A 72089-nucleotide genomic window follows, 5' to 3' on the forward strand; every position below is an offset into this window, starting at 1 on the left:
AGACAGTATGTTAGTATTTTTAATAAATGTTTTCCTTTGAAAAAATGTGTAAAGAGTAAAAAATATAATAACCGATGGTTTACTAAAGAGTTACGCAAAATGTGCAAAAAAAAGTGTGAATTATATAAGAAGTACTTGAAAGATCCAATTGAATATGAAAAAGATAAATACAACAAATATAGAAATATGGTGAATGGTAAAATTAAAAAAGCTAAGATAGAATATTTTAATGCCAAATTTAGAAATTCATCAGGAAACATACGGAAAACATGGAAATTAATCAATGAAAGTCTCGGTAAGAGTACGAGTAAGCGTAATATGCCCGACTCGGTTATGTGTAATGATCAAGCTATATGTGATGAGAAAGAAATATGCTCTGTTTTTAATAATTTTTTTATTAATATAGGACCTAACTTAACTGATAATTTAGACAACAACTTAGATAATGATTTTAGTAATGATGACATTTATAGTAATATTGATTTTAATTCATGTACAGCTTTTTTTAAATCCAATTACCCCCACAGAAATAATCAATATTGTAAGTAAATTAAAAAATAATAAGAGTTGTGGTCATGATGATGTAAGTGTTAAATTATTAAAAAAAGTTGTTCATATTATATCATGTCCTTTAAGTGCAATATTCTATATTTCTTTATCTGCAGGTATAGTACCAGAGCAATTAAAACTGGCAAAGGTTATTCCTGTTTTTAAAAATGGCACTAATGAAAATGTTTCTAATTATCGACCTATATCTATACTCCCTGTTTTCTCAAAGATTTTAGAAAGAGCTATTTATAATCGACTTTTTATGTTTTTAAATAAGTGTAATATTATCACTGAATGTCAATATGGTTTTAGACCTGGGCACTCTACATCTAATGCAATTATGCATTTTATTTATAATGTTTTGAAAACTTTTGAAAATAATCATATTTTAATGGGCCTTTTTTAGATTTAAGTAAAGCATTTGATACATTAGACCACACTATTTTATTGAAAAAATTATATTATTATGGTATTCGTGGAGTAACTTTAAAATGGTTTGAAAGTTATTTAGAAAATAGAACCCAATTTGTACAAATAAATAAAGATAAGTCTAATATTGAAAAACTTAGATGTGGAGTGCCTCAAGGATCCATCCTTGGACCTCTTTTATTTATTATTTATGTTAATGACATGTGCAATATTTCTGATAAACTAAAGTTTATTTTATTTGCTGATGACACAAGTGTTTTTATGTCTCATTCTGATGTCCAGGTTTTACAAAATGTTTTTAAGCAAGAAATTTTGAAACTTTCTAATTGGTTTTTATATAATAAATTGGTTTTAAATTATGATAAAACTAAGTTTATGGTTTTTACAAATAGAAATATTGATTTTAACAACATTCACCTACGAGTAAATGATCATAACTTTGAACGTGTAGATAATCTTAAGTTTGTAGGTATTGTAATTAATCATAAATTGAAGTGGCATGAGCATATAAATGTGGTGTGCAATAAAATAGCAACAAATATAGGTATTTTATATAAATTTTATTTTTATCCCTTAAATATTTTGAAAATGTTGTATCATACTTTAATAACACCATATTTTAATTACTGTATAGTTGCATGGGCAAATTTTAATAAAAATGATATGTTAAGGTTACTTAAGCTTCAAAAGAAAGCAAAACGCATTATAACTCATTCCCAATATTATGCTCACTGTAATCCTTTATTTTGTAAACTTGGAATTTTGAATGTAATCGATATGCATAATTTTTATATTGCAGTTTTCATGTTTTCATGTTTTAATGGCAACTTGCCTACCTTTTTATCTACATGTTTTAACTTGAATTGTGATGTGCATAATTTTAATACTAGAAATGCCCTAAATTATCACCTCCCCAAGATTAGAACGACTTGTATGAAAAATTAACTATTTTTTAAAGGACCCTTAATATGGAATAGTATACCTCAGGAAATTAAAAAATGCAAAACTCTCAATCTTTTTAAAATCAAATATAAACAATTTCTATTAAACAAGTATAATAATCAGTATCAATAGTATCGGCCAATTTTTGACATTTTTTGTTATATACTCTGATCGTGCATGATAGTAAGTTTTAATATGTTCTTTGTTTTTTGTTCTGTTCTTTTGTTCTGTTCTTCTGTTCTCGTTTTCATGTATGTGTGTTTTTAGGGGTAGGCTTTTATATAAGGAACTTCCCTCCTTTCTGCCTATCCCAAATGCTCTTATAAATTGCCATTGTATTTGTTATCACTTTCTTGTGTCTTTTTATATTTATAACTCCATTCTGTATTTGTATGTTTTAAATGTTTTTATGAAGAGTATTGAATAAAACTTTGAATTTGAACTTTGAATTTTGAATGCCATTTTATGTCGGTCGTTATCTATCATTTGAGTACCCACAACAATCCAATATGGAACTTTATAAACGGATAGCTTTCTTCGCGATAATCTGCACAGGACTTTGTTTGGCAGTTGATCCAGGTAAATAATCTCACTAATTAATTGCACTCTATTGATGCTCAGACGCTACTCATAATTGTTTTAGTTAACCTAAATCATAACTCAACCTTTTCATGCAATGAACCCGATAAACGTTTAAAAAAAACCTTTTCGGTGTTTTTTCAACTGTAGTAATGTATTCCCTAATGTATTCGAAAAAGAAAGAATTCGTAACTTGTGCCTTTTAATCCCATACTCTTTCATATACCAAAATAGTAAGTACAATTGCAGTTTGATTTAATCTAGATATCAATATTGCTACTGTTTAAATCTGTTAACCGAGAAACTCATAGTAGATCAGCAGCCTTGTGTAGTGGTGACTATTTTACCTAACTACTAAGAAAGCATGCATGCTTGTTGGTAAGCAACCGGAGAACCGACGGCTTTACATCCTCTCCGAGAGACCTGGTAATGAGGATTAATGCCTTACCAAAGGGCACTAGCGCATTGCCTTGGTTTCGAATCCGGGTCGCCGGATTACGAGACCACTGCTTTACCAACTGAGCTATCGCGCCTCCACGAGACCAACCATGTCTGTTTTCGGTCTCATAAAACGTTGAATAGATTGCCAGGCCCACAAGCCAGTCTTTCGAACTGCTGATCTTATGGGCCACCAGTCTCGTAATTCAAGATTAAATTTTTAGAAATGCCCTCGAGAGCGAAATTGTCAGTCTTAGAGGCAATCAGTCTTGCGTTCCGCCGTGAGCTAACCTATTAAAAGGACCGCGTGACCGAAATTGTCGGTTTCGAAATAAGCCGGTCTCTATACGACCGTGGCCGTATTAACGTAGACCGAAATACCTGACAAGAACGAGAGGCCTTACAAGTAAATGACATTGTAGCGTATAATGCTTCCTCGATATTTGTTTAAGCATGGAGACATATACGTACATGTGTGTTTTACCATGGATCCCTGGCTTTACCTATCATTACATTTCACCTATATCCTGACTCCATTTTATACTATTAGATTGGTCATGTGACTTTGAAGAGGACAAATGTGGAATCATTGAGACAGAAGGGAGTTGGTCTAAGACTTTGATCCAAGGTACGTGGTAGACATGAAACGTCTTTGCCTCTTCCTAAAACACATCTTATGTTCACTATCTAGCCCTTACACACGGAGAATACGGAACCAAATACGTAATTTGTTATATCTGTTTAATTTTCTTGTTTTATTCCATTTCTTTTACCATTGCAATCAACGCTCACAAAGAGGACCGTTGACTTGGATTGACGAGCAAAACATAGCTGTCTCTATAAAACTCTCATACGAGAGGTCATTGTTTCGGTCGGTGCTCAGTGCTTACATCCTTCGACAAGGTGTTTCGCATGAATTTGTCCCTCTCTATCTAGGTATAGACACAATGATGGGTCAATGATAATAAGCCAGTTCACGGTTGCAGTCTGAGCATGAGCAGATAAAGGTCATTGCAGAACGAATTGTGAAATTCACGGAGACGGAATACTGGATACGTGCTCATGAAAGTTATGTAATCACTATTCAGTTATGCACAAGTAGAGCACTCCATGATACACAGGTGCAAGTATTCTTTGAAAAGGGGAAACAAAGGCTGAGTATGTAGCATCTCCATCGATGTAGGAGTAACTATTTCAAAATGTACAAAGTGGGCCCTCTTCATGTTTTGAAGATCTGTGGATATTCGGGGTCATTGCAGTGATGTGCTAACCGTGAACTGGTCTATTACAGTGCCCGCAATACAATCAGTAAATAATACGTGATTACCCTGTATAAATTGGACCAAATTGATATTTTAAGTTTAACTACATTTAACAAAATCGCGAAATTAAAAAAAAACAATAACAAATGATGAATTTTCCTTTCGAATGTATTTTACAAACTATATACAGGGGCTCTAAGGGCAGATGATGTTCCAAGCAGTCCAGGTGACATGTTCATATTCTCCATCCCGCACATCTTCACATCACCGAAACGAATTTTATCTTTTAAATACAATATTTTGGGGCCTACAACATTAATGTCGGTCAAGGTCTGCAGGGAAGCAAGTGAACCTGCATTTACAGTTGCTGGTAGGGGAAGTGCAACGCAAGGTACTGAAGTCATTCCTTACTCGTGTGCAAGCAGAATGGATGTTGAGGTTTGTAATAAAAGGAATTATTTTCTAGTTTTCTTTGATATTGTACCTTTAAGCATGTTTCAAGCATGCTGACACAAGATGGGTCTCACGTTTGTATTTTTGTGATTTTAAGGCCTAAATAAAGTTGAAACTTAATCATAACCACATGAATTATTATTTATATTGCACAATATATCATAACATTGTTTAAACAAATAGATTTCTTGGATATAAACAAGCGGTAAACAGTTGTATAACTGTTATAAAATTCGATGAGTATTGTCAGGCCTTAGAATAGCTAACCTAGGTCTTAATTTATATCATACTATACATGCATGTGTTTTTTATTTTACTCTTAGATTTATTTTTAAAATCCGTTTGGGAATATATTGAAGATCAGCAATGTCTAACAGGATATTTCCAAAAAGAGAAGGCCTTTTTGTTCTCCCCTGTTCTTAAATCATTCTTCATTATTGCAGATAACATTCATTGTCATAAGAGGTGTTGTAGCTCCTCTGATCAGAGTAGACAACATTCTAATATATGAAACACCATATATAGGTAAGTATTTGAAGGATACATTACTCTAGAAGTATAGGTGCACCTAATGCCATAAAGTTCGATCTACAGAAGATCCATCTTGTTATGAATCTAAAGAGAACGAATGAATTAAAACCCCATTTAAATACATCATAATAGAGATGTGATTCTAACACGGTAGCCAATGCTTTCAAGAAAAAAACTAAAGTGCAATGTCAGTTCCATTTTGTATTGCCTTTTGAAAGCCTGTCCGGATTACGTATTATATCATGTTCGCACGACCATGTCAATATAATGATGCCCATCGCACACTTCACGATCCTCCTACGATCGATTTTCTAGGAAATTACAATTATATCAGATAGGGAAGTCTAAGCTAACATCATGTTGATGATCTAATTTGTGAATAATATTATTAATGCTAACAACAGGAATTTTAGTGCATTTAATTTTTCTACTAAGATTCACAGCCAATTCGGCTTCAAAATACATAATCGCTATACTGTTCTGACGTCACTGCGACTTTAAGCCGATTTAGCCACCTTTCCTCCGAGGAAGCATGAAATCCCTTGGAAGTTACATTTTATTTTCATATGACTATTCAGATACTCGTTCATTAAGATTTTTACATGTTTGAATGTCCATATGAAATGCTACTGCAATTAATCAAAAATCGGATCATTGTCAGATCATATAATATGCGGTGGGCTTTAGTAAAATCGTCTCAGGTTCATTTTTTTAAATAGTCATTGCGATCTTATTCAATGTACTCCAATTTCAAAATACACAGACCCGCTTGTAACAAGACAACCATCAACTGAACCAATCAGCACAAACCTCCAGTCCAAAGCACACACCCCTACTAGCTCCACAGGCAAATCAACCACTTCCATAGAAGGTAAATGTCATTTTCAATAATATATCTAACAAGTCACATTTCACAAGATTCCTCCAATTTTGTTTTTCTTACCGTGGATATGTATGACTGTTCTCCATCGCTTGCCTTTGCCTATACACGTGATTATAAGATGTAGGATTTTTCACTCAGTTCAAGTCAATTCGATTCAACTCAATTCAATTTCGTTTTTCTCGGAGCTTTCTCTACACAAAGTAGCTAACATATGTAATTAAAGAAAGGAATTTCGTGATCTTTATGATCGCAACTATAGACAGGGGCGGATCCAGCCGGCGTCGAGGGGGGGGGGGGCAATTTGTGACAAAATATTGAGCGGCGCGTCAGCGCCGCGTTCCGCGCTTGCGCGGACAGGGGGAGTCTGAGGGGGGATGTGTCCCCCTGAAAAGCTGAAGACAAATCGAATTTGTAAACTCAATTTGTGCGATTTGGTGTATACTTTTTGCCAGGATATCATTTAAAATCTGTGACTTTTTCCAGCATAAATTTATGAAAGGAGGAAAAGACTGTAAACACAAGAAGTGGGACTATGTGTGCAGTCCGCATAGTACCTCGTTGTGACAAAAAGTCTTTAGGACACTAGTATTCATGGCACCGGTACCTCTAGGCAGGCGCGTACGCAGGGGGGGGGGGGGTAGTTTTGTTTTAATGTGTGTATTTTAGAACAACCCCCCCTCCCCCCTTCGGCGATTTTTTTTAAAATGTCCTCTTACCACCCCCCCAGGGGCGTTGCTAGACCTTTTTCAGTGGGGGGGGGGGGGGTGTAGAGGCCAACGATTACCGACAAAGCTAGCCACCAAATACCGACAAAATTAAATGTCCCAATATCTGCAAATTTAACCCATCTATAGTACTTGCGTATGCGCAAATGGTCATTTTCCTCGACGACTTAAATATGCGAATTATTTCGTCAACTAACTTCAGCATCAAAGCTATATATTTTAATGCAGGCGCGGAGCTAGGATCTGTTTTTAGGGAGGGGCGGTAGTGAGCAGGCGAATCACTTAAAGAGCGCGCGTCGGTGATATGCCTCCCGCGCGAAGCGCGAAAGTTTTGACGTTTCATTAAATTATGAGAAAAAGCAGACGATTCGGTGTACATGTTACACTGAGCAATGAAATGAAGCAATATTTGATATATACAAATGAGGGTATTTGCGAACCTTTGAAGGCATGCCCTCTTGATTACTTTCAGGTTGCCTTCGCCTCAGATGCGTCCAGTTAAGACAATGCAAACAATGCGTAACGCGTAGAGAACTAGAATCGAGATGTGCACAGTCTAATTCACTTTTGCATGCGTTGTGACATGCAAAATAAGGTCGTTTATATTGCACAGTCGTGCAAATATAACAAAATGTTGAGTGTCACCATTTCAGCTGTAGGATACAAATACACTATAATCAAACAACATACAACATACAACTACCACACTCTTTTGTCTCCTTTGTACATCAAAATGTTGAAATATCTAAGGCACTGCAAAATTCATTTCCAAATAATTCATGATCATCCAATATACATAGAAAAAACCTGTTTAGTATGTCCTTTTGCATGACAACATTCAGAATAAACTCACATATCTGAGGCATTTGCAATGCATATTATGAAAATCAGAAGAGGATGGTGATCAAAAGGCAAGGTAACGGAATGCTCATGAGAGTAGTATCTACAATTGTATCTAATAAGCCAATCAGGAATGCAAACTGACTAAAATATAAAAGTTATTTACAAGGCAAGAATGTATGGCAAACATATATATAAGTTCAAAATATACATGTATTATACCAGTGCATAATCATAATGATGCAAAGAAAAGCCTGGAATATATATCATAACATTTATTGAAATTAAGTACTGAATATAATTAGAATAAGCATGTATCGTACAATTATAGTATCGTACAATTATAGTAGCGTATTTATACACTGGAATGATGTAAAGAAAATCCTGGAAAATATTTCCTCAACTGGATTTCTGGTGAATGTATTTAAACATATATACAAATAATAATCCATGTCAAATTAAATATTACCCTAATAACTCAGGCATGTTACATTGACAAAAGAGACATGTATCTTAAAATCATAGCAACATATTTACATTTACATATACACTGGAGTGATGTAAAGAAAATCCAGGAAAATATTTCCTCAACTGGATTTATTATATAGTACTGGTGAATGTACATGTAGTTATAACATATACAAATAAATCCATGTCAAATTAAATATTACACTGATAACTCAGGCATGTTATATTGACAAAAGAGGCGGGTATCTTAACATTATAGCAACATATTTACATTTACATGTACACTGGAGTGATGTAAAGAAAATCCTGGAAAATAATTCCTCAGATTGATTTCAAAATCTAGAACTGGATGTAGCTCTAGATATACAAACAAATATCCACATCAGACAAAATGTTACACTGATACCTAGGGCCTATATTCATACACCCTTATCAGACAAATCTTTAAGTTCTCAACTATCATACTGAGTTCTACCACGTTAATAGACAAGATAACTAGAGCAAATATGGCTCTGAACATCTGGGTCATTTCTGGTTACAAATTCACAAGTTAATATCGATTCTACTTAATTATATTTTTATTGAACATGGGCAATGACATTGGCAAATATTATAGTGACATTTTGATAAGATAATTTGAAATATTACATACTTAGAAAACTCAATTTGTGAAAGTGGAGTGGTATTTCATACATGCATGCAAATCACCTAAAACAAAATGATAAAAGTCTACAATATACTTGGTACATGCGCTACATGAACTGTCTAATGCACTAACATCATTGACAAGGCATTAGTCCTCATTTGCCACTCTCCACCCAGGTATAAATAGACACCTGATATGCCAAAGTGCTACATATTTGGACACCGCCTAGGACCAGGGTAATAATATTTGAGCCCCAGAACTGCCATGGCATGATAAGTCAACATTATCATTATAACTACTAGTCCCTGGTGTTGTCACCTTCTATACACATGCAGGCATAATGCATGATCATAGCTGAGTAAAAAATGCCCCCAATTTAGAGTATCTTCAAAAACATTTCCCAGAAAAACATGACTCCTTCCTTCATAAAACAAGTACGGTACACAATGGGCTCTTGATACTACTCTGTTTTGGGCTTATTGAGTACACATTCACAAAACAAGTAGTTTTGTATCAATTAAGCACATACGGTACTTCTATGTTTAAAGTTTTGGTATTTTATTGCCAACAACAATATGCTTTATAAAGCACGTCCAAACTTAGCAAAAACAGGATAATGCAAATACATCTGTCTGTCAGTCTGGCAAGTGAGGAAATATCCTGACATTACTGTCAACTATTTAAAATGATAATGTTTTGGGTTTCTTGTGAAGGACACAACATTTTTCAAAAACCAAAATTCTGTATTCCAGTAATACAGTTAAACATGAACCTGGGTCTAAACAAAAATAAACAAATAATAGACCATGCACTTTGTAAATAATACTACTAATAATATTCTAGGTTTATATAGCGCTTGAAACATCAACAATGTCTTTAGGTGCTTTACCAAAATGTCATTACTCTGGTCATCAATTTCAGGCTTGCCTGCAAACAATGTATTCACATTCTCCACTCTCTGGGAAGCATTTCAACCGGGTTTCATTGAACAAAAGCCTAGACACAGTGTCACGTTTAAAGGTATTACAAAGTTTTGGTATGGGGTCATGAATTTGGTTCAAATGAACATATTGGAAGCATCTGCGATTTTAAAATATTCAATGATCGTTGTCGCGGTTGATATAGAGTCTAAAGTGATGAAATTGTAAATAATAAACTCTTTATGCTGTATAGCTCCCTCTCAAGACTGATATGACTTTAGCTTTAAAACAATGTTTCTTGACTACATTTGACAGATTTGCTATTCCCGTTTAGACATTTTATATCAGAACTGCATATTCTGAGATTTTCATGGCCGCAGCTGCCATGGAATGGCCTTAGCCGCTATTTAATATATTTGAAATTTACCGAGAGCAATTTCTCAAAAGCAGAAATGTTTTAAAGGCTGAATTTTCTAGTGCTTATAATACGTCCACAGGGGCATCCATATATATCAAAATTAAAAAAAAGAATTACTATCCATCCAGTTTTCAGAATTTCCCAGAACTTTGCAATACCTTTAAGAGTTGACATTGAACAGTTGGAAGCTACACATGATTACTTGATATACTTCACTAAATCTACAACCTCTGCATCCTGTAGGAATTTCTCAAGCTCGTCCATATTACCACCAGTCCTTGTCTTCCACTGTGCCAAGCAATGCCTCGTAGCTCTCGAAAAGTCCATGTTAAACTTGGCTAGGAAGCTGTCGGCTTCAGTGTATCCGATGCCAAGATATGTGCATAGCGTTGTGTAAGTCCCATGAGGCAGGTATTTTGATAGTTTGTCAAGTTTTCTATCTGATTCCAGATTATTCCTGAAGAATGAAAGAACGATTGATGCAATCTGATGGTGTCACTTTATATGTATGTGGAGACACACAAGTGTCAAGTTTAACAGACATGAGTGCTACACTAAAATCTACTATTATCATATTATTATTATCATTATTATCATTATCATCATCATTACCATCATTATTGTTATTAATATCATTATCCCAAGTTGTTATTATCAATATAATCAGTTATAATTTACTATTATTATTATAATTATTATTATATACCTCACTTAAGAAATCCAGCCATCTGATTGGTCGAATTGCATTCATAAACTTCAACTGTTCCTGTAAAATTCTCGGTAACCATGCATAAAACATTTCAATATTTTTAATAACCATGGTTATTAAAAAAAGTTGGTCAGCCTCCATGGTTACCCCATAGGTTTACAGTCAGTCCGCAGCGTCCGCGAATTCGCACGCATTTACACAAGTCGTATGCAAGCTTTGTACGGTAATAACGTATAATAAGCAGAAAACATTGGTACATAAAAATTGCGATTGCATCAATATTTCTCTATGGATTTTTTTCATTTATGTACCGATATGAAGAAGATAGACTAAATTATCTATCTTTACAAAACATCAAGCTATTTTTTTAACGTTAACATGCTTTAAAAGGAGCATTTAAAACAGTCTAAAAAACATAGCAACTTTACGATATGCAGCATTAAAAAAATATATGAAAACGCTACTGCATCAAAAAGTTATTTGGTTTATTGTGATGATAAATATACAAACTTTCAAACCATTACTGTTTCCTTTCTTGTATTTCTTAATACCAGTCAGGAACACGGTAAATACAACACCATGTCCATTCTAACATTTTCAACAGCGGTGACACAAACGATATGCGTAGGTCATCCGAGTATGACGTCACGCGCTCGTCACGTGTCAAATTTTCACAGTCTGCTAGTGCGAGGAGACACTTCCGATACCCAACAAAACACGGTAATATTTCACTAATGTCATGAAATATACATACATTACAGCAGGAGAGCCCTTTCAAATATACTTGTTTGTGTACTGAGATTTCATAGTTATAGTATATTAAAGAAAAACTTGTCAGTCTTGACAAAATGTTCGACTGTACTCGGCTACACAAATCTGTTGTAGTCCCACGTACTCATAAATTTGGGAGATCGATGTTACTTTGCTCCGATGACCCCACAACAATTATACGTTTGCTTCATGTGCCAAACTTGATTTAGCAGTTATCATATCTTCGAAAACTAACAAAAATAAACATACATGATCATTTTTTTGTTTAGACTTGGAGACGACAGACGTGTGATCAGATCATTATTTTGGGCAACATTTTTTTAAAATTAGAATTAGATATATTATTTTTTAATAAGTAAAATATATATTGGCAAATTCTAAAATAACAAGCGAGGTCATAGTCTTCAATTTACCAGTGTGTAACAAAATTTTATTGTAGTAATATCTCTACCACTATCCTAATGTGCCTAACAAGCAGAAACTAATAAAACTACAGCCGGTGATACCATCGGCAGTTTCGCAAGCTTTCTGACAATTGGACTGTCGGCGTTGACCTTGGCGCAACAACCTCCCTTGGCTATAACCACACCAAGGGCAAGGCAAGATCTGGACTACTTTTATTTTAGTGTACCAGGATCCGGCTCTGAAATGCAGTTCTTTTTTATTTCAAATTGGATAAAACGTTTTAAATTATTGCTATTTTTTTTTACATTTGTAATTTTGTGAAATAATTGCGGGAAAAATAAATGTATGAACATTTAATTTCTAAAAAAATTCTACCCTTTCAGAATTAGGGTCATTTTCTGCTCTCACTGACATGGGGTGTATCAACATGTATTTCTATTATCTCTTTATAACCCATTTTAATTTAAAATTAAAAAACACTGCTTCACATCTAGTCTTCACACTACTCGCTCAAAACTTGTAAGCGATCAACCACACATATGATACTCGACTCACTGAAGAAGGCCACTCTAGTGTCTTCGAGTCCAGACAGTATATAAAATCATAAAACTTTCACACTCTGTATTCATATCACACTCACACAACCATTAAGCAAATCTGCTATAGATATATCGAAAAAAATAAATACATACAACAGGTAGCAACTATTTCAATAGAAAAAAACTCTTTTATTTACAAGTGTCCCAATAGTAACATGGCAAAATCACACACAAGATAAATATCAAGAAAATAAACTCTTGTGAAAGCATCTTGGTCAAGGTGATCACAGTTTGAACAAAATCAAGTTTCTCTTCTCTATAAAAATGCAGCAATGTGTATGTTGCTGATATCATTTTTGTAATGATAACTTTAAGCAACATGGCAAGATGTCGAATTCTACTTCTTATGAGGCATTGCAACAACTCTGTACATCAAGAAAATTGTCCTTTCTCAAAAGAAGCATCTTTACTAATACTTTCGGCAATACCAACAAAAGAGAGTGATGCACTCTTAATCTTCATGACAACATTTTACCTATTTGGTACATAGACCAGTCACATCAAATAATATGATGTGCAACAAAAATAGTTCAATGCATGTATGAGTACAAAATGAAGTCTCATACAAAATGGCAGACAAGTTAATAAAATATATAAAAAAGAACATAAGTACACATTCATCAAATAATCAAGTACTGTTAAAATATTACAGAGGTAGAAAGATAATTAATCTACACAAACCTGAAAAGAGAGATCAAAAGTAAAAACTGTTCTACGGTGTCTACAAAGGGATAAATATTACACAAATAATTTTCCCTTTGTACAGTTTTTTGCTTTAAAGAACTTAAATCATTCTCCATGTCATAAGCATGTCGAACACATGCAACGGTCATTATTTGTCGACCCGTAAGCATAAGTTTCTTCAAACATTATTTGGCAAAGTACATGTAAAACATTACTACATGTGCAATGTGTAGCCATACTTGTACGTTCAAGTATAACTACATGGCAAGTAATATTTACTATATGGCTAAAATATGCACTGCAGGCAAGATACATGTACATGTACAAAGAAACTAAATTTGCACAATATTATTACAATCTTCAGCCATTTGCTTCTATCACTCACAAACTATACAACATACAACCATGATCCACATATCTTGGCAAATATAATACCTTACAGTTACTCTCTTGTATAATGCACATAAGTCTTATACTGAGATGAAAGTGATGGCAAGATTAAATACATGTACAACTGAACTATAAATGGCACATACAGTAAAAATGGTTCATAGTCCTATTATGATCATCTACTGTTCTACAATTATTCAGATAATTCTGAGTCAGAATGCGATAATAGGGCATTACTATGGGCTTCATCAGAACTTTCAATACTGCTCGTGTCAATATCACTGTCATCAAAATCATCACTATCAGAGCTATCACTTTCACTACTTGTATGTGTGTCATTTTCTTCAATAATAGAGGGCAAGACACGTAATGTATTTTGGCAATTCTTACAACGACAACCTGGACCACATAAATTATTTGCCTTCTTACATTTACATTGGCGATTAATACACTTGTTCTTTGCACATGAACATCCTCTTGTTAGGTACAGGACATTGGCCTTTATTTTGTCAATATTTTCATCAGTATCCCACGTGATATTAACATGGATTTCTCCATTATCATTTGAAACATTGTATCCATACAATGAAATATCTGGATATGTGAAAACAGGTAAATGAACATTTCCCCACACAGTAGCCACCCAACATGTTCTTAACCAATGTAAACGAAGTGCACCATTTGATGGCAAGAGTTGGTCTTCATAAACTCCTACCCATGACGCCTTCCTAACAATATCTAGAGCTTTGTAATGATGTTCTAATATGGAAGGTTCATTAATGCTATCAAATAGCTCTACTGGATTACTAAATTTATTGAGACAAGCACGATGGGCATTAAAATATACGCAAAGTATTAAACGATAAAATGCAAGCAATCCTTCATCAGAATCTGTTGAAAGGGAAGTCTGTGACAACTGTCCAGGTGTGGAATCGTTCATATTACCTGACACAAAACGAGCATATTGAAAAAAAACCTTAAAGAAAACATTTTTGCCAAGATTGGCAAAATATGATACAAAATCACAACCACTACATATATACAGCACTTGAATACATTTCTTGACATCAATACCCTTGCTAATTAACTGACCTAAGTCGGCATCTTTTTCACATGCAGACTGCAAATTATTTAACATTAGATATTTGTCATTTCCTACTCTTGCACTGAATTGTACGGTCACATGTTTGTTTCTGAAATCTAAAGGAAGCCCAATAATGCCAATATCACGATCAATGGAATATACAAGAATATTATCACAAACAGTATCAAAAACATGCAGCCAGATTTGGGTGTCGGTTTCCTCATGATTATGAATAATGTGGTGCCTATCTACACCATTCACATCAACAACTGCTCCACTCCAATTACTTTTAGATTCACATCCAACATGAAAACCACCTGATGTTACAAAAGACTGATATGGGTATTTGAAGTGAGATGATACAAGGTCTAGAAATTTGTGTGAGAGATACCTAATAAGCATGTGTTTATTTTTCCTAACTTTCAAAAAGTTCATCCAATTCTTAGGAAGGAGTACTGTGTCATTTATTGCATCATATAATTCTTCCTCTTGCTCAGGTCCATCCCTCCTTGTCCTTTCAATGCCTTTTGGTGAAACCCCCTGTGACTTAGATTGATCAAAAAGAATTCTAACTTCTCGATAGCCTTTACGGAAGTATGGACTAACCCATCTCATAATTAAAAACTCTGCATACTCCTTAAAGGCTTTAAACTGTTTTAATGGAGACGTATATATAATGTTCATCCCCTCTAATATAACACATGTACATGTACCTAAACCTAGATTATCGAATGAATTTGAAACAATTTGATATTGAGAGGTGTATCTCTTATTGAAAAGATCATAAATTACTGCTTTGGAACCTTTCCTTGGCAAGCCATCAGGAGTGCAAATTGCCCTTGGTACTGAAATAAACTGACACAGAGCTGACACTGGCTGCTTACGTTCTTCCGACATAGCGATTGTACGTTTATAACACAATGTTATTAATTTCTTTTCTTTTTCAAGGTCATTAAGTTTTCTCTGCCTAACTTTTTGTTTTGCGAATGTTACAAGATTGAATTTTCGATTGACTGGCTTCTCTACTGACGTTTCATGAAGAATTTGAACAGTACAATATGCATTATAAGACTCTGTCCCTAGCTGGTGGAAATTCATTAAACACTTTTCCTGTCTTGGAGTGGCAGGAATATTTGTAAAAACCTGAAACAAACCAGTTTCTTGATCAGCTTGAAACATTAATGTGCTGCTTACTTTAGAATGATATAATTTTACATTAGAGAATTCTGATCTAATTACAGATAATTTAAGGTCCCTGAGTGTGGTACAATCTCGCTGCCCCCCTAGCTGAACTTCTAAATTGCCTATCAGCTGACCCTTGAACTGCAAAGTTCCTGCTACCCTATCCATATTCTCTGGTAAACCCCTACATAAGCTCATCTTGCTTCCTTTATTTATTGTCGTTTCATGTGTTTCGTCGAAAGCTTGCGATGCAAAATTAATACCTTTTATACTCGAGACAAAAGCACCTTGTTGGAATTGTTTGAGAATGTAATGAGGTAAACCAGAGACCATACGCAAATGCAAAGGAATAAGTTTCGAGTAATTCTGTCTGTCTAAAGCACTGAATAATGGAACCATTTCCTTTAAAGATGCTAATCTAAGGTTCCAGTTCCCTGTTCTTATCGCTATCCAAAGACCAATGTATGACATGCAATCCCTATCTAAAAACTGTGTCCAAAATTTGAATGTATTATACTTCTCAGACATAACCTTCTTAAATTCTCGAAACTCATCTTGAATTTCCAGGACATACAACTGTTTAAAGTTTTCCTGTGCTTCTCTGAACTGTGGGATTCCTTTTATCTCTCCTCCCTCCAATACTAGCAAAGAAACAACATTATCAATACTCTGTAAGAATAAATCATTACTTGTTGAAGGATCTTTTCCTTTCCTATACTCTAGAAAACACTGAAACTGAAATATGTAAATAGCTTCGTACACTTGTAAAAGAAACCTGTGGGTTCGTTTAAAATTTGAACAGGAAGCTAAGCTCTTCAAAGTTATATGCTTATGAGATAACTTTGCCATATCTTTCAATCCGGCATCCCAGTAAATCTTCATTAAGACCTCCTGGAAATTTTTCAAAACATGCCAATCACCCAGGAAGGGCAGTAACCAATCCATTGCCTCTCCATATTCTTTCTTAATGTTTAGTAGTAATTTTACAGTTGCCCCATCGCCTGCAAGAACAAGATGATTAGTCTTACTTTTGACTTCAAAAGTATCATATAATAAACCAAGTGCATGTTTCAATGTGGCTGGCGAGTCTGCCTTTTCGTTAAGCACATACAGATATGAAAATTGAGAAATCTCAACATGTTTAACTTCATTTTCCATTGCTAATTTACCCTTAAGGCTGGGTAATATGATAGGAATGTTATTGTTTAGATAATGAAATCTCTCAGTTACATAAATCAGGATATCTAAATGCAATTCATCCAAACTGTTTCTTTCTTCACAAGAGAGAGAAAAGCTATCAGCTGTAACCTGGGCAGGCAAGAATGTCTTAAACTGAGGAGGCTCAAAGTGACTTTGTAAGGGAACATCGGGGGTATCAATAACAGACAACTTTCTGCGAACACTGGGTCTTTTCTCTAAGACTGTGGACACTGTAGCAATATTTGGGGGTTGAATGGAGGGAATACAAGTAGCTGAATCTACACTACTATCTGATAGTGATTTTGGCTTAGGCTGTTGCGCCATTATTGAGGTGCCATGCCAGCTTCTAGGCTTGTCTGCTGTGACTGCTGCATATGATGACATAACATCTATATTATCAATTGAAACAAAAGTAAGAGAAGGAGAAAGCCCCCATAGTGGACCAGCTGCTTGTCTTTTATCTAGCAGTCCCTGAAAAAACCTTTCCAAAGTTGATTCTGAGGAAGAAAACCCTAGTTTATTCATTAATTTCAACAATTTAGAAGAATTAGAGAGTTGTTTAATACAACTAGCAGTAATTACATGAAAGGGATATGTATTATCATCATTAAGAATAAACTGTAACATAAATACAAGAGCAATCCTTTTATTACGTCTCATGAATCCCTTTTCAGAAGCATTTGAAGGAAAGCAGGTGAATTCTTCACCAAAAGAAGCAATAGATTCATAAATCTTACTTAATTCTTCTCTGCTTCCTGTCAAAGCACATATCATGTTCCACACATGTGGGTTAAAAAGTGACTTAACATCTCCAAGATCAAAAGACAAAACAGAAAAAGGGTCTTTTGAGAATTTGTCACTTATTTCTTTTCCTTGGTTACGAAGAAGCTGATTGACAGTTGATAATACTTCATACCACTTTGCATTAGTCAAATTTTCATTAGTAAGAGAATTTATAGATTCTTCTTCTTCAGGTATATCTTGACATTTAGATTTCAAAACACGAATTTCAGCTTGTGAAGAATGCCATGCCTGAAGGATTTCATCTTTAGTAAGATCTTTTACATACAAAAAGTCTCCCTTTTTGAACGAAGCCTTGCTGACAAGCAGTTTATCTCCAATCTGGTCCATAATCTTAACTTTTAACCAAGTTTTTGATCGTTTTGCAAACTCATACTGCACTGTGTCAGCACAAACTTTTTTAAGGGTCTGCAGAAAAAGTTCATATGCCCTTGGCATAAAAAAACCATGCTCTTTTCTACATATCATCAAAAGAATTTGTAAAGTAGACACCAGTGCTTTATCGCAAGCATCTTTTGGAGTCTGTATTTCTCCAATACTTTGATTTTGCTTGTTAATGTCATCTTCCAATTCATCCAGTGTTGGTATTTTTGATATACTTCTCATTGAATATCGATAGCATCCTGCACATAAATGAACATCATTACTGACAGAAAATGCTGTATCAATTTCCTTTAACCTAATGACAGCCGTTTCTGACAGAACTGTTGAACAATATATCCTGTCCTCACTTCTTATTACAGATTTACAAATAAAACATCTCAAAGTGTTTTTCGTCAAATGAAAATTTGAAACTTGGGTTCTATGTTTTTTACATAGAGATATGCTGTTGGGAATAGACTCACACTGCAAAGAAAATGTATCATTAAAATCATCCAAGGTACAGCATGTGTTGACGTCAGCAACTAGGTCGCACATGAGAAAGTGAGATAAAAAACAATGAGACATATCTCTTTTGCGAGTTTTTTCAGGGGTGTAGGCAGAATCTTTTACCTTTCTACAAGCCCGTGAACGACATGCACGGCAAATACAACTTTCCTGGCTTACATGAGGATTTTCACTCTTAATAAACTCTATAAGGGAAGCTGATTTAATTGTACAGAGATGAAAATATTTAAAATTTCCTCCACGCTTACAAATTGCACAGGGCCCACAAACTGATTTGTGGCAGGGTGGATTTTTATTCATCCCAGCGAAACATTTGTATTCTTACTGTGCATCAATGTGGGGTCATGAAAATCTTCTAGTGTTGGTAGAACGTCTGGAGGCTCTTCTAGGCTCGGTAGTGAGTCCGCAGGTTCTGGAGGGGGACGATCTTCCGCCATTGGTAGCCGGTCCGGAGGCTCTGGAGAGGGACGATCTTCCGCCATTGGTAGCCGGTCCGGAGGCTCTGGAGAGGGGCCATCTTCTACGGTTGGTAGCAGGTCCGCAGGTTTTGGAGGACGATCTTCCACAGTCAGTAGCGGGTCAGGAGGCTCTGGAGGGGGACGATCTTCCGCCATTGGTAGCCGGTCCGGAGGCTCTGGAGAGGGGCCATCTTCTACGGTTGGTAGCAGGTCCGCAGGTTTTGGAGGACGATCTTCTACAGTCAGTAGCGGGTCAGGAGGCTCTGGAGGGGGACGATCTTCCGCCATTGGTAGCCGGTCCGGAGGCTCTGGAGAGGGGCCATCTTCTACGGTTGGTAGCAGGTCCACAGGTTTTGGAGGACGATCTTCTACAGTCAGTAGCGGGTCAGGAGGCTCTGGAGGGGGACGATCTTCCGCCAGTGGTAGCCGGTCCGGAGGCTCTGGAGAGGGGCCATCTTCTACGGTTGGTAGCAGGTCCACAGGTTTTGGAGGACGATCTTCTACAGTCAGTAGCGGGTCAGGAGGCTATGGAGGGGGACGATCTTCCGCCATTGGTAGCCGGTCCGGAGGCTCTGGAGAGGGGCCATCTTCTACGGTTGGTAACGGGTCTGGAGACTTTTGAGAAGGATGATCCGTTAATGTCGGGTATGGGGCAGGCTGGGGTTGGTCATCTTGTTGCTGTGGGAGGTCAGTCAGCTGCTGAAGTGGGCCATGTCGTAGCTAAACAAAAAGCAAACACATAATGATTTAAGAGTTGTGAAAATTATTTTCATGAAGGCCACATTTCATTTTTTCATAAAATGATTACACAGCTCTTACTCTATATGGCTATGACATTCAATCAAATAGAAAAAAAAAATCAAAAGCTCTATTAAGCTTTGATTGAATAATTTTATTTTCTGTGAAACATATACTACACTCCATTGACCACATTTAACATATAATAAATACTAGATGTTAACCAAATTTGACTCATTATACATGTTGCTACATAAGTTAATTTGGAAATTAACGGTAATAAAACTAACCCGAGGTCCTGGAGGTTCTGGAGGGGGATTATCTCCTAAGGTAGGTAACGAGTCCGGAGGATCGGGAGAGGGACGATCCGCTTCTGATGGGGATGGGGCAGGCTGGGGATGTGGATGCTCGTCTTGTTGCTGTGGGAGGTCAGACAGCTGCTGGAGTGGGCCATGTCGTAGCTAAACAAAAAGCAAATACATGATTCATGAATTGTGAAAATCATTTCATGAAGGCCACGTGTTATTTTTTCATAAAATGATTACACAACTCTTACTCTATATGGCAATGACATTTCATCAAATAGATCAGAAACAATTTAAATTTATTAAAAAAAAGCTCTACTAAGCTTTTATTAATTTTTATTTCATTTTATTTTCTGTAAAATATATACTTCACGCCATTGACAGCATTTAAAATATAATAAATACTAGATGTTAACCAAATTTGATTCATTATACATGTTACTACAAAAGTTAATTTTGAAATTAATAAAACTAACCTGAAAAAAAAAGATTTAGAGTTATGAATCAATGGGAACTGTAGGAAAGAGATTATTTTCACACAATACCTTCTTTCTTCTTTTCAAACGCTGCAGTTTCCTTCTTCTCCGCTTCCGTATCCTCCCCTTCTCCTTTCGCTCCACATACCGAGACCTTGGAACTGGTATGGGTACAGCGTCTACGAACGTTGAAGTAATAGCCGACTTGAGTTTTGCTTGAGCAGCAACGGAGACATACGGGATAACTACATATTGGCTACAAATGGGGATATATTGTCTATAAGGTGGAGGTTCCAAGCATGATGACTTCTTTTTTGGGGGTTTCCTCTTTTGTGGTGGCTTCTTTACAACTGTATGCGTTTTAGGTGAAGGTCTATATTTTTTAAAACGAGCAGCTCTTTGTTTCCTCTGATAAATAACTTCATCTAGATCAGTCTCTACCCATTCCTTACTTTTTTTCTTTGGAGGTGCTAAACGTTTGAGTTCTTGAGGAATTCTATATGTGGAGGTTGTAATCGGTGAGAATTTCTTATCAACAAAGCATGTGATAAGATTTCCGAGTTCTTCCTTTCCAATGAAATTCAGATGAAGTCCATCCAACGAAAAACAGCGAATGTCCAATGAAAATAGAGGAGAACAGTCCAAAAAGAAACAGTTGTGTAGCTGAGAACAAAGCTGTGCCAATTTATGATTATAATATAAAGATTGGGTATAAAGAAGTTCGTCGTCCCAACGAGGAAGAATAGCATTAAACACTATTCGGGCACAGCGGAAACGTTCCCGCACAGAAACATACAAATTATTAAATGATTTAAAAGCAATGTCCCAAGTAGTACTGTTGAGATCGTTCGTTCCAACATGAACAAATACAATGTCTGTTTCCTCATCAATGACAGGGTAGGTATACTTGTTAATGATGAATTCACGAAGTGAGTTTATTCTGGCTCCCGGTAAACAAAATACGCTCCACGAGATAGGTTGACTTTGAAAATGTAAATGCTGTTCCAGACCTCGCAATATTGAGTCACCAAATACTTTTGCAGTGATAGAGGACTCCCTGGAAATAAATAGAGATGGACAAAAATAGGAGATAATACTGTAGTGAATTCAAACAAGTGAGCAAAAACATAACAATTAATATTTATTTATTTATTTATTTATTGATATTTCACCCCTTTAAATTTTTTTGACAAAACAAAAGATGAAGTTTCATGGGGCAAAAGGAAGGCAATGCAATAATAGACGGCGCTTGTTCAGAAACCTATCCAAAATTTGACCCATAACTCCGGCGTGATATTATATACCCTACATAAGTTAAAAGTTACGGTAGATAACTTCACACAGGCGTGAGCCCGCCCACAACCCACCATTGGTATGTATGTACTTGTATTGTGCAGCAGTTTGCTGTGAATCCTGTGGACAAGTGTATAAATATCAACTTTTATTCGAAAAATACTCCAAAACTAACAATAACATTAACACAAAACATGTAATAAACATAACAACTTTAAACACATGATCTTTATTTGGACATTTAATGAATATTTACTTCATTTTGGGTATGTTTTAGTAGGGTATCTCCACGCTGGAGTTACAGGTCAAATTTTTGATAGGTTTCTGAACAGGCGCCTAGATCTACTAGACTAGGCCTGTAAGTCTACCGGTATACTAGACTACCTACACTCTACACATACTACAGTATAGACTAGAACTTATAAGAGTTTAGAAGCAATAAAAAATATAGATAGTAGTCTAGGCCTAAAAAATAAAATTAAAAAAAGTTTGAGTTTGACCATGTTCAATTTGACTCAAGACAAGTCTGAGCTGACCAGACTCCAGAGTCAGGGTTTAACTCTCACAGTTGCCTGTTAAAGTCGTGTCAAAATAAAATGGATTTAGCATAGATCTAGGTCTAACTAATTGAAAAATACCCTTGCCTTAATAATAATACCAAGAAAGCTTGCTAATACTGGGAGAGTAGACTCTAGATCTACATGTAAGTCGAAGGCACCACACCAGATCAGATATGGCTTTTATGCCGGACCGGTACAGAAAAGGCTATGTATGGGACCGCTCGCGATTTTTTTTTCCGTACCACTAACGCGTCAGATTCGTCAGTTTTGTTGAATTATGCGACTTGAATGAAGACCACCAAAGCACGGAGCGATGGGTCAAAGGTTCCAAGTTTTGGAATAAGTTCTGCTTCTTTTTATGTACCAGCATTCTCCTTTCAACAAGCCAAACGATTGGCGGATCACACCTCATCTTTCAGAGCCGAATTGGCTGCAATTGTCCTTGCGCTTAATTGGCTAGAGAACATTAATGTGTATGTTGGCATTGTTATTTTTTGTGATTCCGTAAGCGCCCTGCTCGCCATAAAGGATGAAAAAGATATTACATTTGTAACTGAAATTATTACATTAAGTACAAAATTATCGTATCAAGGAAAACACATACACTTAGAATGGATTCCTAGCCATTGTGGTGTACACGGAAATGAAATGGCAGATTTTTATGCAAAATCTGCTTTACAAAATAACATTGAAATTTGTAATAAATTATCCTTTTCTGAAATAAAGAGTATTATTACCAGCAAGTATATAAAACTCTGGCAAGACAGATGGAATAATTCTGATAGATCTCTTAGACATATACTGCCTACAGTAAATCAACCATATGAATGTAAGTTGAACAGATTTGAAGAAAGTATTCTCCATAGATTAAGAATAGGAGTGATAGGTTTGAACTTAGATCTCTTCAGATTGAATATACACTCGACAGGCCATTGCAATAACTGCATAGGACGTACTGAAACTGTAAACCACTTTCTCACTGAATGCCCAAAGTACATAATAGAAAGAGCTATGTTACTCGTAGAAACTGATTTATCACATCCACAGGAAATCATGACACTACTTAAACTTTCAGAAATAGTTAAACAAAAAGCAATAGTTCGCTTCGTTTTAAGAACAAAGCGGCTGTATCCAAACAATTAAATTGTTGTTGAGTTTTTTTTTTTTTTTTTTTTTTTTTTTTTTTTTTTTTTTTTTCTTCTTATCTTCTCTTTTCCTTTTTCTTGCACCAATAAAGCCCACAATACTTGTAACTAATTTGACCATTTACTTTTCTAACAATTCGGTGATCACCTCCAACATCACATGCTAGCTGGCACCCCCTCACCTATGCCGGAGTGACCTAGGTTAAAACCGAAAGTCTGCGAAATATACCTCAAAGACTGGTAAGATGGCATTTTGAAAAGGGTGGGGGTAAGTGCGAAGTACACATGTGCATACGTGAGGTGATATTTGAACGCGCACGTGCGCGTAAACACAAGTACGTACGTTTAGTTTTAGTTTATAGGCGTTTTTTTTTATTCAAAACTTGCTAGGCCGTCGTCTCTTTCCAAAATTATTAATTTATTGAATTTTCTCTCTAAAAAAAGTTATAGAGTCTAAAAAGAAAAAAAGAGGAAGGAAAGAGGATGGAAGGAGAAAGAATCCTAAAAATAGTCATTTATGACATGAAATTGTACATATAGATCTATGTATATATATAAATAATTCATAAAATAGTGTGTGGCAAAAATAGTCAACTGTGACTGATTGCCAAACAAAAACAAATCAAGAAGAAGAAGAAGAGCATATCGCAATGCAATGCAGCGCGCATATTCGAAACCATACAACTTAGCTAATATAGCTTACGCATCGTAAAGTACAGTAGATCTATTTGCAGATATAGATAGGCCCCTACTTGTCAAGTCCTTCTATTCTGAGTTGACGTTTCTGATCTGAGCTAGATGATGGATGTTGATTTTGAGCCTGAGGACTCAGATTTTGAGGATGAGCCAGCGCCGAAAGGCATTGGAATTGTCCAAAGATGTACCGGTAAATCGACAAGACTTTGTGGAGATGAAGAAATCCCTGCCGTCGTTCAGGTAAATAGGCCTACTCAGTCTAAGTTTATAGGTCTAGTCCTAATATTAATATGAATATCATGCAATAGGATGCCCTTGCCCAACAACAGTTGATTAATATATTGTTATTGTCTTGATTGTTTATTGATATTTGTATACATTAGCCTACAAGCAGATCGATGTCGCTATCTTCAGTATTTTTAAAGCAGCAATTCCGGTGCTAGAAGAATAACAAGAACATTTTATACTCACTAGATCTATTGCAATGTTAATCATCCTTAATGGCACAAAAAATTGACAAACAAAGTCAAAGTCAGATGGATGGGACAGTTTATTAGTGGCGACCACACGCGTGTGTCTTTACCATGCAGCCTGTCTGCTCTGGACGAATACAGCCACACTCCACCGTTACACGGGCCAACGCTTTAGAGATCCTGAGATCAGTGTTTATTTAGTCAGGGTTTAAAATGTGATTTACAGCCAATTGGGACTAGGATTAGGGTTAAGGTTAGGATTAGGTGTGTGTGTGTGTGTATTGGGTTTTTACAGACGTGTATCAATCAGATATGATTATTTACGTCTAGGACCGACCTTTAAACGTCACCATCCGAAAGACGTGACTCAGTTTCGAACCTGCGTCCTCGGCTGAATCAGTTTGTAACTTCCACTTTTTAGCTGGATTACAGGCGCACGCCACAACGCCTAGGCTTAAGATTAGGCTTAAGTCAAGATTAGGCCTTTAGGGTAAGTTTGAGGATATAGATCTAGAGTAATTGTCGACACCTTTGGCAGCTGAATTGATGTGGAGCATTGGATAGCGCCTTGCACTGTCAAGGCTATGATCGAGGGTCCAGTTCGACTCCAGGAATGGACATTTGCTCTATTTTTCTTTTGTTTATAGAACCCTATTTGAGGCGAAACTTTGAAAAAATACAAGTCCAAGATTTGTAGACGGAATATTGAGTCCTAACGGTGGAGTAGTGTGGCTGTATCTGGCCAGAGGAGATTTGGATACAACCACACGCATGTGGCTGAATGTATAAAGGCACACAAGTGTGGTTGTATGGTCGAGGTACCTAAAGTCGCGCAGTACATTAAGTCGCACACCCCTCGATGTGCGCGATGCGACGCGTCAAGTCGCTCAATATTTTGGCTAGACGAGAAATCAACAAGCCCATCGAATATATTACAAAAAAAATTGGGGAAAATCACTAGTTTCATGCATTTTTACGATGACATGAAATCATCAAGAATACACTTATTTTTGAAAGAAATTGAAAGGTTACATTCAATTACTGTATTAAAACTGTGGTGTGCGACTTTATGTACCGTTCGATTTTGTCAAAGAAATTTGACACTGTCGCGTAATCGACTCAAGCATGAAGATTCACCAAATATTTACATGTATGTCCCAGTTTTCTCTGTAAATGTTCCTTTGAATATATACAATTTAATAGAAGGAAGAAGCATGGATACAAATTTTAATTATTTGACTTTTTAGCCCTTGAAAACAAAGTGCGCGACTTAAAGGGGAAGTTCACCCTGAAATTAAGTTTGTTTTAATGAAAGCAGAAGACAGAGAGAAACATATTAGTGAAGATTTGACAAAAATCCATATAACGAAGTTATGAATTTTTGACTTAATGACGTCACCTGCTCTCCCATATGTTGTGTACTGTAATTACCATAGATTACCATTTTTCTTGGTTCTTGATGAAGGAATGGATCTTTGTCATCGAGGCGTCTATAAAAGCATGTGTCTGATAATTATATATCAAATGCACAGGCAAAATAAATCATATTATTCTGAGAAAATGGCAATTTAAGGAATTTACAGTACACAACGTATGGGGGAGAAGCTCGCATGTGACGTCACAAAATTAAAACTTTAAAAATTCATAACTTTTATATTCTTTGTCGGATTTTCCTCAAACCTTCACTGATATATTTCTTTCATTGTTCTGCTATGATTAAAAATAAGTAAAGTCCCCGCGTCCCGGGTGGACTTCCCCTTTAATGTAGTTCCATCATATTCACTGCCTTTATTATTAGGCCTAGATCTATATTAAGACATGTGCAATGTCACTAGATCTAGACTTTTAATTTCAAATTATATTGTCAATATTGAAACTTAATTTTGTAGCTTATTTAATCAAGGTTGATTCTCAAGTGTGAAATTGTTGTTATTTTGCTTATTTGTGACTTTGTCAGTCTAATTATCATTATTTCTTTTTATCCTCACCAGAGTATTTTACCCGAGGGTTACACCTACCACGCCTGCCGCATAGATAACTTCTCGCAGAATGATGAAGTATCATTTTCAGCGATCATTCGGCTGAATCTGCGTTCCCACCAAGATTTCAACAAGTGGTTGGAAAATTTTCAAGAGTCTTCGTCTACCACTTGGCGAGTGAAGCGCACATTTCCTTCAACCGGATTGAAAGTAGTTTTCAAGGTATGAATAAAGACTATCACAAAGTTGGTTATGCCACAAAGTGCATATAATGTGTTACAAGCCAAATAAGGCCAAAATAATTTTGTCCCCTTCTAATAACTTTTTTTTTCATAGCCAATACTAGCCCATATCTTACAATCTTTCTTTCTGGAATACTGGAAGATTTCTAACATTTAATTAGTCAGGGTGGCATTGCACAACTAGGCAATTTGTTATTTTAAACAAAATTGATAATTAGTCTTAGAAGATCAACACTCCTTTACTCTATCAAACGGCATGACTGAGATTGCCTTGTACGTCTACTTGATATTAGGAAAGAATTGTGGTTCAGACTCTTCTTAAAAGCATATTAAGGCTTATAAAATACAGTGTATTTGTTTTTTAAAAACAAAAACTTTTACATCTTTGAAAATCGTCATGTTTCATTTAAGCAAGAAGCAAATAAAAATAGAGAGAGACATCTAAACTTCTTTATGTAATTTCTGACACATTCTCTCTTATAGAAAGCGTACAGGTGCCATCACAACACAAGACCAGGAAAGGGGTCCACTAATGCAGGTCGGCGAGTTGCATCTAAGAACACCAACTGCTCGGCTGACATGATTGTCTCTATCAAGAAGGCAGTGTATGAAGGGCGCACCCTTAGCAGGTATTTTTGAATGGTTATTTGGTAAGGGGGGGGGGGTGGGGGGGGGGGGGTGGGTAGAGTGTGTTGGTACTCACTGAAAGATATGCAATGAGATATCACTTGAATGAGCTGTGTGACATACATGTATACAGTCTGTATAATCAAATAAAATGGTACAAGTGGAAAACATTTTTTTACAGTGTGAAGAGTAATCACAAATCACAATCTGAAAGTGGTTGATATTTTCAACAAGAAAAAAAAAGAAATAAAATCAGGCTTTTTCTGCTATTTTTTCATCTCATTTGGTGCTGTTGATCTTGAGATATCAGTTTTCTACAATCAAGAAAAATTTATTTTGCTCATGATTTTCCATGGCTTTTAGTAGGTGTCGCACATGATAATCATGAACTCAGCGCTCCGGAACAATAGATTTGTGTGATTTCGATTCATCCCACAAAATTTATCTCTTTTTTACAAAAGCGAATTATACAAAATAAAGTGTATTTTAAGCAAGACAAATCTTTTGGCTTTAATGTAGTACCACATTCACACATTGTAAGAGAAGATTTCATACCTAAATTATTTTTTCCCCAGTTGTACCATTTTTTTTTATACAATCTGTATAACTGTTACATCATTACAATAATATTGCAAATGCACATCAGTATTTTTTTTTTCAGGGCTAAGTACTGTATAATAAGCCCCCAAAATTTGTACAGATATGATTTTAGACTGGGTGGGGAAATTTATGTGAGCATTATTACTTGAATTTTATGTTTTCAATAGCCTTGCAATTTCTGTCGTTGTTAAAATTTCTCAAGACTTGCATAATTTGTGAAAATACAGTATTTCATAAAATCTATTAAATTCAAGGTATTGAACACTTCAACAGCTAGTCGAATTAAAAGCTTGTGATTAAATTTACATTTAATTTAGTATTTCTTAGCCTTTATGAATGATAGTATCTTATTTGTTCTAACAGGAGCAAGGATACCCATCTTCCTCAGTACCCTGCTGAGCTGCTACTGAACTACCGTCACAATCATCAGATAACCTGTGCGGATGCTTTGAAGTTCCGCGATGTCTCAGAAGAGACAAAAGAAGTGCTCATCTCCCTCTTTAAAAGGAAGTATGGCCCGACACAGGCCGTTGAGATGATCAAATATGATCTCCAGTTGAGGCATGGAGCCAACTACCACATGAAGGCAGCAGATAGGGCTGTTTGTCCTGATGTACAATTTGCCCACCGGTAAGTGTTTTTCAACTTTTAACTACTTCATGTGATGCTCGTATTTCCTACGTGAAGTAAAACGGGAGAGACCAAATCAGTTTATTTAAAAACATTTTTCGTGAAGGAAAGAAGAGCACATCTGCAGTATAATTAAAGCCAAAGTGAACCAGGAGTCTTGTATAGCACCACCTCAATTTCTCAACTATTCAACCTATCCTGTTTCCTAATCTAGAATGCAACATTCTCAGCAGTGTAGTCTTATGATATAGGCTCACTTGAATGATAATACATTTACCCTCCAGGGCAATTCCACGGTAACGGAAGGACACTCAGACAAGATTTTTGAACTTCAGGTTCACACTAAAAGAAATGTTTTATTAGTATGTATTAAACTATGGGGAACAAAATGTGTTTCAGTCAAGTGGAAAGCTTCATCAACTTCACAAAGTTTGGATAAACACTAATTAACTGGAAAAACCATGTCCATTTTTATGTCCTTCCGTTACCGAGATAATTAATATGCACATTCTTAAACTACTTAATTATAATGACAATTTTTTGGGGGAGAATTAAAGGCACTTATATAGGTATTATATCTGTACTGTTTCATATCTTAAACTAATAAAACAGTTCTTTTAGTATGAACCTGAAGTTCAAAAATCTTGTCTGAGTGTCCTTCCGTTACCGTGGAATTGCCCTCTACTTGTTATATTCACAGCAAAGCGAGTATTATTCTCTACAAAACATGTTTAAAGCTGGTGTATAGTTTTGGTATGATAGAATAATTTCAACTGTATTGGTTTCTTTTGATACACTCCAACTATAAAACAAACAAAGTGACAGTTACACCAATTTTTACACGTTGAATCATTGTGAAAATTTGAATTCGACCGTTAGAGCAGATCTAGCGCCCTCTATGGGCATTTATATTATTTTCCTAAAATGGGCCTTTGGAATTATCATTTCATAGATTTAGCTAATCTATGTCAAAGAGCTATTTACGAAGATTGTTATCCTGAATTTTTCCTCCCCATTCCTGTCTGTGAAGTATTTTTTAATTAAAAAATGAAAATAAAGCCAATTTATCAGGACCCTGCCTTTTTTTAAATATTACATGTAATATTATGTATTATCTTTCATTCTATCTCAAAGAAAAGTCAAAGTTTGAACGATTATATTTTGAGATTTACCAAAACTATACACCAGCTTTAATAGTTTCCCTATTTCAGAGGCCAATTTATATGGAAATGTACCATGTACTTTCAACAGTTATTTCAAAAGGTATATTTACAAGACTAGTTTTTATAATTCATGCATTATAGAGGAGAGTCTCGCTTAAATTATATTATCGTAATCTAAGCCTTTTCATACTGGAAGGGGGGGGGAGTAGTTCAATATAACCGAGTGAGAACTACCTTTAAGAAAAGTCTGATCTGCCATAACAATGAGGAAAGAATAATGATCAGATTTTTAGATATATGTTGTACACACCTCAAATTATGTGAAAGTTGTTTCAGTGCACGACACCACACCTCATGGCAATATGTGTCCATGTATTCAATGAACACATTATCGTTCTCATTCATTGGTGGATTTTGGTAAAATGGTTACAAATTTGTCTTTCTTTTTGTGCATTCTCTAAAATTAAAGCTAACAAAATTTGATTAATTGATAAAGAGCAAGAGCTTGACAGCTAATAGCTAAATGAAGGAGCTTGTAATCGACATAAGGTTTACTTTTGACTGATGTCGAATAGATAAAATCTCATTGTCAGACAGGCAGAACCTATATTGGGAGGTTTTGCGTCAAATTTCCAATCAGTGCAAAAAACAAACAAACAAATGAACAAATTATAATAATATTGCATCGTCTTACTAAAACTAAAATAACAAATTTGTTCTTTTCAGATTGTACCGCAAGGTATTTCGGGCCGAGTTCGGCGAGTCAAGTGGAGAAGGAATGCTGGAGAGCCTGAAAACATTCATTGAGCAATATAATGTTGAAGCAGGCTCCAACTGCATGGCGTTGGATGTGACAACTGATGGGAAAGTGGTGATGGCCATCTGCACTCCGCTAATGAAGAGGGTTCATGAAGAAATCAAACATGCCTCAGAGCTTGTTTTCATGGATGCCTCTTCAAACATGGACCGGCACGGGTGCAGTGTTTTCCTCCTTCTAACCCATACGTGTGTAGGTGGACTTCCCCTTGGAGTACTTATTACCACCAGCGAGTCGGAGGGCACAATAGAGGCAGCCCTCAAGCTCTACCAATCTGTGCTACCACAGGCCTGCTTTGGAGGAAGAGGAGTGCGTGGCCCGAAGCTCTTCATGACAGATGACTGTGCTGCAGAGCAAAATGCAATCCGAAGAGTCTTCCCTGCCAGCAACTGCTTGCTCTGCGTGTTCCATGTCTTGCAAGCTGCATGGAGGTGGTTATGGAATGGCAAAAATCAAATCCCCCAAGCACAACGATCCAACCACCTTCAACACCTGAAGCGCCTGATCTACGCCAGGACTACAGAGGAGCTGGATCAGCTGTACCAGCAGAGCCTGCAAGACCCAATTCTCTCTGAGTAAGTTGACTACCGGTACATTGATATCACTGGATATTTTCAGGTCTTTTTTATCAGGATAAAAGGCACTTGAGTAAAGAAGAGGACAGACTATGTACACTCTTTATATAAAGGCATATGATTATGACCTGAGAACTACACACACAACCACTTTCCATATTAAAGATATGAGGTGTATATATCTTACATGTTAAAGCTTGTCAAGCACTACAGATGATATATTTAATCCCACAAATCAGAAAATACCGGTATATGAATCTTATTAACATTCATAGCAAAATATACATATCTCGCCAATTATTTAATTTATTTTTTACCTGTTAAGGTCATAGGTCATAATCATGACCATATTTATTCAAATTATGATTACTTTTTGATAATAATTTCCACTTTTTTGTGCTTTAACTTTTAACAGGAAATTCAAGAAGCATCTGACGGGCTATTACGGACGTAAAGAAAAGTGGGCAATTGCTTGTCGCCAAGATCTCGAGGTACGTGGAAACAACACAAATAACTTCTGCGAGGCGGCTATGCGTGTCCTCAAGGACAAAATCCTGGAACGCACCAAAGCTTTCTCCATCCCTCAGCTGGCAGATTATATGTCTACCTTCCTCCAAGACTACTATCAGCAGAGGCTTATCGACGTCGCAAATGGAAGACTGCAGAATGTTGTCACCTCCAGATATATGCCCCAAGACAAATCTGTTAGGCATCAGGACATCAAACAGGTAATGATAGTGTGAGACCTCCATAATAAAAGCAGGAATTCCCTACAATTATAGGAACCAAATACAATAAAATGAAGTATAGTAAAGCAAAGCATGCTACCGAAATTAATATGTATAGAGCTCTGCCTTAATTCTACATCAAACACTCTGCACCCTTCAGATCCTGGATATTCTATATCAGTTCACAAAGCAGAGAGAAATCCAGATCAGTGGAAAAGAGAAATAATAATTAGAAAAGAATGACAAAGTATCTACATTTGACAAGTCAGATGAATATTTAAATGCTTAATCATTCTTTGAGAAATCAAGCATTGCGAGTCAAAAGCTGGTACATGTATGTATCAATGGAGAAAAAAATATTTAATTTTTTTTTAAGTCAATGTCAGCTGTAGTATTAGTAGGTCTGAAAATTGTTTTACGATTGACACAAATATGTTTTGATTATAGCTGTCAGCCACCCAGTTCACAGTGACCAGCCAGACCACCAAGGACACTGAATATGATGTCGATATGGAAATAGGGCATTGCTCTTGTCCTGCTGGCAAAACAGGGGGCCCCTGCAAACATCAGGCAGCAGTCATAAAACATTTCAATGTTTCATCAACAAATTTCGTCCCGGTTGATGACCCGCAGACGAGACTGCTTCTCTACAAGATCGCAACAGGTAAATGACATGACTTTAACCCTATTCTGACTGGGCTTTTTGAGAGGAGATTTTGACTGGGGGGGGGGGGGTCAATTTGACCCCCCCCCCCTAATATCTCGGCCGCGGAAGGTCCAATCGACGCGAAATTCTGCCGAACGTCGATGCACATGTAAAGGGTACCACTGCTATGTTTTTTTTGAAAAAAAATCACCAATTTTTACTTTATTATAATTTATGCAAATTAGATGCCTATTTATTATATTTATTAATATTTCATTAAAAAACATTGTTATGAAGCTCAAATTATTGTATTGGATAGACCTACCATTAAATCATGTTTTTTATATGAGTACTGGTACACAGCCTGGCCATTTAAAGTTCATTTTATTACAAAATATTAGCCACCATGCAATTATGAGATACTTGATTTTAATCCTTTCTTTGATATGGTACTTTTTTATGGTCCCGTGTCCCTCTCCTATAATTTTCCAAAAAGGAAATTGTAGTGTTCCATCAGGATTCTTTGATGGATTAATGACCCAGCCCTCAGTATCTGGAGATGACATTTCAATGGAAGAACCAGTGATAGATGAGGTGGAACCTATTCCCACAACCCAAACTGATCCCAATCCTGCGGTTGCAAGTCTCCGTGCACAGGCAGCTGCTCAGAACCACTTTGATTTACGAGGCTCAACAAGATCATCACAAGCATCTGCCCGCACCAATGGTCCTTATTTGCTTGAAATAGTCCCATCATCGTTTTGCTGGCTTTAGTCGCATGTTTGCCAGACTGTTTTGTATGTACTAATTATTATTAATAAAATTTATTTCCTGTGGACTGGAAAAAAAGCTCCAGTGTTTTGATAATTCAGAACTCTTTATATTGAGTTTTCACTGTGGTTCAATCATCGTATTGCTGGCTTTAGTCGCATGTTTGCCAGACTGTTTTGCATGCTCTAATAACATGTCATTTATGAACTGTATTTTCATTGTTGCTAATTGAACATTTTAAAGTATGATCCTTTCTGAACTCCTGCATGTGTTGGCTCAGTGTATAGAGCGTCTGCCTCATAATCGGGAGGTTGTGGGTGCGATCCCCGGCCGCGTCATACCAAAAGACGTTAAAAAATGGGAGTTGCTGCTACCCTGCTTGGTGTTCAACAAGGGGATAGAGCAACGTCCATCTGGCACTGCTCAGCAGCTGCCGGTGTAGCGGCAGATTAGGTTCTGTGGCAGATTCGGTACCTAGGTTTTTTTTAAAGGTAGCTCTCAAGGAAAAGTAGCTCTTCGAATGAGTTCATTTTTTTCGAGGTAGGTACCGTATACCGCGGCGGGTACCAGGGCCAGGCCGCGCCAGCGTTCATGCACATGAGCGTGAGAAACGAGAGCAAGAAAGATATCTGCCGATGGAAAATCAGTACCGGCGGATTCGGTGTTGGAACACGATCCGCCGGCGGATTCTGTTCTAGTCACCGAATCCGCCGGAAACCAAAGCTGCCGCTACACCGGCCCCACGAAAAAAGGTGCAACAAGAATTTCCGTTCACCTTTGTTTCAAACAATAAAATCTGGAGCGTTTTTTTGGAGCATGCATGTAACCAAGGAAATTCATTCATCATTTGGATAATTGAATGATATGAAGATGTGAATTAATCACATGTACATGTATGTCTCAATTCCTTGGAGTAAATGTATGCATATGAGTAGGTTTTGCGAGTCTGATGAAAAATTTGTCTGCTGCTCAATACTTCCATTATTGTTTTCTATTTGGTTAACTTCACTTTTAATCTGAAATAAAACTTATTTTTAGAGCAATTTATTGTACACTTCTGCGGTCAGAAAATTTCTAAGATTATAACATTGATATTAAATGTTTCCCATTTCTGTTTCAGATGATCTTCTGGCCCAGTTCAGAACAATGTGCCAGGAGCTAGAATTAAAGTTGGAGACGTCTCCGGACATTTTCATACCAGCAACCACAGCAATGGTTGAAAGCTTTAGTCGGATGAAGACGGACACCACTCTTGTATCTGCCATGCATTCATTTGGCAAGTATGCTGGGGCAGCCAGGGCCTTAACAAAAAAAGGAAAAAAGGCCGATATGAAGCGCTTTCGCCTGAGCGGGAGTAAACACATTGGTGTGCAACCAACAGCAACTGCTAGACGTAGAAGCCACATGGGAAGGGGAGGAGCAAGGCTTCATGCTGGTCGGCCATCGAAATCGTCCAACGTTCCAGAGCACGGCTACTCCAACAGCCAGCCATCGCAGTCTTCTGCTGTGCTCCCTCTGCCACGTAGGCAAAGAGCCCCAGCACCACACAATTTAAGTTATGCTGTCGCCAATAACCGAAGTCTTGGAAAAACTCATAGTTCCAAATGAATTAGAGAATTATGATGATATACAAATATACAATGCATTTTGAGGATCTAGCTAAAACTATGAGTTAATGAAGAGGGATAAATTGTAACTAACCCAAGGGAATATTTTTAACAATTTTCTATACCCCAGGCTTGCTGAGGGTATAGTAAATTTGATAAAAATTTGCCTCGAGGGAAAGTTGTAGTTATCCCTCTGAATGCTCATAGTTTGCTAGATCCAAGAAATAATTGTGTATTCATTTTTATATCCCTCATGATACAATAGTTAGTTGAATATCAAAACTGTCAGAACTGTCAAAAAACAACATTATAAGTCATGCAAGAACTGTAATGTCAACATCAAAACTAATTAAAGATTGATTTTGCTGCACAAGCCGTGATGTATGGTTTTTTATATGTTTTTTTAAAAGATACGGAAGAAGCAGTGATCATAAATGTACTACGTATTATTAACACTATCAAACTCTGGGGCTTGCACGAAGATCTGTGCGATTAACATGTATTTCAACATGTTCAATGGAAAATAATGGTTGTTTGTAAGGTCAAACGCAGAGCATAAGAAGCCAGTATTTCATGTGCCAATTTTAAATCAATTTCAAGATTGTATATAATTATGCTAAGTGGTACTACTCGCAATATGCAGTGACTGGTATGTCGATTCTCTTCAAATTGGCAATTTTACGCATTGCAGAGATCTCAAAATCGGGGAGAAAGTTTTTCTCCCGCTCTCAAATTTCATTAGTGAAACTATGCCTTTTTCGTGCCGTGTACAATCTCAATGTGAATGATGCACATGAGGGATACAAAACAGTGTATTCCTGTTATTTTGAGCAAATATATAATGAGATGTTGATATGACAATATGAAAGTCCTTATCATCTGGTTATTATAGGAGTGGATTGTACAGGTAATGATAACAATAATACAAATTTATATACACTGACACAAACTAGCCTATAAAATGATCTTTCCGATTGTAATTACAAAGACATCCATGTATTTTCACAATCTCATTTAAGTTTTGGATATGGTCGTAGAGATGTCCATCTATTTCTGATGACTTTTTATATGGGCTAGTAGGAAATCAGAAATTTTGTAAACACTTGAAGTTTATATCATCTAGAATCAATAGTTAATATTGTGTTGACGCTGGACGGTGTTTAGTTCAAAAATAATAATTGAATTTATCTGTTGAGGACAGTTAAACATATTATGAGACTTCCGTTTCCATGAAGATATTTAAATCTCTTAAAATTACAAATCTCTTATTATATGGCTAGAAGTTTTGTATACGAGTGGTTTTATCGCATGAATGGCGATGCAGAACTTAAGGCCTTGGGTAACGCATGTTATTTACATGCTACTCCTCACCCAGGCAAATCGCTGTTGTGAGCTTGTATTGTGGATGAAACTGTCTCAGAGTGAATGGGAAAGGAGGGAGGGAGAGTCCCAAGTCCCATTGGCTTGTTTTAGATCATGTTCTAACAGAAGGGGACTGTTGTAAAAAAATATTATTATCATTATTATTATTAGGTGGGCTGTATCTAATACAGACCACCTTATAATTTTGTTAAAATTGCCTTTATTTCTTTATTATCAGGTGGGCTGTATCTAATACAGACCACCTTATAATTTTGTTAAAATTGCCTTTATTATTATTTATTTATTTATTTTTTTTTTTTTTTATTTTGAACCACTTTTTTGTGAACAAGATAACTTTGAAATGGTTCAACCAAATATCTTGAAATTTGGCACACATATGTATAGGCATATGAACAAAGCAAGGTAAGGTTTTGAACCTTGACCTTGACTGATGACGTCATCTAGGCGCCATTTTGTGAATTTTTCTGAAAATAAACTCTTGATCATATCTTTATAACCAAAGGTTATTTTTCATTCATATTTATCATGATCAAGGTCAATATCAGTCCGGTCAATTTCAGGTAAAAAAACGCGCGCATGCGCGTACGTCCGCGCGCAAAATTTCAAAATGCTCAAAATCGTCTCAAATTCATTTTGCATACGTTTTAGGTCATTGTAAGCATTTTATAAAAAATCGCGCGCACACACATGCGCGCGCGTTTTCGCGCGTAACACCATTACACAACATAGAATCGCCATTTTTTTTGATATTTCTCATATTTTCTCAAACAATTTGATTCCTATTTATCTCTTTATGACCATTAATAACAAGATGAGCGTCAATTCAATATAAATTTCTGTGCGCGCGAGCTCTTTTAATACATAGCATATATGGGCAAAAACATGCCTACCGGGTATACAAAACCCATTATAGCTCTTGGGAATGCACAGTGACCTTCAATTTGTTTTCATAATTATATAGAGTATGAGTCGGAGATATGATTCCATGTCTCATTTGGCCATTAAGTGTATCGTGACATCATCACAATGGCCTTGGAACTCAAAATACAAATTTGCATATTATGACGTCAGCATATTTATGGAAAATTTATTGTATCTCTGTATATATTGATCAATTTTCTTCAAAATTTCGATATGTTGTAGCTAAGACAATTCTCTACAAGCTTAATAATAACCATTTTTCATTTTGATGACGTCATACTAGTGAAAATCTCGATTAAAGGCCTCATGTCAAAAGGCCTTCATAATTTGCCTTATCCCTATAGAAGGTGAATTTCGTTCACGTCATGAAACTACATGATATTGTTTTTTAAGAATTTTTAAGCAGTATCTCGCTTATTTTTGCTCTATTTTGTCTCAAATTTAAGTTGACCAGCCCACCTATACTTGTTCCAAACAAGTATTATATGTCTAGTTATTATTATTATTATTATTATTATTATTGTTATGCCTCCGCAACGCGATATCTCAAGAACCACTTAAGATATAAACTTCTAACATGAGGATAGTATGTATGACCATAGGAAGACGATCTGATTAGATTTTGGAGTATGTAGGTCATAGGTCAAGGGTCACAGGGGTCAAATTATGTTATTCCAGGTATTGGCCTCGTTATCACGATATCTCAAGAACCCCTTGAGATATGAACTTTAAACTTGAGCTGACTAGATTTTTGATGTAATGAGGTGAAAAGTCATAGGTCACAGAGGTCAATTTCTGAAATTACTGGTTTTATAAAGGCGAAGGCATATAGGAGACACAGTCGCATTTGTCTTGTTATTATTGTTATTATTATTATTATTATTATTGTTATTATTATCATTGTTAGTATTATTATTATGAAGATCAACAATTTCTATGCTTGTTCATAGGAATCATTCCATTTATAACATGATTCCATTTATAACATGATATTATTAGTGCTTTATTCATCAACATCACTCTAAAGAGGTTGAACTCTATTTTATTATTTTTTTTGCTTACTTCTTTGAGGAATCTGTTCTCATAACTAGTATTTCTCATGTGCATTGACAGTATATATATATTTTTTTTTACAAACAGGAACTCTTTATTGATTGGTTCATCTTTTCTTTAATTAATTTTCATGTATTTAGAATTATTCTATATTATCAATACACTCAAACTTAAAATATATTCTATGCTATTGTGACTGCAATTAGAATAAACTATCATCTGTATATTCTAATAAAGTTGCATGCATTTTCTCTTTTGCTGGATGTAGATAGTCCCGCTAGAAACTATTAATGCTTTCCATGCAATAGAAATTTTAAAACACTTCATGTGATTATTTTGAACCACCATATAATATATAAAAATGTATCCTTTGATAAATATGCATTATGAAATTCCTGTAGTTTCTTTATATATTTCATGTCTTAGTATTTGTTTTACATGTTTGTAATGTACATTGTCATGTACATTACTTTATGACTCCTTGTGAAATAAATTTTCTAAATTCAAGTACAACTGAAAAACAAAATGATCTGAGAAGACTTCTGAGACTTCTGATACAAAGTGTTGTTATGAGATTAAAAAAAAAAAAAGAACATCAATATTTCAGTGTTATTTAATACGTTTCTCTTCATATAATTTAAATTGAATTTATTTGATTTGTGGTAAAGATGAGCATTGAAGGGGTGGGATTAATAATAGCTGTGGTATTATTAGAGAATGATGATTGTGCTGAGAACTGAAGAAATACAGTTGGCGTTTGTGAGAACTGATGACAGTAGTGATATGGTAGTGACTGTAACAACTTAATAATGATGGTTGGATGATTCCAAAAGATATCAAATGAATAAGTGGGAGAAAGGAAAGATTGAGGAGAGAGAGTGTGAATGAGAGAGAGGGGGAGGTGGTGAGTGCAATTCTTTCTTTGGGTTACATCCCATCAGGGGGAAAAGGAGAGAATTTTTTTTTAATCGAAATGATATTCATAGGCCTGTGAACTGAAAGCTGTTATTAATGTTAATTCCAAATTTGTGTAGGTTTATGATTCAGACTCTATTAAGTTTATTCAATATTTGTAAGTTTGAATTTTAAATTAAAAAAAAAATTATAAAAATGAAATGAAATAAGGAAGTTGGGACAAATTTTTGAAATTTCAGTAAACATTTCTTGATCAGTGCTCATGAATATTCAAATGAGTGAGTTGGTGATGTTGTTGCTTCACCATCAGTCATATATCGCGATTCAATATATTTTTGTATCAAAATATACCACAATAAACATTATTTATCATTTAAAAGCACAGCTTACATTTTCACAGCTAAAATATGAGATAGGCCCCATTGGTCATTATGACAAATGTATAGGAAATTGTGAGGTGACAACCCCGTGTATTTCAACAATTATTCATAAGGACTATGTCACTATGAAATGTTTTCCAAAAAAAATTGCACTAATCTGTAGGGAAATTTGTACTCTTTCATTTAGAGTAACGATAATTTAAGACATCCCTTGACATGTAAACGACCTAACTCCTTTCCCTTCTTCAATTATCGCGGGCGTTGCGGACTGACTGTTTACATGTTAAAGACCTTGACCGGAGCGTAAACAACCATACATCCACAGACGGCTAATGAAACACAAAATACAAATACAAGAAAGAAAAAATTAAATACCCTTTCATTACTGAGAAAAATGAAAATTACAGTACAACTGCCGCCCCCTCCCAAATTCGCCTCGGTCAAGAGCCCCCGCGCCGCACGGACTTGGGTGACGTCATTTCGTGTAGACTTGAATTGTTTGCTGTAATTCTTCGCCGCGCGATGTTCGAGATCTACATTGATTTTGCGTAGGCTACCGTGAATCCTTTCTGCTTTTTATCGATTGAAGTTTGAGAAGTTTTGAGAAGTCTTTCTAAAGAGAATGGCTACCCCAGTCGTCAGGGCAGATGCACAAGATGATTTAGTTATGGAATTTGAGTGTGAGGAGGATGGCAGTTGCGGGGAAAGCGGTGAAAATGACAGTGTCAGTGGTAGTAGTGACAGTCCGGACAGTACTGGCAGCAGCAGTGATACCGACAGCGATGCAAGTGATGCAGACGCCGGAGAACACGGGCGTATCGTCGAGTGGGAGTATGAGCCTTTACCTCGTGGTGAACCTGGGCAAAATGTTGGCGATGCTGGAAGGGCCAACAACGCAAATCGGCTTCATGAAAATGTCGAGGATTGGTAATTAAGACTTATAAGCTTATTGAATTTGTTGTGCATTCTAAATATTTATTCCCCCCCCCCCCAAATTGAAATCAAATACCGTAGATCTCTAGACTCGGTCATAAATGGCATGTCTAATTCTAAAGTTAACTTGTTAAAATGATTCTCTAGATCTATGTCTGCGCACCTAAAATTCGACCTCGATTTCATTACACAGTAAGATATTATTTTTAGAATCATCATTGTTATTCCGTTCTTCATATTCTAATGATTACTGAAACAAAAAAACTCGACAAATTATTCACAAGAACAATTTTTTTTAACGAATTTCAGACGGGCTCGTCATTTTGTGTAGCAAAACTGAAAAGTGCCCATATCTGCGCACTCACTATTTTGCACGCAATTCAATCAAGCACAGTGAAGTTTCATACCAGGGACAACCCCCTGTTCAGACTTTTCTTTTTTGACAATGATTGAAATTTTCAGGGTGGCAAATGAAACTTGCTAAAACGCATTTTTAATCTTCCCAATTATTTTCACAAATTTTGGTATCTAAATGAATTGTTGAGGTTAAGATTGAAAATTGGTGTCAGTTTGATGTTTTGTTCTATAAATATCGCGCATTTACGTGGGTGCGCAGACATAGGCACTGCCTTGGGCACTCTTACCATACTACGACTACGAGAACGATGTCATTTTTATATTTATCAGGAAGCTGTAATAAAATATTTATAAAATTATAGTAGGTGTATTGATTTTTGTTTGAATCTTTCTGTATTTCAAGGTGTACATGTGGAAGATGTCGTGTGCCTCCATCTTTCAATGAAGGTGATTGTGTCTGTTGTCAGGAAATTGCAGAGGTCAAGGCAGAGGCTGATCGACAGGGTTCAAGTTGTCTGGTGGATTCTGAGGAGTTTGAGCCGGCCATCCTAAATGCGACAACATTGTACATCGGATGGATGGAGTACACAGATAGGTGGCGCCGAGCAGCCAAAGCATTTGGGGACAGGAACAATGAGTAAGTTATGTTTCTCCTTTTCATCATTTTGGCAAGGGCTAAAAAATAAATGGATTGATTTTGAAAGTTTATTGGGTGAAACTTTTCAAAACGAATTGAGTCACCGCAAGATGAATTACTAGTTTTGACCAAAATTCTTGCCTGGTGACCACTGGTGTACTAGCTGCCTTATCTGCAGGTGCTTCGGGGCACTTTTTCAGGAAATGTATACAAATAGGCAAGAATGACCACCGGTTTGTGAGTTTTAGCATGTTACCCCCCCCCCCCCCAATGATCTGTAGTTATGAAACACAAACTTTATATGCGATTTTGAATGTTGCCCCCCACCGCCCGACAAACAATGACTAACCCTTGGTCATTTTAGTTTTTTTTAATCATTTTTATTTTCCTGAATTAATTAATAAAGAATTAATATTTTGACATCAAATCATCTATCCTAAGAAAAATAATGAAATTTTTTTATTGCTTTTTATTTTACAGAAAATACAGGTATGTGGCCTACAGGAAAGTCGTGAGATGGTGTTGGGGCTGGCTCGGGAAGGACATCAGGGTGCAACTGCCAGCATGTGTCCATGCCTCAATAATGGAAGCGTATCCTGATGGACGTGGTCAGTACAAAGGGACCATCCTGCGTCGGTTGAGATGAGGATGTAACATCAACTATTGTCTTGCGAACTTTGAATGACTGTCATCTTCTATGTGATTGTCAGCCATCTTCTGTACGTTATTTGTGATCATCGGCTTTCATCTTCATATTCATCACAAATACTATTGTTTGAACTTCTCATGATGGTATGGTTGCTATGAACTTTGATCTCGACATTTGATTCTAATTTCCAAGAGCTGATATTCGAACTTTTGCAAAACTGTGATCAAGCAACGATTTCTTATGAGGAAGAATGTTGAAATCTATATAAACAAGCAACAACAAAAAAAACAAAAAAAAACACAACATGCCTTGTTCCTTCTCTTTTGTTATACACCCTGCAATGTAATTTGTTTTAATAATTTGAGCATTTCATATACAGTCAACCTGCCGAGTCAGAAAAGGGGAGAGAAAGAGAAAATGAAATTGAAAGAGAAAACGAAATTGAGAGAAAGAGAAATAACAGCATGGACACAACAAAGATAGACAGAGGAATAATGAGAGTAAGAGAAGGGAATTGCGGTTGACGAAATTTCAAATGTGTGATAAATGGTAAGCATCGTAATAAATCCAGGAAATCCTTTATTTTGCATCAAATCTATCCTCCCAAAAAGGATAAACCTTAACCCTATCTCCCACTCTGTCCCTCTTCCTCTCTCTTTCTCCTCTTCCACCCTCCACATTCCCATCTCTCTATCCCACTTCCTCTCTCTGTTTCCTCTTCCATATTTCCATCTCTCACTCTGTCCCTCCTCTCTTTCTCCTCCTCCACATTCCCATCTCTCACTCTGTCCCTCCTTCTCCTCTTCCACCCTCCACATTCCTATCTCTCACTCTGTCCCTCCTTCTCCTCTTCCACCCTCCACATTCCCATCTCTCACTCTTTCACAATCTCTCTTTCTCCTCTTCCATCCATCACATTCCCATCTCTCACTCTTTCACAATCTCTCTTTCTCCTCTTCCATCCATCACATTCACATCTCTCACTCTATCCCTATTGGTATCTATCTTTATCCCTCTTCTTCCTTCACATTCTCTATCTCACTCTCATTTTCACAGCAATTTCCATCTTTAAATTATGAAGCTTCCTACAAGACACCTATAATAGAAATAAACAAACAAGATTTGTGTTCCTTTAGATGAATTTTTGTTTACCTTTGCTCAAAATATTCTCAGAACATCCCATTGACGGTTTTTCCCTCCAATCATTTTCTTCTCTGTTTGTGCAATATATTTCAAAATGATGCACCATTGGAACAAAAACTTTGATGCAACATGTACATTACATTCATCCTTATTTTATGTAAAGTTTACAGGATAGATGACTATTTTTATTATATCTGCAAGGATGATTATTTTTCAATCTTTTATAACCAGGTTTTAGGACAAACAGGAAACCGCTGTTAGGAAAAAAAGTATGGATGCGATGAAGTATCATCACAATGTTTCCTCTTCTGTGATAATATGGCATGATCTTTAAAACTACTAACTTTGAAAATGAATAACACAATTCACCTCGGCAGAAAAGGGAAAAAATCAAAAACAAAAAATAAAGTCATATCTGGTGCAATACATCAAATGGTTCTTGAATAAGAACAGTTTAGATGAAGAAAAAAAATGCATTTTTTAATTTTTTATTTTTTACAAATAAGAAGCAAAAAGCATTGGCCAAGATGAAGGACTGTGAGAAAAATCAGATTATATTTGGTGCCAAATTCATGATCAACAGTGATTTACTTAGTGTTTATGAAAATCTAGTGCATATGCTTCAGAAATTGTTTTTAATTGAACTAAAAATGTAAGTTTTACAAATTTAATAAGTATTTTACCTATTAAAACCAATGACTATCGATGTGTACCATGGACTTTGGCTTGTGTAAGTATGTACAAGCTTACAGACAAGTTTCTAGTGCTTTACACTCACATAGAATCGGAATCCACTACTCACTTGCATAGAGTACTTCCACGTTACTCTCCATAATTATACTGGCATAAACATAATTTAGGGTCTATGAAAAACATGTCTTGTACTGAAATAAAACAATCAGTGGTTAATGTTCAGGTAGCTGACACATTCATCATAGTTTCTATCACCAAAAGAACTAGTTTCTATCGCCAAAGCGATGATGTTGTTCAAAAGCTTGCACGGCTTCTCCATTGTCGGGGTGATGATGAGAGGCACTCCGTGCTGGTTGAGGCTGTAGCTCCTCCATGTTGTCTCTGAGCTGCTCCCTGTTTTCCACCAGTTCTACGACAACTCTCATCAGGGCTTTCACATAACCTACAAGATAAAATCCAAAACTATACCTTGAAAATTCATCTGTACGGTGTTAAAAAAATACATTTTGATAAGAGGAAAAAAGGAAAAGAGAAAAATAAGAACATAAGAAGAGAAAACTCTTTTTCTCACAAATATTGAATTACCTAATTTTACACACTATTTGTAGGTGGATGACCAATCAAATACCAATGGCATGCACATGTTCTTTGCTGAATAGGTAGTTCACTGACTTGGGGACTGACATATATGCCTGTTTCTGCTTGCTATTCAATATTACACATTTGCAGAAAGTAACCCAATACATGTTTATAATTATCAATTTAATCAACAGATTAAATTAAGGGCATATAGGCCACAAGAATCTACTAATTTGAATTCTATTGATCATGAAGTAATAAAAGATTTCTATATATAATTGAGCTCTTTTGTTGAATATTGATATCATTCACTAGACATGTGGCTACTTACCACATGTGCCAGCTGTCAGCACTCTCTCCACTGTGTGGCCTCCTTCCTTCGAGCGTGGATACTTCAACCTGTACACTGGGTTCCCTTCGGCATCAACAGCCTGGGCTCTATCACAATTTTCGTTCCAATGTAGGACAGCCAAATATAATCTGAAAAGAGTGAAGTTAAAAATAAAGGTCACATGAATAACATACTTGTGACAGTTGATTTTATCTTTTTGGTAATGTAATGTCTATCATCATAAACTCGTTACCTACTCTCCAATAAGTGAAGGCAAGAGTTAGTGTAAAAAGCATGTGTTACAAATAATAAATAAAAAAAAAAAAAAAAAAAAAAAAATATGAAATAGAAAGAACCTGGCTATAACAAAAAGAAAATAATAACTTTAAAACATAAAACCAATAAAATCAAATTCAAAAGAAGAAGAAGAAACAACACTGCCCTCTGTGACGTTCTTGTTAAATTTATATTAGGGGAGCATAATGTTGATGAATTAATTGCCTAATTTACCTGCACTTCATCCCTTGATATGAGTATACAAGCAACTTGGGGCGAAAGTGAAGGAGGATGTTGTGGAATGATTCAACCTTGCTGGTTTGGGCATGTGGGGACATCATCCCAATGTCGTTCATCAGTCTGGTCCTCAGCCATTCCTCTCGAAGCTTGTCGTACACCTTTGTACCTGTAATAAGATTGGGAATATAATATATGCGGTAAAGGTGAAGGAGAGTTCATTTAAATAGTTAGCAATCATGATCTCGGCATTTCCAAGCATCTCATCCCTTCGCCAAAACTATTTTTTCATTCCACAATGAATATTAATCATTTAGAAAATTGCACAAAAAAAAATATGAATGTCATGATCAAAATTGAACTAAATTAAACTTGAATGTACATTATTAAAAATAAATGTAAATATTTTGCTCGCATTTTGACAAACATCTTCAAAGTATTATTACACCGTATGCATATAAATAAGGATTTTACCCACATCCAAACAAAAAGAACAACTTGAGGCTAGTTTCATAGAAAGAAAAAAAAGCAAAGTTAATCTGTAGTCGGATAAAAAAAAAAAAAGCAAAGTCAACAACAAATGACCGATGATTTTGTTTTAATAATCATCCCTGGCAACAACACTAGATCTAGACTCTAGATTCTAGACCATTTTGATTTGAATAAAAACAGTGTTTTCATCACGAGAAAGTATCAAGAAGAGGCACCCATGTTATTTCTGACATCAATTCAAAATAATTTAGTTCCTGGCTTCACTGTACTGCAGTGCACTGCCACTGGGCGGCACGAGTCCAAGGCCTAGATTCTACCAACTACCTAGTTTTCTTTTTCTTCTTTTTTAGGCCCAATTCTTCTTCAAAATCTCCATTTCATCTTCTTCTTATTTTTCATTGTTTACAGACTATATTCTAGACAATAAAACAATGTAGATCTAAATAATTCTTTGATTTAATGCTGGTAAACCATGCAAAAGGAAAGGCTATCTGTGCGATAAAAGCGAGCGAAACTTAGTTTTGTTCGAGAAATATTCCACGACCACCAGCATGACACGGCGCGGCAAGTCAGGCCGCGGCCGGGCCGAGTGCTCTCGCGAGGCTCAGCGATAGATTGCTGAAAGTTGTGCAATCGCAGACCGAGGCAGGCAGCCAGCAGCGCGGGCAAATGATTCGTTTCAATCTAATTTAGTGGAAATTTGGGGTTGATATTCCATATTACGTAGCGTGAAATTAATACAGATATAAAATGTCAACATTCTAATCGTAAAATGTCCAAATACAGCTTCGACATTGATATTTACAACAACAAAAAAAGAGAGAAGAAAACTTCACATACCGACCACCATGCGAAGAACCAGCTGCAATACCGAGTGGCCAAATAACCTACACGTTATGACGTCATCAGAAACGGGTAGAAACGGCCACCGGCTAGCGCAGCCGAAACTAAATCTCCGGGGTGCCCCTCTCACTCCGTGAATCCTGGGGTTCGGATGCTAAATACTTCTTTCAGAGGCCGTGGAATCTCGAGAAGTTTGCATTTTCATATTCAGTAAATATTCACGAGTCCGTAGGTATATAATTTGTCTATATAATGCTCTGCTCCGGTCAAGGTCTTTAAAAAATGGTTTGAGCGATGGAGGATGCCGTATGTGTGCGAAGGATTGGTCGGTAATTTCAATACAATTGAATCTCGATCGATCTTACCGACAATTTTATCTTGCATTGTTGACATGAAGACGAAAATAAACTTCCAAAAACAAAAAAACAACATCTGCCGATAGATCTTGATCTAAGTTCGTGCCAATATGCATTGCAAAAGTAAAAGAAGAGTCCGTATATGGAGCTTTTGCGAAGCATTCATCACACGCGAAGCCGGTTTCAATCCATTTTAATGTATATATTGTACAAAACTGCCATACATGTTTACAACGCGCGATGGCCGAGAGGTCTGAGGCGCTGACTTTAGCCACATCACCTTTTGTACGCAAGAGTTCGAATCTCATCTTCGACCAAAAAAAAAGTATTTTTTATTTTTTATTTTTTAGTCTATTTTTTTTCGGCATATAAAAGTATTAATGACTGCTTTAATATTCGAGAAATAGTTGTTTTCATACGCTCTCGGGAAGGTTACAATTGGGCTATTCCCCTCGGCAAGCCTCGGGGAATAGCACAATTCTAACCTTCCCTTGAGCGTAATAAAACAACTATTTCTCTCAAAGCAGTCATTAATACTATATTATTATTATTAATCCATGATTGTTATAATGGAGTAAAAAAAACACATCTATTTTTAATATTTTACATAAAATTACACAACACACAATTTTTTCTACATCATATACCCCCCGAATGCGGCATAAAATGTCGCCACTGAGGAGCAGTAGCTGGCAGGTTAAAATCTCGCTGGTTCCAAGCTCTTTTTCTGACTTGTTTTCAATTCCAGATCTGGCATGCAATCTTTATTAACGGGGTGTAAGCCACAAATATGTTTCAAGAACAAAGTCTTCTTTTCAAATAAAATATAGATTAGTTACGTACTCTGATAATGATGACACCCCTGCCGCTTGTGATTCTGCTGTTGTTCTTGTTGTTCCAATATCTTTATTTCAAAGAAAGAGAAAAGATTTAAATTCATAAAAAGCTAAGTCCATTATGGTTTATGTCAGGAAAGCACAATATACAAATGTATACCGGTACATACATATAAGTGAGTGTTGCATATGTGTGAGTTTAGAAGGAGTCTGTGAAATAAACATCCGCGACTTGCACGGCACTCGTTGAGTTCCTGCTTTAAGTCTGTAATTATACCTCGGAGTAACTTTTTTGCTTCTTCTTCTTCTCTAATGTCTTCTCCGTGTCTCTTCTGTGCTTCTGTGACATCCTTTCTCCCTTGGTTCCATAACCGCTCAAAGCTGGGAAAAGAATAAAGCTGTATTAGGTCAGCAGATATCACCTTTCTTCATGCATCCATGGAGGAGGTCAAGCCACTGCAACTGTCAGGCGCGCCGGAAGCAGTTTGGGATTGGGGGGGCAAACATTCCAGGGGGCTCACCTTCCGAGGGCAGTGACGTAATGAGAAAAAACGTTCGGAAGGGGGGGGGGGGCAGACGAAAAATCTGCATCACCACCAGTCTTACACGTTACATGCAGGTCCCGCGGAACGTTTTTCAAAGTGAAGTATTAACGATCAGGTAGAGCGTAAATTGGCGTGGGGTCCAGCCTCGGCAGGGTGTCAAGGGGCTGAGCCCCCGGAAGCTCAGGGATTTTAGGTATTTAATTACGGTTAGATGAGCATCCAGGGGCCTCTTTAAGGCCATTGACGTGTTCCAGAGGGGGGGGGGAGCCCCCAGAAGCTCAGAGGTTTTAATATTTGACTACGGTCAGATGAGCAACCAGGGGCCGCCCTAGGGCACTTGGTGGGGTCCAGGGGGCAGGGCCCCCGGAAGCTCAGGGGTTTTAGGTATTGAATAATGGTCAGATGAGCATCCAGGGGCCCGCCTTATAGGGCCCTTGGTGGGGTCCAGGGGGCAGGGCCCCCGGAAGCTCAGGGGTTTTAGGTATTGAATAATGGTCAGATGAGCATCCAGGGGCCCGCCTTATAGGGCCCTTGGTGGGGTCCAGGGGGCAGAGCCCCCGGAAGCTCAGGGGTTTTAGGTATTTAATAATGGTCAGATGAGCATCCAGGGGCCCGCCTTATAGGGCCCTTGGTGGGGTCCAGGGGGCAGAGCCCCCGGAAGCTCAGGGGTTTTAGGTATTTAATTACGGTCAGATGAGCATCCAGGGGCCCGCCTTAGGGCCCTTGGTGGGGTCCGGGGGCGGAGCACCCGTAAGCTCTGGGGTTTTAGGCATTTAATTACGGTCAGATGAGCATTTTTTATGCCTTATTTGTGACATTGGCAGGTCACTTATTTTTTCTCTCCGTCTTTCTTTCTTTTTCTCTTTAACATACTTTTTCAAAAAGTGAGGGGGGAGGGGCTCGAGCCCAGCCACTTTGCAGACCATGTCATAAAGGCTTCTAAATAAGCGTATTTTTCGCCCGACTGTAATTTGGGAATTTCTTATTTTCCAACAAACGCATAAAAAGGTATGACTTTAAAAAAAATGGAGAAAAAATACCGGAAAATCATGTCATAATAGCAACATGTGTAAATCACTGGTATCGTATAGATATACCCCCCCCCCCCATCAGTACGCCAGCGTTCAGGGGCTCATGTCTTCTCACCCCTATAACAAAACCAAAAAACAGACACGTTTTCCCATTCTCGCACAATATGTCCACGATATGCGCGTATCGCTATTATAAACCGTATAGGTAGCATGCGCAATGTTTATAAAAATTTAATTCCTGTGAACTTTCCTTTTCTTTGAATGGAATGGTATATGTGCTTTAATTCAGGTTTTTATTATTGTTATGTTCTTTTGGGTTAAAAATACAAACCATGTTTATTCCTTTACTGCTTTTTTTTTTTTTTTTTTGGAGGGGGGGGGGGCGTTTTGGGGGGGGCAAAAATGCGTTTTGCCCCCCCACTTTTTTGACTGGGGGGGCAACTGCCCCCCCTGCCCCCCCACTTCCGGCGCCTATGGCAACTGTTCCTCATCTGAGAGATAGGCATCAGTCGGAGGTAGGTCATAGACCCCGAGCTTTTTTAGATGATTTTTTGCCTTCTCGATGAGTTCATTTTGCCCGGTAGTTCCCATGGCACATATAGGGACGTGACCTATCCACACACAAAAAAAAAAAAACAGTTTAATCGAAAGTAGTCATTTAATCGTCTCATGACCTCTCTGTTCCACACATTTGTCACCTAATGCTTTTTTTTAGAGGGGGGGGGGTCGTATATTTTTACACCAGAGTAAGGATCGAATCTGTTCATTTTTCATTCACATCTATGCTTTCAAATATTGCCATTAAACGTGCTGTATACGTGCATAAAGTATACCACCATTTTCTAGGGTTGTAAATAGAACTGGCAAGTGAGAGAATGATCGATGGAGAGAGAGGGGGAAGAGAAAAGTGATAAAGAAAAAGAAGAACCGGAAAAGGGAGTAAACATAGCCGTATTCAGGAGATAATTATACATTTACAACTATGAAAACGAATATTTGTAATCACATGGGCCTATTTTATAATAATACAGGCCTACACAAAAAGAGGAAAGATTCAGCATGCATGCACAAGGAAAGAAAAGGTATTTAATTTACAAATTGAACTGACGAAGGGCGTGTTAGAGTTAACGATATCATCATGATAGAAATTGATGAGGTGCAATTAAGGGCTTGAATGCATAATGGATAATATAGAAAACTAAGATAAGTACTTGAGTTAGCGTCATATTGCATGAATTATGGTTGTTTCCTCGACTGTTTTATGCCCTAGTCATAACTGTTGAAAAAACATTCTATAGCAGGTGTCATTATCGTTATATACACGTACCTACCAATTTAATAGCATGGCAAATAACATGAATCTTTATATGTAAATACAAATTACAAAATACAAAATACAACCTTTACATTAAAAAGTTTCATGTGTTAAAATAATCTAGCTCGTAATGTTATTCATTCATTCATATCTTCATTCGTCCATTCTTGTAATCAATACGGTGGTTTATATCACTGCATTGTGTGTATCAACAGTGCAATTGTTAATTAATTCACAATTGTTTAAAGATACTCGTCCTACCTATAGCGTAAATGATTATGGGCAAACTCACCTGTAACGCTCTTTATTGTCTTAATGAAGTAATGGTAGTACTCAAAAGTAGACGGTCTAATAAAAATGATAAAATGCACAGATTCAAAATCGTCATTATCATGTGGTAATAATTAAAGAGGTAATAATAATAAAATGCACAGAATTTGATTCTCCACCCGCCCCTACCGAAGGCCACCTCAAAGAAGAAAGAAATTGTTGCCGATTTTCATTGCCACATTGCCCCGAAAAATGTGTTTATTTCGGTCCGCGGTATCAGAACGATGTCACGCGACCACAAGCGCCATAATTTATGACCATGAATCCTTCATAATGTCGATATTAAAGATGTAAATATATCAAACATATTCAGGCAAATTGCTGTCAAATTCGGGTAACAGAAATAAGGAGAATCATTATAAAATCATGTTTGAACGGACGAAAGTGATAAACAGTGGCGTATCTAAATATTATTCCGCTAGGGGCAAACAATGACATTGCCCCTCCTCCCTGCCCAAACGTATCCGCATTATTATACAAGCGAATGGGCAGTATATATATTGATTTCAATCTCCAAAAAACACAATTTCTTTTACCCATTCAAATATGTATTGCCCATGTGAATATGTAGAGCGAGAAGATTAATACTTACTCTAGTAACAGCACCATACATCCGACCTTCCCAGCAAGGCGTCGAATAATCTCTTTGTCTAAAACTGGTAGGATGGTAAAAGAGAACGTATTTGATACATTGTGCATGATGAACCTTTTGAATACTATGAACATGATATTTAACCTACTTGCAGAAGTAGAGAAATAACAAAATAGACAAGCTTGTTTAGTTTTATAAATTGCACTCAGTTTGCTAGAATAACACAAATGAATGAATTGTTTGTGCAATAACATTTAATGAAACCACACAAAATAATATTTTGTGAAAATATAAACAGTGAACTTAATGCGTTTCATAAAGAGAATCTAACATGGGTTTGAAAGTCGTGGAATCATACTAAAAAGGGGTTGCCAAAATAATGATGAATCCATGAATCTATGTTGTCCTATATAAGTATAATGTCATGTGGGAATTTTGTAAGAATTGCAGTGCGGGCAATTATGGTGCAATTCCAAAACCCTGAATAAAACACCCATAACGACACCAACAAACTGAGGATGTTTGAAAAGCCCAAGACATCACTCTCTTCAATGAAATGATGCATCTATCACTGTTTGAGCTTCATGATATTGAAATCGTATTTGAGAAAAGCTTGTTATGGAGCCTTGTTTGTATCTCTATGGGCTTTTGAGGAAATAACAAAATGATGTAATTATTCGCAGTTCCTTTTGATAATCGTAATGTCGTATTTGAAGATTGACCATGTCCCAAGACCTGTTTCTCCAATTTAAATACACAGTTGTATGCTCGTACATAATCAGGGGCGGATCCAGGAATTTCTTGCCGGGGGGGGGGGGGGGGGGGCACACGGTGGGAAAGTTTTTTTAGTCTCAACAAATATCGCAACGACTGAGCCAGCCGCTGAATAAGCGGGGGAGGGGGGGGGGGGCTAAGGTTACCTTTTTTGGTCAGCCATTGGCATATTTTTTTTTAAATAAAATTGTTCATAATTTTGTTTGGCCGGGGGCACGCCCCCTTCGTCCTCCCCCCCTGGATCCGCCATTGATAAATCCCTGCTAGTTAGCCTCCTAATTAAATACATCAGGCAGGTCAGGTATATGGTCACAGTGAAACATACACATCATTACCAATAAATGTTTCAGATAGATGACATGTTGAATTAATCAACGGCTAACACATAATCGTTTTTTTTATTCGATTTTTGTTATAAAATAGAAATATGATATATTGCGCTCCGTGTGTTTGATGTGTGACATGTAATAAGAATTCTAAAAGTTACTTTTTACTGTTAAAAAGTGACTTTTTTAGAAGAACGCGAGCGTTCTCATATTTCTCCCTTTCAGACGATAGAGGTGAAATGATGTTAATAGTTCAAGGGTCACTCAGGCGTATGTCATGGTTCATACCCTCAATTTATAAACAATTTAAATTTTAAGGACGTCTGATATTTAGCAAAAAAAATTATACAATTCAAGCGACTGAATACAGCTATGACATTGTTGAATAACGTATGATTGTAATGCAGTGTAGTATCCTACCAACATGAAGTTAATTTCACGCTAAAATAGGATCATCGCGGAGTTTTGTAAAAACCACCATAATTGAATTGAATTGAATTGATTTTCTTCTACAAAACGAACAAATCAATCATTGTTTACTACAAATTCACAAACACGCAGTTGAGTATACATTCTGTCATTTTGGACACGTGGGCATTGAAGAACAGAATAAGAAATACAAATAAATAATTTGTTTTACCCGACATATTAAGAGAGTTTAAACATTCTTTACAATGCTAGTTTATTAAGGACAAAGGGTAATTTGCCAAAGCAATTCATTATTTTACCAAAAACCTACCTTAGGGTTAATGAAATAGCTTTTATTCCAACGATACATGTTCATAGTGGAGGCGTAGTATCATTTCGGATTTACAACAAACACAAACAAAACAACATACCCCCTTTTTCAATATACAAACCTGAGAAGAGAGCTTCTCTTGTGATGACGTATATAGAATCGGTGAGATATTCCTGATCCTCAGTAGATGTTTGATGTTCATCAGCAAGCTTGCGTTGCTCTACGTCTCCATAAAGAGCACTTCTCAGGGCAGGGACTATGCTGTACGCATACCTAAACAGATTAATCGTCCCAATAACCAGCTTATCAGGAAACACCACTCGTTCATCATCACAAGGTACAGCCTTGCCTGGTTTGTACGACAAGATTTCATGTCGTAATTCATCTAGCTTCCCTTTCCTAATCGCTGAGCTGGAAGTAGCCATCTTTGTACAGATTTTGCCCTGAATACGCAAACAAACACGTAACACGCTCAATAGTATACCGATTTGTCGTATTTGTTCTATACTAAGCATGTTACATAGTAGGTCTAGTTATTACTGGGTGTATGGACTCCTAAAGGCATGTTTCATGTACACAGGAGTAACGGATGAGCGATTTTAATGAATGATCAACCGACCTTTGACTTGTGGTATAAAATATGACATTATTATTTGAATCACATACAGCAATCTGCCCATTGCCTTCATGCTCAGGCGCAAATGTTACAATAGTTATCTCCATGTTAATGGTGGAAGCACAATATTACACGCTAGTTTCTATCCATCATTACAATGTTTGAGCCTACCATCACCATAATAAACCCTATGATATAGATATGGCTATTCTTGAGGTTTCAATCATTCTTTTGCATCATAGTCGACCAAATTAACCATCAACATCGAGGAGAGGGGACTATGATGTTTCATATATTACTGTATGGTGTCTTATGTACGGTTTGGTCTCTATACCTGAGACTATATTTTTCTTGCCATATTGAGGAATTGAATCGAATCTACTAAATATTTATACTTAAAACAATATATATATTACGATCTATAACTTTCAAATAGAGTTGGATTAAAGGTATTTAATGTTTTTCATTTCACTCAAAGACATGCATGTCCCTAGGTTTTTGCTTTAAAAAAAAACCCAACATAATATTAGGTACACTTCTTATATTAGCGAGTGGCTATACCTTTCATTGGCAGCATATTGTGATGTCAAAATTCAAAATGGCTGTTTAAATTGTTAAACTTTTCGATTTGATACATGAATAGATTTCTTGTTAAATCTTGTTGTGTATAAAGAACATGCGATTAAAAAAAATTAATAATATATTGGTCCTTATGGAGAGTAAAAACAGCAACAACACGTGGATATGTGCGCATTATAAATGTTATTATTATTATTATTACTTGTAGTACTAGCGGTTAATAAAATTTGCCAATAAGTTTCGTGTTGCAGCCCTATCGTTCTTTGTTGCAGGAACTTGCAGAAGTATATAGCGACCCACGCCTATATTAGGATAAATGATTTTATGTGGAGGCGGAAACCATTGTAAGCAATGGCAAACAAAGACAAACCATTGTCACGTTACATGAAATTGGGAAAACCCAAAGCAAAAGCGGGGGTAGAAAAAAGATTGAACTAACTCGAGTGTGCAGAAGGTGCAAACATTTGACGTAGCCTAATAGGCGACGTCAAATTTATACCTATGCAACAAATGTTTCGTTTTTTACGTCCAAGACGTGAAAATCAAAAAAAATTGACGTATACCTATGCAACAATTCTGTTGTCTTTTACGGCCAAGACGTGGAAATTTGCGTCTAATATACACGTCTGCGTCTCCCAAAAAGGAAACGCAGACGTGGATATTTAACGTGAATTTTTTCCAGTAAGTTGAGCACCAGGAAGATATGCGTATATGGGTTTGTTCTGCTATATTTTCAACAGCTTTATCTCGACATTGATTGTACACCACTTATTTCATGGACTAATATTGATACATTACGCTTTGAAATGTGTAAACATATTTTCACGTCTGCGTGTCCCTTTTGGGAAACGCAGACGTGAACTTGGACGCAGATTTTCCAGCAGATTTTCACGTCTGCGTGTTCCTTCAGGACCAATGAGTACAAAAAACGAAACTAATTACCAAGCAAAGGTATACGTCAATTTGTTTTAATTTTCACGTATTGAACGTAAAAGACAAAACATTTGTTGCATAGATAGACGTCAATTTTTTTTGATTTTCTCGTCTTGGACGTAAAAAAAACGAAAAATTTGTTGCATTGGTATACGTCAAACTTTGCGTGTCCCTTAGGAGCCACCATAGGTACCAGTTGAATCCATTTGAAGGAACTGGAATATGTGCCAGTTTATTCAACTGGTTTTAACTAGATTCATGCAGCTGGTATACCAGTTGAAACCCATTGACTCTACTGGCACATGCTGAAAACAAACGGCTCGTTGATTCCAGTTGAAACCAAATAACCATACTGGTATTAAATTGTTACACCAACTAACACCAGTTAAAGATGAAGTTGAGTTCTGGTCATGCGATCGCATTGTGAAAGAAACGGTGTGGAACCGACCAGAAAAGGTTGATCATATAGCATATAAGAATTTGTGTGTATTGCAAGGTTCTGGAATCATCAAAATGATAAGAAATTTGGCCAAGTCTTGGTAAAGTTACAAACACTGTACACAGAAAGATGTATATGGGACTACACGAACACGTGGCGTAAAAAGCCGGCCCCCGATTTTTACGATGTTACATGCATATTTAGAATATGAAGGCATTTGAAGAGCCATGCTTTTCAGGAAACATGTCTTATCTGATGTTCTTCCACACTTGCATAATAAGAATGAGTAATGCTCACAAATTATTTTTCACCTCTTCCCAGAACTTAACCTTTTCTTTAAACACAACATAACCAGTTGATTCTAGTTTAAAACCCATAAAACCAAAGTGGACCTTTAGACCAGTTGATACAAGTTAAAAGGATAGTTGAGTTCTGTTGAAGAGGGCGCTACACACAATAATTTGTTTGTGAGATAATGAAAAACTAAGTGTCAAATACGAAAGAACGTAATATTTAAATGACGAAATCATCTTTGTTTGATCAAAATCGGTTCAGAGACGGCTGAAATATAACGATTTCTAATACTTGTGTACCACCACAACTTTTAGATATTTTGAAAAATTTGAAAAAAACCGTTACAAAAAACGAAATAGCGCCTTTTACGTCGTATTTCTGCGTATATGTTGGCTTTTTTATTAGCATTTTCGTGTTGCTTATATTACCCACAATTAGCCTCCTCATGTATTGTTATTTTTAATTAAATAATTAATTAACGGTCACCGTTTTTTTTCTTAAAGTGGAACTGAACTGGTATGATCGTATTGGCTAAATTTCACACATTTTGGGGTCTAAAATTACCTCATAGCAATTTTAGGTTCTAAAAAGGGCATTATAAATGTCATAGATAAGAAAAAGAGCAATAATCATGCACTTTGAAGGCATTTGCGGTCTGAAAATAGAACTCAACTATCCCTTTAAATCAATTACCAATTATGTAATAAATAACCAGGAAACAACTATTGTTGTATATATATACATGTCCGAGCTCCAAACGTTTTACTTAATATGGACCCCACGCCGTGTAATGCTCCGCTCGCTACGCTCTACTTGGACACTCAGATTTCAGTGTCCCCCCCCCCCAAAAAAAAGGATTGACGCCCCCTGCTTCAGCCATGCCTTAATCCTCATAACCAAGTCCTTCGAAGAGGTCCTCTGGTTGCTTACCTTCAAGCATAATAGTACATGCTTCCTTAGAAGTCATGTAAAAAAAACTGACCGACAAACCTTTTGGCCCGAATTCACAAAGGAGGTCATATGACGCACATAAAACTAGGTTTGTCGACAAACCTCCTTTTTGAATTCTGCCCTTATCTCCGTTATACGCCAATGCATGCAAGACTTCATTTTCCGACACAGAAATGCGTCAGTGACTGGCGACGTTTTTGACGCATCACCCAAGAGTAATAACTTACAGAAAATGAATGTAAAGTAAATGGTGCAAATGTAGATTAGATTACCGGCGCATTCACTTATGGTCTTTATATATATTCATTTAGCGTACTTGTATATAACAACGGCATTAATTAGCGATTTCTGTGTAAAGCCTGTTTCACGTGAAGCGTCATTTTGTCAGACGCAAGGCAGCGTCAGTGATTAGCGTGATGTTTGACTCAAGATAGAGTCGGTGATTAGCGTGATGTTTGACGCACCGTGCAAGAGGGATGGTATAAAAAAAAAAATGCAAATCTATAATACTATAGCTGATTTTTATTGGCGCCGGATGTATTGCCTCTATGAGCGTGAAAAGGGCCGGTAATACTTGACCGCAATAGAAATGCGTACAACTGGCATCACATCATATCAATACCCTTTTAATATTCCGAATCCTCCAGAGCACCTACCTCAGTTCATCTCCAATCAATACTGATTTGTTAGGATTCAAATCACACATTTAATACCTTACATCGATGGGTACATCCATTAATCTTGCCTATTTCTTCCGGATCTTCGACTCTAAAGATGCTATTCAAGCTAATCGTTTATCATTAGTAAGTTTACGTGCACTTATTACCATGCAGAGAAAGAGAGAGAGAGAGAGAGAGAGAGAAGAGAGAGAGAGAGAGAGAGAGAGAGATAGAGAGAGAGAGAGAGAGAGAGAGAGAGAAGAGAGAGGAAGAGGAGAGAGAAAGAGAGAGAGAGAGAAAGAGAATGAGAGAGAAAGAGAGAGATGAGAAAGAGAGAGAGAGAATAGAGAGAAGAGAGAGAGAGATAGGAGATGAGAGAGAGAGAGAGGAGAGAGTGAGAGGAGAGAGGGAGGAGAGAGAGAGAGAGAGAGAGAGAGAGAGGGGGGGGGGAGAAGCGAGTCTACTGCGTTAACGTCATGATATGCCACTCACCGAAGTCAATGGAACTACACACAACTAAAATAAAATAATGTAATTTATAATACAAATGCAAAAGCTACTCGCTGCATACAATTTAGTTAACTCATTCCATTTGCATGCACATATTTTAGGTTAAATGTACTCCTTTTCACCCCTTTTCAAGTAGAAGTACTATTTGAAGGAGCCCTATTATATAGAGGCTTACGGCAACTTATGCATTGGAACCTAATTAATTGACAGGCTATAAAATAGGCCCTGTTATAGAATTATGTCTTGACCGGTGCCGTTGTCTTTACAAAGTTGAATGCCTGTTATTTTTTAAATCTAAATGCAATATAAAAGTGGCTTTCAATAAAGCTTTTGTTTGAATGTTCATTCTCTATGCTTGCTCGCAAATGATTGTCAAGCCTTTCAGTACGCAAACGTACGCACATTATACACACAAATAATATTTAGAAGTCAGCATGCTGGTCTCATCTTTGAGCTCAATAATGTATTTCAAAATACGTGACATCGCACATTTGCAATATGGATTGTTCATTGTTGTTGTTTTTCCTCTTAATGTTATATTATCAAAGACTTGGTGTTTAATGCATCTCGGAACCTTATTTATTATCGGAGAGAGGAACATCTCATCTTTAAAAAAAGCATCCTTTTAAACTGAGAAGGGGTCATCTGAGTCATCAACCTATTTCTCGAGAGTGAGAGAACATGTTTGAGGGTAGGCCAACATTCATTTATCTGATGCGACACTACGCGACTCTTGCTGGAAAAACTCTTCAATATGAAGAGCGCTATCTGTAGGCCTTTTCCCCCCATTGACAACTCTTCAAAATAATGTTCTGCAACTAACTCACTCCCACTTTGCCCTGTTTTATATTATGATTACTAATATAAAATCGTGAAAAAAAACTCGTTGACACCTCTCTCCCCCCCCCCTTTATCTCTCTCTCTCTCTTTTATTTCATACTGATGCTTTCACAATCTTGCAAATTGCCAAAGCCTTAAATGTATAATTTAAAATGTGATATGTGAATGATACCAATCATGGGAGCAACTGAATCAGATTTAATTGTGCAAAATCTTGTTTGCTTCTTTATTGATATATCGATCATTACCATGGAAACCTTTAACAATTTTTTTTATGCGAAAATAATTTTTATGCACTACCCTACCTTTTACTAAATTGGTCACATAAAACACAATCTGCAATTTACCTACTAAGTATATTTTGTTTCATTCATTGAGCATATATTTTATTATATAATTCCCAGATTTGGGGTCGTGGTCGAGTGGTTACGTCGCCGGACTGTTGATCACAAGTTGGGGTCCGAGTCCCGGAGCGACACCAATATCCTTTGGCAATACATTGATCTACATTTGCCACACTCAACCCAGGTGATATAAATGAGTACCTTCAAATGCTAAAGCGCTGTAATGGCAGCACAGCTAAAACCGCGGTAATAATCTCCAAGTTTGGAAGCGCTTATATAAAAGCTGAGTATTATTTTTAATGGTTTCTGCCATTAAAGAAAAAGTACTACCCATCTGGCTATGCCATTTCCACCACAACATTTAATTCATTCGAATTTCAAACAAATATATTTATATTCATATATTGTATAAGTTCAACATATAATTTTAATTCAAATATGGTTATAATATTCAGATTTCTGTATATGTACCAAGTAATCTGCAACAATTTACAACGATGGCAACACGACACATGCTCCGGCGGCGGTTTTTCCAGGCTTTATTTCATCAGGGATGTGGGGGTGGGGTTGAATTGTTTTGTTTGTTTTGGGGCTGGGCTTGGGCTTGGTCTTGACGTTGGGTGCGGTGAAGGTTTCTTGTCCGGGGTTGGGATTGGGAGTTTGAATAATGCACTGAATTGCAGCGGAGTAATTGTAGCCGGAGCAGGTGTCGTAGAAGCACAATTATATATTATATGTACAAAACGAATTGCAATTTACTACCATAATGTTAATACGCATATGTATTACGTGTAAATTTACTTTGTCACTGATGTATACTTTGTAAACAAATAAAAAATAAACATCTGCAATTCAGCTCTCGGGCCGTGAATGTTTTTTAATGAAATAAAGAATTTTAAATAAATAAATAAATAAATGGAATAACTATTTTTAATGTGAAACAATGAAAAATCACTTTATGACACTTATGTACAGTTTGTTGGGTATTATACATTCAAAGTTTTATATTTTGTATTTTCGTTTGTTCATTACTTTAATATTCATTATTCATTCATATTTTTCGTTATTGTTCAATGTATTCATTTACTTACTTATCTATTTCAAACTGGTGGTAGGTACAAAATTAGAAACGGGCGTTGCAACTGTTTTAATTGAAAAAGTTCGATTCTTCTGCTTCGAACTATTCTTTTTTAAGCAATTAAATGAAATGTGAAATTCGAACATTAAATGATTGACCATAATTAATATTTTTTTGACAGATTAAAGTTTTAAAATATATAAAAATTGCTCCGGCTGTAATAAGTGACAATTGTAAAAATCACTAACATTAATTGAAGTTCTATATCATGTAACTTACCAATAGAGAAATGAAAGCCTGCTTTTTGAAAAAAATCACGCTCTGCATGCAATTCTTGTCATATTATTAAAAAAAAGCATAATTGAAATTATGTATGCGATGTTTGGATACAAGTTTTAACATTGCAATATACACAATATGGTTTGGTTAATGATAATGAAGGTTATGTATATTACTGTTCTCAACCATTCAGGTAATTGATTAATAATTCAATAATTCAAATGATTTTATTTCTCATGCAAAACATAATACAAGAATAATTATATCACAAAAACTATGCAATGAAACGACAAATATAATGGAAAAAGCACGAGAAAAGAGGAAGTAACTTGAAGAAGAGCTTGTCGAAGTGTTAGTTCCTCAGATGCTGTTTTACAATATAATATGAACAAAGTATGCTTAGAAATACGTGTAACATTAAATGTTATAAACAAATCAACTGGATTTTTCCCCGCTTACAACGCCTTAAGCCTCGGTCACAAATGCCATTACAAACTGCTACGAACGCCTTACGAACGATTTTCAGACAATAGAAATTCGGGAAGACAATGGAAAAACAGGGAGATTCGTACGAAATTATCGTTCGTACGAACCTTTGTGACCGTAGCATTACGTCCACTGCGGGACGCTTCATCAGGCTGACTATACCGACGGGTCTTTGAATGGTTATCAGAGAAAGGCAGTTCTATCCTGACGTTTCCTGACCAGGGGGGTGTTTCACAAAGATCCTAAGTTGAACTTATCTCTAAGTTGGACTTAACAATTATGGAAAGCCATTAGCATCTATGGAAATATTTCGTAAAATTTATTTTAAAAGCCATTAAAATGTTGATTGAAATCATTCATATTTTCTTTTATCAAGGAGATTTCATGTTCTTGATGTGGAATTTATACAAAGTCTACAATTCTTGAATTTTTGCTTTTTAATTTATTTTATTTTAGGGGTACAAACGGCTCTCCATAATTTTTAAGTCCAACTTAGAGTTAAGTTTGACTTAGGATCTTTGTGAAACACCCCCCAGAACACCATGTTCACGGGTCAAGAATCATATGGCATTAGAGACCGGTCGGCCCGATGAAGCATCCAGGAGTGAACCTAGAACGTCGCAAGCTTAGATTTTTGTTAGTACACTTGGCTTGATGAAGATTCTCTGGTGATTTATAAACTGAGTACTCTCTGGGGAACATCCATTATTATCTTTAGGAGGAAAAGGAGCATTATTTTCTCCGGGGGTGTATCAATAAGAACGAGTTGAGAAATCAGATCTTCTTCTTCCAAGATAGTGGATTCCTCGTCGGGTTTTCCATCAGAAGAAACCAGAGGGGCTATCTCAGACAAATCTTCAGGTAGGACTTGCATTTCGTGGCTGGACGATTGGTCAGCAGGTTGAATGCTACTTACATTGGTCACATCATCACCAGCATGAACTTCTTCAGAGGAAACATCTTTAGAAGTCACTTCAGATGCATCCAAGTTCTTTGTACTGCGCACCGATGAGTTGTCAGGATGTAGACTCCTACTTCTATCTGTCAAGTCCTCCTGGGTTTTGGAAGCCATGTCTCCCGTTTGCCCATCTCGAGGAGTGTGGTCATTGCTTGCTGTAGCTTCCTGAAGTACCTGGGTGTCGGTTTGTACTTTGGTCTGGTCCTCTTCTAGAGAGGCCTCATCTCTATCAGAGAGCTGCTCATCATTGACGCCTTCTTTATCATATTCAGCATCGATCTGTTCTTCTACTACACCTAACCGGCAGTAAGAAAGAAAACAGATAATTGGTTTATTTCTCAAAACACATCGAATTGAACTTATTACAGTGAATTTCAAATTTCTTTTATTTTTATGTTTACCAGGTAGTAGATGAGAACTTGAAGTTGGTAGTAAGCTTCAGGGCCCTGTTTCACAAAACTTGTCTTCAGTGACACGTGACAGTTTTTGTTATAAGCTACTGAAATCCTTGCTTCTGATTGGTTAACAGCAGATTTGTCCCTGGTTTTTGTCATTTGTCATTGGAAAAAGGCTTCGTGAAAGGGGTCCTTGTTTGGCTTTTTATTCGTGAGGAAAATATTAACTGAAAGTATTACCTAAGCTCTTTTTAAGTACCTTCTCTCTGCATTACGTCACCTTAGTAAACATGTGGAAAACGAATTTCCTTCAGAACATACCATCAATCTGACTCTAAACACATGGGTCGTATTGTCTACCGAATATAACAGCATGTTGCTGAAATGTTGAATGGGGTCCTCGATTACGAAACTACAATTGTTCTTAATGAAAATATACGTTACCTTCGCTGAGATACAGGTCTGCGAGGTTGACCAACTTGGCAGCGTGCAGTGCCTTCGTTAGCTCAATCCGTTCATCTTCCCTGGACACACCTTCTCTCCATTGTTTCAGCATATGACGAGTTCCATCACTGGTAACACGGTTGAACTTCACATTGGTCATGAGCGCTCTCTGTATATCACCATGTAGGATTCCCAGCTGACCAGCAAGGCTGTCAATCTTGGCTTCATCGTAAAGGTCGTCAGCTATCTTCATTAAGATGTCTGCAAACTCATCATCTGGGGGCTCCTCTCTAGAACGTTAAAAAAGACAAACATGGGGGCGGTCAAAGAACGTAGGTATGACGAATCAACTTTAAAATGAATACAAAATAATCTTTACTTCAATAGGTGAAGAAGAAAAAAAAGTAAAAATATGTTCTTCCCGTAATGAGACTATAGAGGATTATGTTATATTATAACTCTAATCAAGAGTATCATCTTCTATTTGTTTCATTACAGAACGTTTTCATTGTTAAAGTCAACCTATAGCAGTTGACTGACACAAATAGACAGTGATCCCATTTAGAGACCATGCTCGACATGCTCGAATTATTAAATTTTATTTAAATTCATTAAAAGATTTCACTTTCAACTCAAATCACTGTAAACTGGTATGTTACTAAGATTTTCTTTTTTTGTTAATGATTTTCAATCTTTTATTCATTTCTGCTTTTAGATAATCACAGGTGGTCACGAAATTTCTAAACATGATTTTGGATTTATAGAACATAAGTGTTGCCGCACTTTTAGCACTGTTATTGACAGTCTAGGACCACTTATTTTACTCAACAAAGTACATTCCGTAGTAGTGTTGTCACTATGAGAGAAATAATGCGTTTATTGTCAATTTGTCATGTAAAGAGTAAAGATATTTCATCTCACCCTGCTTGTAATGTATCACTCCTTCTCAGTCCTCCGGTTGAATTATCCTCAAATGATGATGTGCCTGTCATGAAGGAATGAAGTCAGTTTGAATGAGAAGGAAAACAAAAGAATTTAAGATACAAATTTGGAATGTTCTCTATGCCGTGGTCAAGTGGTTAAGTCGCAGGACTGTCGATCATAAGGTCCGCGGTTTCGAGACACGCTGCGGCACTAATGTCCTTTGGCAAGACATTGATCTACATTTGCCACACTCAACCCAGATGATGTAAATGGGTACCAGGCAGGAATTAATTCTTTGAAATGCTAGAGCGCTGTAATGGCAGCACAGCTAAAGCCGGGGTAATAATCTCCAATTTTGAAGCGCTTAGTGATTGTAATAAGCGCTATATAACAACTGAGTATTATTATTATTCTAAGTAATTTCAAAGTATAGCAAAAATTGGATAGCGAGCTATAAAGACCATATTGGATTTGATAAGCTTCACATTAAACATATTTCAAAAAGTAGCAAATAATTGGATTGTACTTATATAGTATAATGATTAAAAAAAAAATCTTTCAAATGAAATTGAGATTGGAAAATAAAGTCTTACCACTCTGAGCTTGTTTTCCAGAAGCCACCCAGGGAATGAAACTCCATTGATGTGTCTCTGCTTTCTTCTTCTGCTCTGCTGATCGTATCTCACTTTCTAGTTGAATTTTGGTTCTCAGCTTCCAGGTCTCACGCTTAAGTTGCTCTAAAAGCCCTTCCTTATAGTCATGCTCCTTCTTCCAGCTTAATTCTATTGACCGTTTTTCCTTTTCAAATCGCGCTCTGTCTCCCTCTCTTCCTTTCTTTATTTCTTCAAATTGCTGTCTTAAAGTCGTCTCGTTCCGCTCTTTCTCCTCTCCAATATTCGTCATTTCTGCTGTCAGTGAGCGCTTCTCTTTCTCAGCTCCTGCTCTGTATCCCTCTCTTCCTTTCTTTAATTCTTCAACTTGCTGTCTAAGAGTCGTCTCGTTCCGCTCTTTCTCCTCTCCAATATTCGTCATTTCTGCTGCCAGTGAGCGCTTCTCTTTCTCAGCTCCTGCTCTGTCTCCCTCTCTTCCTTTCTTTAATTCTTCAACTTGCTGTCTAAGAGTCGTCTCGTTCCGCTCTTTCTGTTGTACAATATTCGTCATTTCTGCTGCCAGTGAGCGCTTCTCTTTCACAGCTCCTGCTCTGTCTCCCTCTCTTCCTTTCTTTACTTCTTCAACTTGCTGTCTGAGAGTCGTCTCGTTCCGCTCTTTCTCCTCTACAATATTCGTCATTTCTGCTGCCAGTGAGCGCTTCTCTTTCTCAGCTCCTGCTCTGTCTCCCTCTCTTCTTTTCTTTAATTCTTCAACTTGCTGTCTAAGAGTCGTCTCGTTCCGCTCTTTCTCCTCTCCAATATTCGTCATTTCTGCTGCCAGTGAGCGCTTCTCTTTCTCAGCTCCTGCTCTGTCTCCCTCTCTTCCTTTCTTTAATTCTTCAACTTGCTGTCTTAGAGTCGACTCGTTCCGCTCTTTCTCCTCTCCAATATTCGTCATTTCTGCTGCCAGTGAGCGCTTCTCTTTCTCAGCTCCTGCTCTGTCTCCCTCTCTTCTTTTCTTTAATTCTTCAACTTGCTGTCTAAGAGTCGTCTCGTTCCGCTCTTTCTCCTCTCCAATATTCGTCATTTCTGCTGCCAGTGAGCGCTTCTCTTTCTCAGCTCCTGCTCTGTCTCCCTCTCTTCCTTTCTTTAATTCTTCAACTTGCTGTCTAAGAGTCGTCTCGTTCCGCTCTTTCTCCTCTACAATATTCGTCATTTCTGCTGCCAGTGAGCGCTTCTCTTTCTCAGCTCCTGCTCTGTCTTCCTGTCTTCCTTTCTTTAATTCTTCAACTTGCTGTCTTAGAGTAGTCTCGTTCCGCTCTTTTTCCTCTCCAATATTCGTCATTTCTGCTGCCAGTGAGCGCTTCTCTTTCTCAGCTCCTGCTCTGTCTTCCTGTCTTCCTTTCTTTAATTCTTCAACTTGCTGTCTTAGAGTCGTCTCGTTACGCTCTTTCTCCTCTCCAATATTCGTCATTTCTGCTGCCAGTGAGCGCTTCTCTTTCTCAGCTCCTGCTCTGTCTCCCTCTCTTCCTTTCTTTAATTCTTCAACTTGCTGTCTAAGAGTCGTCTCGTTCCGCTCTTTCTCCTGTACAATATTCGTCATTTCTGCTGCCAGTGAGCGCTTCTCTTTCTCAGCTCCTGCTCTGTCTTCCTCTCTTCCTTTCTCTAATTCTTCAACTTGCTGTCTAAAAGTTGTCTCGTTTCGCTCTTTCTCCTCTACAATATTCGTCATTTCTGCTGCCAGTGAGCGCTTCTCTGTCTCAGCTCCTGCTCTGTCTTCCTCTCTTCCTTTCTTTAATTCTTCAACTTGCTGTCTAAGAGTCGTCTCGTTCCAGTCTTTCTCCTCTAGCGTTTTTGTCAAAGTGTCTTCCCGTAGTAGCTTAGACACTAATTTCGTCATCATTTCTTCGTTGTCGGTCTCTAGTTGCTCAACCTGACGTCTTGCTTTCTCTTCTGTCCCCTGTACATTTTCAGCCATTGTTTCGATACGCAGATCCTTTGATTGTAGTTTCTTTTCAAATTCCATCTCCCTCTGCTTGTACGTCTCCATTATCTGCTTTGCTCTTTTCTCGTTTTCCATCATTGCCCTTTCACTATGTTCACGCCTTTCTTGTTCAACCTTCATGGTATCTTGTAGTCTTCCCTTTTCACTGACTATGCTTGCGCGACTTGCACGCGACTCGTTGAGTTCCTGCTCTAAGTCTGTAATTCTACCTCGGAGTAACTTCTTTGCTTCTTCTGCTTCTCTAATGTCTTCTCCGTGCCTCTTCTGTGCTTCTGTGACATCCTTTCTCCCTTGGTTCCATAACCGCTCAACGCTGGGTAAAGAATACAGCTGTATTAGGTCAGCAGATATCCCTTCGTCACCCTTCTTCAGGCATCCATGGAGGAGGTCAAGCCACTGCAACCGTTTCTCATTTGAGAGATAGGCATCAGTGGGAGGTACATCATAGATGTTAGTGACCCCGAGCTTTCTTAGTTTATTTTTTGCCTTCTTGATGACTTCACCTCGCCCGGTAGTTTCCATGGCACATATAGGGACGTGACCTATCCAAAAGAAAACAAATCAGTTCAATCGAAGAAGTCATTTAATCGTCTCATGACCTCTATGTACCACACATTTGTCACCTAATCCCTTTTTTTTGAGGGGGGGGGTATATTTTTACAACAGAGTAAGGATCGAATCTGTTTATTTTTCATTCGCATCTGTGCTTTCAAATATTGCCATTAAACGTGCTGTATACGTGCATAGAGTATACCACCATTTTCTAGGGTTGTAAATAGAACTGGCGTGTGAGTGAAGGATCGATGGAGAGAGGGGGGGGGGGGGGGGAGGGGGGACAAAATTGATAAAGAAAAGAGACTGCAGAAGAAACATAAACGGGAGTAACATAGCCATATTCATGAGATAATTATACATGTACAACTATGAAAATTATAATTTGTAATCACATGGGCCTATTATATAATAATACAGGCCTACACAGAAAGACGAAAGAATCAACATGCATGCACAAGGAAAGAAAATGTATTTAATTTTACAAATTGAACTGACGAAGGGCGAGTTAGAGTTCACGATATCATTATGATCGAAATTGATGAGGTGCAATTAAGGGCTTGAATGCATAATGGATAATATAGAAAACTAAGATAAGTACTTGATTTTAGGGCCATATTGCATGAATTATGATTGTTTCCTCGATTGTGTTATGTCCTAGTCATAACTGTTGAAAAAACATTCTATAGCAGGTGTCATTATCGTTAGATACACGTACCTACATATTTAATAGCATGGTCAATAACATAAATCTTTATATGTAAACAAAAATTACCAACCTTCATATTCAAAAGTTTCATGCGTGAAAATAATATGGCTTGTACTGTTATTCATTTATTCATATCTTCATTCGACCATTCTTGTATTAGCATACGGTGGTTTATATCACTGCATTGTGTGTATCAACAGTGCAATTGCTTTTTTAAATTTTCAATTGTTTAAAGATACTCGTCCTACCTATAGCGTAAAGGATAATGGGAAAACTCACCTGTAATCTTCTTTATTATCTTGATCCATTGTTGGTAATTGTCGAAAGTAGACGGTCTAATAAAAATGAGAATAATGCACAGATTCAAAATCGTCATTATCAGTACGTGGTGATAATTAAAGAGGTAATGATAATAAAATGAACACAATTTGATACTCAACCCGCTTCTACCGAAGGCCACCTCAAAGAAAAGAAATTGTTGCTGATTTTCTTTGCCACATTGCTCCGAAAAATGTGTTTATTTCGGTTCGCGTTATCAGAACGACGTCACGCGCCCTCAAGCGCCGTAATTCATGACCGTGAATCCTTCATAATTTCGATATTAAAGATGTAGAAATATCAAACATATTCGGGCAAATTGCTGTCGAATTCGGGTAACAGAAGTAAGGGGAAACATTATAAAATCATGTTTGAACGGACGAAAGTGATAAACAGTGGCGTATCTAAATATTATTCCGCTAGGGGCAAACCATAACATTGCCCCCCCCCCCCCCCCGCCCAAACGTATCTGCATTACTATACAAGCGAATCGGCATTATATATTGATTTCAATCTCCAAAAAACACAATATCTTTTACCCTTATAAATATTCCAAAGGCACCATCTACTGCAGCGTACCAGCATTACCATGCGATTACAAAAATGGTAGTCTATATCTTTCAAATATGTATTGCCCATTTGAATATGGAGAGCGAGAAGATTAATACTCACCTTAGTAACAGCACCATACATTCAACTTTCCCGGCAAGGTGTCGTACAGTTTTTTCGTCTGAAATATTTGATACATTTTGCATGATGAACCTTTTTGATACTATGAACATGATATTTAGCCTACATCAGTAGCGTACGCAGGATTTTTTCAAGGGGGGGGGGGGGTAAAATTTGAAAATCGCGCCCGAAAATTTCGCAACGACTCAGCCAGCCGCTGAATAAGCGGCGGGGGCAGGGTAGGAGTCCTTTTTTTTTTTGGGGGGGGGGGTCCAGTTTTTAAGGTAGAATTTCGCATCGACTCAGCCGGCCGCTAAAAAAAAAGGGTGGGGGAGGGTGGGTAGGATCACATTGTTTTTGTTTTGTTTGGGGGGGGGGGGGGGTCCCAAAAATTGAAAAATTAGGCCGACCGATATTTCGTTCAGTTGGGGGGGGGGGGGTAAGGTCAGTTTTTGTTCACCCTTTAGTACCATTTGACAAAAAAGTGAGGGGGTGTTATCCTCCGATACCCACACATTGCACAATTTGAGGGGGGAGTTGACCCCCCCCCCCCCCCCCCTATCTGCGTACGCGCCTGGCCTATATGCAGAAGTAGACAAAGAAAAACAATAGACAAGCTTGTGTAGTGCTTTAAATTGCATGCAATATTCCAGAATAACACAAATGAATGAATTGTTTGTGCAATAACATTTAATGAAACCACACAAAATAATATTTTGTGAACATATAAACAGTGAACTGAGTGCGTTTCATAAATTTGTTGAATTTTCTAACCAAGAATTGTTTCAGATAGTTGACATGTTTAATTAATTAATGGCTTACACATAATCGTTTGTTTTTATTCGATTATTTTTTCAAAGAAATATGAAATCTTGCGCTCCATGTATTTGATTTGTGCCATTACTTTTTACTGTTAACACAATGATTGTTTAAAGGCCCACTGCACTACTTATAGCAACTTGCGCCCTATATATAACAAACAATGACTAATCATTGACCATTGGTCCCCCATGATCCTCTTTTTCTTATGTTAACTGAGAGCTGAGTTGATGAGATAACCACCTGTCCAGTGACCTTGCAGGGCAGGCTTATCTCTCCTTTAAACTACGGCACTTAAACTGGAAGAAGATAAGCTTTAAGCAAGTGTTCACATAATTATGTCTCTCTTTCAGGCGATACAGGTGGGATGATGTCAGTAATTAATGGGTTATTCAGGCGTATGCCATGGTTCATACCCTCATTATACAAACATGAAAATGACTGATATTTAGCAAATATAATTATACTGTGGGAATGTGGACTAGTTTATATTTTATGTAGATCGCGGACTTGTCCGATTATGCAAATTAATTTGCTACGCGTGTTGCACATGATTTTGCGGATGAATGATTTATTGTGTGATACGCCGCCCACGTTAATGTGTGAACATACATGCGTGTATTGAATTACATTCATGTCACGTTCGATGGCGGAGAGGACGTTTTTTGCTGTGCCTGTAGCTGTGTATTACAGAGTCACGCGGTTTCCTTTTAGTGTGGGTTTTGGTTCAACTGTTTGGCAGTATTTTCGAGTATTGCTCATTGAAATATATATTAGGTTCAAGCTTGTATCAGAGTGAGTGATAATGCGTAGTTTGAGGTGGATATAGATGTCTGTTTGAAGTAATTATGATGATAAGAATGCCTGTTTATGTACGTTGAACAGAAGTTTCGGTTAAGGCATTATTTAGTCATATTACGCTGTTTATAGATAAAATGTCAGAGACATTTGTGCTAAAATTGTTTTCTGCAACATTTGCTTTCGTCATCTATTGGAAAAAGATATTTTGAGGGATTACAAAGATAATTTAAAGACAAATTATCCCATTTTGTATTTCGCACACATGTGAAGTAAAAATGTATCTTGACGTTGAGGGCAGCAAGATGTAAATAAGCTAGCAAGATGGCGGCGCCCATAGTTGATTCCTAGATGTGAGTTGAAGATAGTTTTATACACCTTAGGTGTACGATATGAAGAATGTTGTTGATATTTTCCCGTGGTGTTTATGTCTAGCTATTTACCATTAGCTGTAGATAATATGAGAATTTACATTAGTGTTATTTAGAGAGCAAATACTTGTAACTGTTATTGTTGTTACATTATTTTAGGGCAAGATCAGAGGTCTTGCATGTTGCAGTTTCTGTTGCTGAGCTGAGCTGAGTAGTTTGATGGCTTCTTGGTGTTGATGTTTCCCTTTTCCCCTTCACTTCCTTCTCCACTGTACTTGAGAGCTTCAGTGGTTTATTGCTGAAGACCTTGGGTACGTTTTAATGATATTCTGGTAAAGTTTGCAACAGACTTTGTGTAACTTTACTGAGTCTAATATTGCAGTGTGTTTAACAGTTTATATGTATATACTGATGTTGTGGGACAATTTGGTATTTGTTCCAGCGTATTATGAATACTTACAGATTAATGTATGTATTCTTGTTTGTCTGATGCAAGTATGATGCTCTGATTGCTAGATTTATATTACTGTTTGATGAG

At 36.9% G+C, this 72089-nt stretch overlaps 5 protein-coding genes across 5 annotated transcripts; 3 read left to right on the forward strand and 2 right to left on the reverse strand.

Moving 5' to 3' along the window:
- The first annotated feature begins 24487 nt into the window (after positions 1–24487).
- On the forward strand, positions 24488–29248 carry LOC105438693. Its single transcript, XM_030978430.1, has 4 exons — positions 24488–24707; positions 26932–27141; positions 27645–27790; positions 28752–29248. The coding sequence occupies exons 1-4, from the start codon at positions 24570–24572 to the stop codon at positions 29020–29022; spliced, it is 765 nt and encodes a 254-aa protein (XP_030834290.1). The 5' UTR covers positions 24488–24569; the 3' UTR covers positions 29023–29248.
- A 3533-nt stretch (positions 29249–32781) lies between these two features.
- On the forward strand, positions 32782–36863 carry LOC115921196. Its single transcript, XM_030978431.1, has 2 exons — positions 32782–32965; positions 34839–36863. Exons 1-2 carry the CDS (start codon positions 32812–32814, stop codon positions 35324–35326), a joined length of 642 nt encoding a protein of 213 aa, XP_030834291.1. The 5' UTR covers positions 32782–32811; the 3' UTR covers positions 35327–36863.
- Positions 36864–40505: 3642 nt separating this feature from the next.
- On the forward strand, positions 40506–42851 carry LOC105442225. The gene is made up of 3 exons (XM_030978432.1): positions 40506–40904; positions 41671–41904; positions 42385–42851. The coding sequence occupies exons 1-3, from the start codon at positions 40600–40602 to the stop codon at positions 42548–42550; spliced, it is 705 nt and encodes a 234-aa protein (XP_030834292.1). The 5' UTR covers positions 40506–40599; the 3' UTR covers positions 42551–42851.
- Positions 42852–44203: 1352 nt separating this feature from the next.
- On the reverse strand, positions 44204–47269 carry LOC115921198. The gene is made up of 4 exons (XM_030978433.1): positions 47145–47269; positions 45810–45981; positions 45300–45448; positions 44204–44831 (listed from the first exon to the last, which is right to left on the reverse strand). The coding sequence occupies exons 1-4, from the start codon at positions 47152–47154 to the stop codon at positions 44653–44655; spliced, it is 510 nt and encodes a 169-aa protein (XP_030834293.1). The 5' UTR covers positions 47155–47269; the 3' UTR covers positions 44204–44652.
- Positions 47270–62672: 15403 nt separating this feature from the next.
- LOC105446935 (calponin homology domain-containing protein DDB_G0272472-like) lies at positions 62673–67847 on the reverse strand. Its single transcript, XM_030978902.1, has 4 exons — positions 65314–67847; positions 64718–64781; positions 63797–64086; positions 62673–63253 (listed from the first exon to the last, which is right to left on the reverse strand). The coding sequence occupies exons 1-4, from the start codon at positions 67835–67837 to the stop codon at positions 62673–62675; spliced, it is 3459 nt and encodes a 1152-aa protein (XP_030834762.1). The 5' UTR covers positions 67838–67847.
- Positions 67848–72089: the final 4242 nt, after the last annotated feature.

Source organism: Strongylocentrotus purpuratus, unplaced genomic scaffold (assembly GCF_000002235.5).
Source record: "Strongylocentrotus purpuratus isolate Spur 01 unplaced genomic scaffold, Spur_5.0 spur5_scaffold_1, whole genome shotgun sequence".
In the NCBI taxonomy this organism is placed as follows: domain Eukaryota; kingdom Metazoa; phylum Echinodermata; class Echinoidea; order Camarodonta; family Strongylocentrotidae; genus Strongylocentrotus; species Strongylocentrotus purpuratus.

Bases quoted from the DNA above. Each gene is read 5' to 3' on its own strand.
- LOC115921196 (XM_030978431.1), top strand. From the start codon at position 32,812: ATGGAAATAGGGCATTGCTCTTGTCCTGCTGGCAAAACAGGGGGCCCC. The intron at 32,966-34,838 runs GTAAATGACATG...TTTCTGTTTCAG, and splicing joins TCTCTACAAGATCGCAACAG to ATGATCTTCTGGCCCAGTTC.
- LOC105442225 (XM_030978432.1), top strand. From the start codon at position 40,600: ATGGCTACCCCAGTCGTCAGGGCAGATGCACAAGATGATTTAGTTATG. The intron at 40,905-41,670 runs GTAATTAAGACT...CTGTATTTCAAG, and splicing joins CATGAAAATGTCGAGGATTG to GTGTACATGTGGAAGATGTC. The intron at 41,905-42,384 runs GTAAGTTATGTT...TTTATTTTACAG, and splicing joins TTTGGGGACAGGAACAATGA to AAAATACAGGTATGTGGCCT.
- LOC105446935 (XM_030978902.1), bottom strand. From the start codon at position 67,837: ATGGAAACTACCGGGCGAGGTGAAGTCATCAAGAAGGCAAAAAATAAA. The intron at 64,782-65,313 runs GTAAGACTTTAT...CCTTCATGACAG, and splicing joins TGGAAAACAAGCTCAGAGTG to GCACATCATCATTTGAGGAT. The intron at 63,254-63,796 runs GTAACGTATATT...ACTGCCGGTTAG, and splicing joins AGACCTGTATCTCAGCGAAG to GTGTAGTAGAAGAACAGATC.
- LOC105438693 (XM_030978430.1), top strand. From the start codon at position 24,570: ATGATGGATGTTGATTTTGAGCCTGAGGACTCAGATTTTGAGGATGAG. The intron at 24,708-26,931 runs GTAAATAGGCCT...TATCCTCACCAG, and splicing joins AAATCCCTGCCGTCGTTCAG to AGTATTTTACCCGAGGGTTA. The intron at 27,142-27,644 runs GTATGAATAAAG...TCTCTCTTATAG, and splicing joins GATTGAAAGTAGTTTTCAAG to AAAGCGTACAGGTGCCATCA.
- LOC115921198 (XM_030978433.1), bottom strand. The intron at 45,449-45,809 runs GTAAATTAGGCA...CACTCTTTTCAG, and splicing joins TATCAAGGGATGAAGTGCAG to ATTATATTTGGCTGTCCTAC. The intron at 44,832-45,299 runs GTAAGTAGCCAC...TTTATCTTGTAG, and splicing joins GCTGACAGCTGGCACATGTG to GTTATGTGAAAGCCCTGATG.